Raw genomic sequence first — 72,089 nt, forward strand, 5'->3', positions numbered from 1 at the left:
TTTGAGATTATAATACAATATCCGATGGAGGATATTGGACGTAAATGACTTTTCTTAATTTGTCAATAAAAATGGAACTTACATTAAAATCTGACAGTTTTCTGAAGAAAAGGAAATAATCCACACAGTGTCACTGGTTCCTGCACACGGATTAACTTTTCGTTCACATTGCACCTGTCAGTTGGTCGTCAGATTAAAGCTCAAGGGGGCGGGGCTCGACGTCACACCATCAATCAAAAACTGTCAGCCTTATTTCCCATTCATAGTACCAATCTACTCCAATTTGCAATTCTTAGTCGTACTTTGTTGGACTCTTGACAAAAAGTAAAAGAAACTTTACAATTAAAGAGAAACTATTGAAAAAATATTAGTCATGCTTGTGACAAATATGCTCATTGGAGAATCAAAGATATGGCGAATAAAAAGAGAAAAGGGGGAGGGTGTCGTAAAATTATTAAAATGAGCTTATTAGTTGTTTTTATGCAAAAACATTATAAACGAGGCTCATTATAATTAGACAGAAAGATTAGGTCGGGACAATCCCGTGTTGTTTACCTTTACAACGGAACATTAAAACAAACATTTATACAATAGTAGTAAAGGAGACAAATACGACATGATGAAAACACATTTTGGACATTATACATTTTGTACAATACGTGCAGCGATCAAATCATCATTAAATCCTCCGCCAGTTACAGTAACCGAAAACTAGATTACAGTATTCTGTTGCAACAAGGGATAGACGTTACAAATGTATTGGGATTTTGGGAAACGCAAAATGCTAAATTAACATAAAACATTTCATTAGGATTAACGTTAAAGATCAGATTTCTTTTGACATTTTCTTCACACTGCTCTCCGAACATGAATTAGAACATATTTTTCCTTTTAGAAATTCGCGTGTACTAGAAATAAACCAAACAAGGGCACTGCAAGGCGAAGCATCTCCTCGCAAAGAGCAGATTTGTAAATCAAGGCAGCATTCGACACCGATCTTGAAGCAAAAGTCTTGTCAAAAAATTGCAGATGTGATACAAGAAACCCCCAAAAACCAACCGTACAAAAGGTATGGCTAAAGTTATAGTTTTTTCATGGCTAGGTTCAAGTCGAGGGTCAAGATCATAAGATCACAAATGTTGGTACCCAAAGGAAGGCCTCGTCACAAGAACACACAGGTATAGCAGCACTTGCAGCAACCTTTCAAAGGTCATGGCAAACGATAATGTTTTGTTGACTGACAGACAGACAGACAGACAGACAGATAAAAAATGCCCCAGATCGGATTCATTTTTTTTAAAATAACATTCACAAAGATATGGTAAATCAACAAGTTATCTCCCTTCATAAAAGATTGAGAAGGTTACAATCGCATGGCAAAAAGCCTCCCCCATTTTAATCCTCAGTTACTAGTAAAAACATTAAGTTATAAAAATGAGTGAAATTTTATTTTCTATCGTTTTCATTAGGTAAGTAGTCTTTAATAATAATGATAAAAAAGAAACCCCATAAAACTAGGTATATAAGGTCTGTGACCCCATTAGGGTCAAATAAAAAGGAAAAATATGGTCAATTAGAAGCTAATGAGAAATGATATACATCACAATATCATGCTCAGGCCATAAGGCTAATTGGGATTTACTCTAAGGACTCCCGAGTAACTAATCATCTACAAAATTCTATTTTTAGTTCGTTCTGTTTGAACTTGTTTAGAGCACGGAAATTCAAACCCCAAGATAGGGGAATATGATTTATTTAACGTTAATGTATCTTCATTATCATGTTATTAGTAAATCTTTTAGCCCAATATTGAAAAATAATTCAGGGAAAATACATTTGTAAGATATCAAAATGAGGTTCTAAATTATATGAAAATTAAAAGGAAGTAAAATGTTTCAGGTGAACACTGCTTAACACCCACACCCACGCACCCCCCCCCCCCCCCGATCACTCCCTAAAACTCTATATATAACCAGCAGGACCGGAGAGATAATGTTTGGAAAATTATTTCTTTGAAAAAATTAATAAATGAATGAATGGATGAAGATACACTAATTAAGGTAGATGTACCCGTCTGGGATAGAAGTGTCACGATAGCCCCCCGGGTAGTTCTCGCTTCATTCACTAGGTTCCCACTACACCGGTATTTATTACGTGTGATTGGGTAACACTCATCCATCAGCTAACATAACTCGGTACAACATCGGGTCATTTTATTATACACCCTCTCTCCTATTATCATACAACTGGCTGTGTATATATATATAAAAATTTATTCAATGTTTAGAAATATGATAGGGGTACTTTTTTTGACAGTTTGTGTATGCCTAGTGGAAGGACAGGGCTTGTTTTAGTGGGAAAAGTTTGGATGATGCTCGAAAAAGAATACTTGGCTCAAAACTGCCTCATGGATTTTTTTTGTCCATATTTGTGATTTTTTCTTACTAACTGAAAATTTCATAATTTTAAACAGCATAATTTTTTTTTGCTTAAAAAAAAATTGAAACCCTTTGACCATGTCCTTTTAACTAATACTCTCAGTCGCCGACGGATGAACAGGGGCATGGTGGCATCTGACACCCTTTTCTTTCAGTTCTTCTTAAAAAGTATATGTATTTTAAAGAAAGTTTAAATACCATGCTGCATTACAAACCTTTCGGAGGAATTACGGTAATTATTTTGCTGTGGAATTACTAGTAACTCTCTTTTTCTTTCTTATCTTAATATCTCCAATATCCTTTCGTCGAAAATATTAGAGGGATCTTGAACAGAGCGCCACCATTGTGCCTCTATGCAAGAAAATCATCCTAACAAATAACTTTCAAAAACAAAACCTGAATGCACTTTGACAGTATTGAAAAGAATTTAGCTTAAACTTGCGTTTAAATTTTTTTTTCTACCTTATTAAAACGCCTACCTTGTAGTCTGAATCTTTATATTATTTGCTCGTGTTTCAAGGATACTGCAAGATCCATATCCTTGACACAGTAACATAGCAAAACTCTTACTATATTCAGTAGTATTGACAACAAGTGACATCATACCGGATGTAAACGTCATGTTGGGTAGAATATAGGTCAACTGGTCAGTTACTGCATTACTTCCTCCGTCTTAAGACCTTTATTTTCAATTGATATAACTGTCTGGAGTTTCCTTTCGTGATAGAAAAAGAACTGACTTATAGTCTCCTCTTCATAAAATTACCCCCACTATTCAATACATTTTCGGTTTAATCATTACCAATGAATTAAATTATTTCATAAATAGTTGAAAGAGGTCCGTAACAAGCGCCTGATTACTAGTAATAAAAATTCTGCATGGAAGAAAGGTGTACTTTAGAGTTGTTAGGTGTAGTGAGAAGTGCTAGAATCAAAATTACGTGGTTCTTTCTCTCTAATCTTTAGTAAAAATGGACAAAGTCTTGAAAAATTATTGGTTAATTTCATTCTATTAAGTTTCACAATAAGAGCCTAAATGTGAAACCTGGGTCCGACAAACCGACCATGACCCCTCCCCCCTCCCCTACACCACTACCACCCGTTATCACCACACTCACGTTTTCATTGCATTCAAATTCCTGTCGAATAACGTTGAATACTGAGTACTGACAAGAAATACACATGTGAAATATAAAAGACATAGCTTCACTTAATCAACAGTTATGGGCAAGGTTAAAGTTTTTGTGACGGACGGACTGACGGACAGCTAGACGGACGGACAGACAGACAGACAGACAAATGAAATTTAATGTCCCCTCGCTTTCTAGAAAGCGGGGGACAAAAATCTTATCGAAATACAACTAAAATGATTTGCTTATAGCCAACTGGATGACAAACAACTTGAGCATAATTAAACAAGTGAAAAACGTACTTCTTGGGTTTTGTCCTGTTATTAATGAGCAAGACAAATGCAAAAACCACACGTAAGTGATAGTTCGAAAGTGAAAAAAATACGCTTATTGTGTTAAAAATTAGTCATAATTACATTTCGTAAAATGGGAGATATGATTACGTTTATTATCATTTTAATTAATGGTGTTTTTCAATATTTCATTTGACAGTTGAATATGTATGATTTGACACACTTGCATAGGTTTCTTGTACCTGTGAAGTACATTTACATTAAAATGAGTAAATAAACAGTTAGTCCCAGTCAAGGAAATTTCATATTTATAAATAATTAAATATACTTTAGTAGTTCTAGCATCATAACTTTGGTTCACCTCAATAACCTTGATATGTCATGATAAATGATCATTTTGAAAACGCCCCTCGGAGGCAGAGACATTGAACAATACAGTAAAGATTATCATAAAGAAATAAAGTGATGCCTTGCGATGCTGGCCGGTAAAGAGTTGTTGCACAACGGAGTAAAAATAATTCATTTTAAAGTGAAATGATATGTATTTTAACAGTCAGAGAACACCGTAATAACAGGCTACAAAAAAAAAAACAAACAAACAAACAAACAAAAAAATAAAAAACAAACAAACAAAAAACCAAGAGATTATTTAAATTTTACAGTCGCAACAAAACGCCACGGTATACAGTTCAACCACAAACAAAGAAGCGGAGTGATATCCAAAGAAGCTAACCGGTTTAGAGTTGCAGTTTATAATTTCAATAAAATTGTGAGCGAATGCTGATATTCCTGGGTTTTGGGGATTTTGGGATTACTGTTACTTATGGAATGTAGATAAAACAGCTTATTTATTTGACTAATTAGTGATGCATGATGCGGAACACCGTTGGTTTTGCTGTTATCGTCTTCTTCAAGAAAATGTAACATTCTGTCTTACTTCAAGACGATTTCTTTAACTTAAACATGTAGAACCTGATTGTCCTTGCACAAAAAAATATAATAACTTTCGTTTCGAGTTCGGCAATTTATTTCAAATAACCTTGCTTTGACTTGTTTCCATGTACAAAAAGATTATGAAAATCAAAAGTCAGTTCAATAGCAAGATATGTTAGATAAAAAACCCTTTCAAGTCATAATTAGCATCTTTCTTTAATTTCATTAATATTTCTTCTAATACTTTAATTTGACGTTAGAATAATTTAATGTTTCATTATATAGATAATGGATACAAAAATAATATTTCAGTAGCTCTTTCATGGATCACTAAACACATATGTAAATATAAATATATTAATATCAGATTGTGAATACACTGATGGAAATGTGTGATGGGAAAATGGAAACTGATGTTCTTCCTTAAGACCAAACAATGCACTTCCAAGGTCCTTTTTCAATATCCTAAACTGAAAACAAAACATGTTTCCCACCTAATTCTCATACCTTTACGGCTATCTTTTGAAATATGGTCGTTGATGCTCTGATGATGTGCAACACGGTTTCAGAATTTTCATTTTCTCAGGAGATCAATTTAATGGCGGAAAAAAGTCATTTTCAAACAAAAACTTTGTTCTCACCCACTCTCTTACAATTTAAGAGGAAACTTATAATCTGCTGTCCTGCATTTATGTAGTGAGATTTTCGATTTTTAAAATATGCATTATATTGATAAAGGGTTGAAAAGTTGCCTACGTAGCACAATGGTTATCCAGAGTTGCGGTGTGCATAGAGAGTTGATCCTTACGTCGCAGGCTCGAATCCCACTGTGGAACATGGAGACGGGTCCTTCGGATGAGACCGTAAAAACCGAGGTCCTCACAGTCAATGCTGGCCCGAAAAAATAAATCCTCACCGCTCAACTGCGGTACATGCCAAACATGTATTTTTTTTTTTTTTTTTTTTTTTTTTTATTTTTTTTTTTTGGCAACCACTGGCAAGTGGTGACGTTTCAATATAAGTGTAAAATTATCAAAGAGACATTTATTTTCAAAACGATCTTTGTCACAATCTTCATAATAGTAAAATACTAATTTAAGAGGTCCAGTGGACACGTACTCATTTAAATTTGAGCATTTTATGCTAAATTTAAACATATTTATAAAAAATATAGAACCATTTTTGTGGCTTGCTAGATAACCCAGATACAAAGGAGAGAACATTTACGTGCAGGTATTACATCATCTAAGCTCTTCTCTTCGTGATTTCATATGGTCTCTTTGGTATGTCTCTTTCATATTGTACAGTGATATGTTTCCCATTGAACCCAAGAGGATTTGATTTACGCAATTTCTGCAATTTTAATTGTACTTTTAGTTTGTTGTTCGCATTAGGTCAAGAAAAGCACAGTCCCCCGTGCGTATTCGGATATTGATTGGTTTTGACTGCCAAAGACGTTAAACTCGTATAAATCATTTCCCCCGAACATTTACATAATTTACATGTTTAGTCTTAACGTTATTTGGCTAAACACCACCCCACCCCAACCCCCAACCCCCCCTTTCCGAGGTATAATGCTTGGGTGTGGAGGGGATTGTCTCCAGTCCTCCGCTCCTCATCTTTCCGAACTGAATTCAATTATCGAGTGTGAAAAATTAATGTTTATTGAAAGTTCAGTTGGTCCTCCTCTTCACAAACACATCGCCGTATAATCCAATTCCCCCATGTAAATAGTTTAAATCTAACACCACCCACCCCGACATAGGATTTACGTGATACATTAACATTTTTGGCTTGTGGAAGATATTAATTTTTCTGGCTGCCCCATCCCACCTTTCCCATTTTAAGAACGATACTACGTGCCTGCTTAATTTAAATCCTACAAATAAAGGGAAACCCATATTGAATTATTTTTGTGAAAAAAAAAATCTTTTTTATTATTATTAATTTTGTGCTACTTCTTAAAGAGACCTATTTGTTTGTTATTAGTTATTAATAATATGTCAACAGTGTATTCCAGTTGAATTGATGATAATCTGCAACATTCTATAAAATCACCTGCGTGCGTGTAATCAGCTGTTCAAACGTCAGCAAGGTGAGCATTTTTATATAACAATTCAAACATTATTCTGGACAAATTATCGGGACTTCGATGAATGCTCTGTTTGTAAAACGGTCTCGATTTTTTGACTTCTGTTTTTGTCCGATACGAATTTAAATGTTCCTTTTAATTCACTATCAAGAATTGCAAATGGGGTGTTCTCTCTGAAGACGTTCACGGTGTAATGAGATTCGTTCACACGGTGATAGATTACGGCAGTTTTGTGTAAAATAAAAGTTACAGATAACATTCTCCAAAAGACGTATTGCAGAACCAATTATAAGATTAAAAGAATATACAATTAACCTAAAAGTTTATACTGGAATAAACGTGTTAGTTTTTACGTTGTTTTACGTTGTTACGGTGATTTCAAATTTTTGAGATGATTGTTTGACAAGTACATCAATCTTTTGGTCGCTCAGTATTATTGATATTTCTAAAAACTGAGACCCTTGATTTCTCTTAGAACTTTCTTTTAATTTAATTTTATAAAAATATGGCTACATGCTACTATTTTGGATTTAAGGGTAATCAACTCGTCAATCTACAATATATAAATGAAATAATATCGCAACACATTTCAGTGACAAAGAACTAGGGTAGATATAATTTATAATTCCACTCTGTTAAGTCTGACCTTTAAAGATGTCTGTAAATTATGATGAAATAAATTGAATTTGACAACTACTCCATCAAATTATTGATCTGACTTTTAACACTTAACTTTGCTTACTCTTTGGAACTGCTTTTATCTGATTATTCGATTTTTTTCTGATTTAGATTCAACATTGCAGTTCTTTTTTTTTTTTTTGGAAAATGGAAGAAGAGGGGTTCTCACGCCAGTTTCCTTGATCAGACTTACATGGCGAAATTCACGCGGAAAAAAAACGATATAATAGTGACAAAATGATTGACCTAAATATATACCTTTGTTAAGAAGACACAGATATACGTCTGCAAAATATGGCCTGGTTATTGTTTTCTTGTATTTATTTACACCGCATAAATTTCTCGTTCTATTCGTCAGATAAAGATCTACCGTCATTGTTATTGACCCGCTTGCTGTCCGGTGAGACAAAACGTTTGCGTAAGATATTCCTACGGAAGTTGATGTTGCAAGGTTACCTGTGTCCAGTTTAAGCAGGTACCACTGTAATTTAAAAAAAAATTCGACAGAAAAAGGATGCATTGTTTTAAACGCATTGACCCCCATGATTAATATTTTCATGTGACCTCTCGTTGTCTCTATTGCCTTATACATCTTTGTTATTCATTGAACAGCAGTTGTATAATCGTGTATATCTTTTCTATGTATCTTGTAAAAATGAGACTGTGACACTGAAAAACTATTCTTATCTTCTTGTAAAATTAGTGCATTTCCGCTCGCTAACATTCTACTGTCGTTTTGTGGCCAAAAATTTACCAGGACATAAAAAGAAAAGTGATCTGTGCGCTGTGTAGGATGAATCATGTGCTACAAGAATTTCTTGACAGATAAACCCAAGTCTAACATAACAGCAATTGGTAAGATATCGGGGAAAAAATTGCACATTAAATTCATTTATCATTTTGTACTATGAGGTTGATATTTAACATTCCTGAAATGGAATGTAATTGATTTTTTGAACAAAGCTACATAATTTCATTAGAATTATTTATGTTTCAGAAAATAAAAAGGGGGAAATGCGGACAAATATTCTAGGGTTGTCTGACCGATACAACATGACAAAGAATGAACGTCCAAGATCTTACAAGTCACAAATCCATCATTACGGGAACTGATCTATGCCTGTCCTCTGTGATTTACGAGCATTGTTTCAAAGTTAACGATTATCGTTCAAGAAAGGAAAACTAAATAAAACGAAAAGGGGGCAAGTTGCTACATACATGTAGCATGAACAATATAGTATTAAATCAAACACCAAATAAAGTAATTCAACATTCAATCAAAAGATTTGTATTTATTTATTTTCTCTGTTCAAATGATGACAGGGTAATAAATTATAATCCATACACGGAAATTGGTATCTGACGAAAATCTAATTATTTGCCATTAAAGTCCAGGTGCTAAGAACAGTTTTGCGGTATAGATTATTTGAAATAAAAATAATTCGAGTGCTTATCGGAAGAGAAAGTAAAATGATATTCCCACGACATTTTTGGGTATCACCTTTTCCCCAAAAGTTTTGCTTGCACATTTGACTTCAAAGTACGTTTGTACTGGATCATTTTCCTTTTCAATTGAAACATAACAAACTCTCGAATTGGTGTAAGTTCCTGCTAGAGAGAATTGAGGCGTTTATCTTGTTTAACCCTACTATAGCTACTACAACTATTGATTCCTGCTAACAAGCACACAGAGAACACAAGCAAACTTAAATAAAAGTAATCTCAATTAAATAGACATATATCTAGATCTCTTGAAAAAAAAGAGACGCGGCTGTATCATCTACATTTGTAGTCGTAATGAGATTGGGTGAGAGTAGTGGCCTAATTTGGGGGCTGCGTGAGACACTTCGATTCTCTAACTCTGGCAAAAAAAAAGAAAAAAAAAAAAAAAAGAAAAAAAAAAAAAAAAAAAAACAAAAACGAGTGCAGTTGTGTCAGTTTGTTAGATGATTACTACAAATGCATAAAATTTAAGACCTACATAATCTTTATTTTCTGGTGTTTTTTTAATGGTTTTTGGACAAACAAGTTTCACTATTTTTGTTTTATCAGCTTTTAAACGATCCTGTAAATGTGTGTGTATAATCAACAAAAACTTCTGAGTAGTCATGTTTATGGTAAATTCTACAATGGTTGAAAAAAAAATTGTTTGAAATTTCCACAGGTATTAGCTGTGAATTGTTGTACAAAAACCGTTATTCTTATAATAAATAGTCAAACAGCAAAGAATTCTGATAACCGTTAATTTGTCTAAAATCGCATTTTCCACGTGCATACCTATTGATCAAAGAATTTTACATTTTTCAAATTGGTCTAAATTTTCTAACATTTGATCTAAATTAAGGGAAAAATACATTTAATTTCATTTTTAGGATGGTCTGAGTTTATCTTTAACAAGATTTTTTTCTAATTCCTCAACACGACTTATTTTCTGCAATGAAAATTTATTTTATGACAGATCGTAGATTCTATATTGACATGAATAATGAGTAAAATAAATTTCTACCATGTAAAAGACATGCCTAGAAAAGAGAAACATCGAAATTTTGTGTTTAATTAAATACCTGGAAAACTGAGTTGAATTTCATCAGACACGAGAAGGTCCTCTACTTACAAAAATAATCATTTTTTCTTCAAGAATGTGTCCACCTTTATCCCCTTTTAACTGTGTTTGGTCATCATATTACACCTGTGTCCACTAAATGTAGATATTTGAGATTACAATTATTATACGTTGTTTAACTGGGTGGTGTAGAGTATTTTGTCTGGTAATTTGTTCTCGATTAATCAGTGAACACTTCTTTGATGTATGCGATGTGAATTGAATAGTCTTAGTTTGCCCGATTGGTAAGATTCGGTGCTTGTTTCTAATTTGGAGTACAATACTTTTTGAAAAATATTTGTAAGTAACATGAGTACGTAAGGTACCGGACTATATGTAAATCATATGTGTGGCTTCTTGTCCACCAGTATTGACTTGTTAATGTTAAAACGGTCATATAGCATTTAAATCAAGTTTTTTTCCTCAATTCCCTTAATAATATGTGATTTCTGTTAGATTTAGATTATCCAACCAATGACATTTCGAGTTCAAGGCTGTTTTCTTGGACGTCCGCAGTTGGAACATTTTACGAACGATTCAATATAGTCGGAACGCAACTTATAAACAGGAAGTGGAGAAAAAGGAGAAAATGGCACACAACTACCGGGAATACGACCCACTAGATGATTACGCCAGTAGGACAAATTCAGTGAGTCAAACACTGCAGTTATTTAATAAAACAACAATTTTACCTCAAATACATAGTGTGGATATTCATTTATTTCTTATTTTGTCAAATTGTTCCGCATGAATTGGGTCTTAATTTAGAAATGACTGTCATTTGTTTACAATATCCCTAATATTTGTGATTATAATGATTTTCTAGACATTAGTGTAAAGTCATGATATGGCACGTTTAAAAGGGAAAATTGAATGTAACAGCTTTACATACCATTGATTGAAATTTCCAAAGTACGCAATTTACAAAGTAGCTATGCACTCCTTTATGCGGAGTTTATTAAAGAATCAACAATGGTATAAGATACTTCACTGTACGCTCTTGTTTTTAATAAAATAGATTTCACTTCAATGACTTTATTAAATTTTTTATAGTTTCAATCTACCTCTGTGAATTATGGAGAAAACCATCCTATCTCATCACCACCCAACTCAGGTACATTATAATTTTTAAAAAGTAAAGCATACATTACAGTATAAATGTGGAGCATGTTATGTAATTGTTTGATATTATGGACCATATGCTAACTCAAGGGTTAAAAAGAGTTACACATGACATTTTATTGAGAAGGTTATTTTTTGAGGTAGGGAGAAATGTGTTGGTCAGACAGGTATGTTGATTCTCACTAGCCAGATTCTTAATTGGTAGAGAACCTGGCAAATAATTCAGAGGGCCCAGCTAGGTTTGAATCCTTCACTGATCTATCTCATTTTTTTCTCCTATTCATGTTACAGTTGTATTACTATTAAGCATCCTCTCATGAAATGCATAGCAATTTACTTGCATGCGAGTAGTTGACCCATAAGGCTTGATTTGGTCTAGAATATTTTCTGACAATTTTTTATCAAGTTAAAAAAAAAGCCCTACAGAGTGAGGATTTAATATGCTTAGTCTTATATGTTTACATTGAATTGTATAGTAAAAATTCATTTTTTCGTTTATTTAGCAAAAGAAGAACAAGCCTCTTCCTGCACATCATCACCAGTTAGAAATGAAAACAGGAGTAACCCAATGGTTTGTTAAATACATTATTTATTGTATTTATAATGTTGTTACTTGTATTTGTTGTCAGCTGATAAGCTCTTACAGATTGGCCAGTTTTCAAAAGTATTGACAGATATTATGAATTTAGGTCTTTTTCACAATATCTCTCATGTCTATAGTCAATAACAAAATGTTTCCCTGTACATCCAAGTTTTTTATTAGTCTATTGTAAAGGTGTGTCTTGTGTTCATTTGAGTAATTCTCACAGGCCTGATTCAATGCATAAGTTCAAAATTAATAAGAAAAAAAGCTAGGGTATTTTTTAAGTAAATTTAGAATTACAATGTACTTAAAATAAAAGATGAAAATATATCTGCTGACACTTTTGTTTAATTTAAATTGACATTGTTCAAGGAGATGCTAATAAGTCTTATATTTTATTTACATTGAATTTAGATGAACAACAGTATAGTACTACAAGAAGGTAAACTTGTCACCCACCAGATGTCCTACAATGACACAGGACAGAGAATGTCAGCATACAATGACACAGGACAGAGAATGTCAGCGTACGGAGAACCCAGTCCAAGACTTCCCGACTCTGCTTCTCTCCCCTTGTCACCTACTCACCGAAAATCATCACCGCATCATTCTGAAACAGAGGTTAGGTCTTTCTTTGAAGGTTCTCAATATATCAACACTCTTGGATTTTACTGATCATTATTTTTTGCTGTTCATAGATATGATTCATAACATAATTTCTGCATTTCCTTTTTTATGTCCATGCAGTCATGTAAAATAACTTAGAGAAAAAGAATGTTTACAGTACTTCTGCAATTATAGACTTTGTACATGTATATAGGAAAAGGAGATTTTTCTTTATAATTTAAAGCTTTTTTATCAATTTCCTTTTAATATATTGATATTCTTTGACATATTAATTTTGTTTTGAATGGGATTTAATGTGTTCATTTACATGTCTTAATGTGTATCATTATTATGTTACAGGATATTTTGGTTTTTGTTGAGCCCCCCAGTAAAAGTCTCTTCTGTAAAATGTGTAACAGTGTTTACAAAGACCCTGTGATGGTGACTTGTGGGGTAAGTATTACCGTTCAAACTGGTAAGAGTGTTAATGATTTTGATTTAGGAAAAAAATCTACAAAGATAAGCATTTTTTTATCTAAAATTGTGTAACGCATGTGTACTTTTGAAGAAAGCTCACTAAAATTCATCATGCATTGAAAGAGATCTTTAAAAAAAAAGTCAAACATATTGTACGTGTGTATTATTTTTATAAATTTTCTTTTTATTGTTTAATTTTGAATTATTCTGAATTGTAGCACTCCTATTGCAGAAGATGTGTCACACAACAGAATGAAGGTAAATTTGTATTCAACATATACAACATGAAAAGACCAGTCAGAGGCAATACTGAATTTCATTTTATGGATTATTTTCATATTTACCAACAACTTATTTTTTGTCATTTTCGTTATGACTTGCTGTAGCCATATTTTAATTTCCAAGTGAATTCTTCTACTCTGAATGTACATAAAGCAAGTTTTGAAAAACTGAAGAAGAAGAGTGCTTAATACGCAAATTTTGTTATCATTTGCTGTAATAATTAAGCATTGAATTCGCAATTTGGATGTTGTTGGTCCTATAACAGCACCTGGCCATGCCGACGAATGGAATACGGCACGTTTGCTTGGTCAGTTTGAGAAATGAGACTAACTTGGACATTTCAGGGTTATTAGACCTCTAGGTTTGATATAATGATGCTTGATTACTTACTCATGGTTAATAATTTTCTTTCAACAGGAGTTTGTCCAATAGACAATCAGACAATAGCAGTGGTGGTGGCTAACATTGCGGTGTCAGAACAGATCGGAGAGATGTACGTCTACTGTCGCCACGGCTGCCGGCTGTCAGAGGATGGTCAGTCGTACGAGGTGGATCCCACGAGATGTCAGGCCACCGTCAAAGTCTCCTGTAGATTGTAAGTTATAATAGGTTGTTTAGTTACATATAAACAATGTATTTGTCCATGTAATGTAAGTTATAAAGGTTGTTCAGTTACTTATATGATGTTCATCTGATGTTATGTGCTTAATAAGTTATGAAAATATCTCAAACTACCTGAGGTGGCATTTATTGATAAATTTTGAAAAAAAAATGTGTAAATGTGTTCTCTGTTTTTACACAAAATTTAGTGTTAATTATTATCTTAATTATAAAATGATTTGATTTTCAGAGAGCATGAAGATACCTGTGATTATATGATGGTGGATTGTCCAAACCACACGGGCTGTCCTCAGTTGTTAAGGAAGGTCAGTACTTATTGTGTAAACCAGAAACTGACAATCTTACAGTTTATTTCAGTGTGGAGATTTTATGTATCTTCTCATTGTAGGATCTGGAGGACCATATCAAATTCTGTAGTAATGTCCGATGTCCTCATTTCAAACACAGGTAGGTCACAAAAAAATACAGCCTACTCTGGATATATTGAAATTCAGGGGACCATGCAAATTATTTCAATATATCCGTAATTCAATATAAGCGAAATCGTGAAGCCACCATTTTTTTAAATTAAAAGTTTAATCCCGATCTTAAAATAAAGAACAAACCCGAACAAATTAATTTTGTCATTGTTTACCTATAACAGTGTACAGATCGCATGGAATATTAGTCCTTGAAAGTTTAATTAAAATGGTTTCTTTGTAATTCTTTTTTCTCGATAAGACAATCTTCAACTTCATTATTATTCCCCGATCGCATTTATTTACATTTTGGAGAAAAATCACCGATGTCAATTCAGGTTTATCATTAGCCATTCACAGTACGGATTTAATTTGAAAGTTAAGTTTTTTCTAGATCTGTGGGGGTTTCTATGTTGCCTTTAGCCTAAATACTTCCGTATTATATACATGGAAACAAAGAATTTAGCAGTGAAAAATTTTATTTTGTAAGAGCATGCAGTATTAAAAAAAACATAAGGTGCACGTGAAAACTGAATTATTCACACCTTTTTATATCAACTGGTCAGTCAGGCATAATTTCTGTCACCAAACGTAACGACAGCGCCGCCAGGGAGTACTTCAGTATAACCGTTATGAAAACAACTCATTATCACCTGTGGGGACCGATTAGTGGCTTCAATATAAGCAAAATTTCAATATAGCCGATTTCAATATAACCGTTATTTTAATGCAAAGAATATGAGAGTCAAAAACTGGGGATTTATTTTTATTTCAAAATAAGCGGAATTTCAAAATAAGCGAGTTCAATGTAAGTGGAGTTAGCTGTAAATCAAGTTGTTTTGTGAAGGATAACTATTGACTTGATTTTGTGAAAATGAACAAAGCTTATGAAGCATCTTACACTCATTATAGTTGTGAATTTACTGGAACGCAAGAAGAACTTCAGGATCACCTGAAGATTTGTAAGTACGAGGGGGTGAAGGACTTTCTTGGTCACATAGAGGAGAAGATCGGGGAACTCCAGGAATCCCTAGAGGAGAAGGACCAAGAAATCAACTTCCTCCGCTCCATGTTAGGGAAGCTGTCAGAGAGGCTGGAGAACCTGGAGAAAAGTGCTGAGATGAAACTAGGTCAGGGTCATTTATGTGACCTATTTATTTGTTAAGTTGAAATAGTATAGACACTGCAGTTGAAAGTTCTTTTATTATATCCATAAATCAATAATAAGATGATTTGAAAGCTGTATGAAATTTGTGAGTAGAGAACTTTGATTTTTCATAAACATTGTATCTTTTCTGCTCATGCTGTTTCAGAACTTATTGAACGCACTCAGAATAATTTACTTAGTGAAGTTGTGGAGAATCGCAAGGAGCGGGCCCTTCTCATGGTATGTTTACTTAAAAGTCGTTTTATAGAGAAATGTTTTTAAATCTATTTTGCCTTTTGATTAGAATTGAAATTATATTATGATTACATAAACAATTGTGTTCAGTTCTCTAGGCCATTTTGAATTTTAAGCATGTATGTAAACTTTCATGTTTTGGTAGGATGAACTAGCCAACATACAAAATCAGTTGAATGGACGCAATGGAGGTAATTTATTTTAAATTAATTCTGTAAGGGAGATAACTCTTGTCTTCCTCTTCTGCAGAATGAGGTGGCACATATAACTAGTGTGTTGAATGGAAGGAACTCCGTGTTTGGAGGTACTTGTGTTTACTGGTGTGGGATGATTTTTTTTTTTGTCTTGACCCTCTTGTATATGCCAATATCTTTGAATTTTGAGAACCCAGTTTTTTTTTAATTTTCTTATCACAAGGCATTGAAATGGACAATTTGCACATTTTAGTTTTTAATATATTTTTGTTTGCATTTAAAAAATATATGTACGAGGGTTGTTAGAAAAGTTCGCGGACACATTGAATTACGGAAAATCTATTGTGTACTGTGAAGTATGACCTATGTCTGAATAAATTCCTACATTTTGTTTATTAGTATGTAAAAAATCAGGTCCATTTACTAAAATCTTGAAAATTTACAACGATTTTTACTATTATGTCATAGGATTCACGGAGCAATCCCTTGACGTAAGGCGACGTGACAACCAGATTTCAATCCGTTATACTTTGTCGCAGTTCTATAAATCTTTCCTTTCTTCAGATTTTTCCTATCTTTTTTCTACTTTAAAATTGAACATCCATATCAAGACATGTTACCTTTCTACTATAATGTCTTTTATACTAATTCGGATTGTATTGATTCGGATATTTTCGAGATCTTTAAAAACGTCTATGCAGTAAATTGATCAGGTTTGAAAACTGCAAAACCATATAGGCACAACGTCCATGCGATAAGAGGGTATTGAAGTATCGATGGAGTTAATCATTCAAAATGTTAATCCTTCCATTTATATGAAGTCACAATCATTTGAAAACTTTTGTCCTTTGTGTGTGTAGGAAATTTCCGGCAACATCTTGAAAATTTTAATCTCTTTTTAGACATTTTACTGTCTACACACATAATTTCTACGTAGTGCAGTGCTCCATGACGCTCAATGACGTTCCGATTTTTGACTGTATTTTTACGTGTTGATCATTTATAAATGGCTATAAAACAGTCATATACCCTCCAATTTAATTCAAAATTTCTCCAAGTGACGCTTCATGAATACTTTAGCGATAGGTAAAATATCATAAATCTCTTTGCGCTACAATTGTGCAATTTTTAATTTTAATAAAGAGTCTTTGTAATGTAAACGTGCCAAAATGGAGCATGCTCCGTGAAGCAAGATTTATCAAAATAAAGAAGCCGTTTATTTTTCAATGATCACCGGAGAGCACCAAATTTTTGTATATTTATTGGAAAATAGGTTAATATTTTATCTGGAAAGTTTTACCGGTTTCGTGGAAATAGCGCGCTCACAATAGAACTTGTCCGCGAACTTTTCTAACACCCCTCGTAGATTATTAAACATCCTTGAAATTAATCAGTCTATCAGCTTTGGGCATTTTCAAATTTTCAATTTTCCTATTTAACATGTGGATGGATCACTTCATATCAGGATGTTGCGTACCATTATCACTTGTACATAACCTTGATCTTTGAACTTCAAATAGATTTATTGATTGGTTAATAAGGTTTTCTGCATCAGTACTTCTGAAGGTCATTTTTATGATATGGCAGTTTAATTTAAATAAGTACTCGGTCTGCTCAGATACTACCTACCAGTAGACAAAAGTCTTTTAGATCTTGAGAATCTCAAAATTTAAGAAACTAGACTTCCATGAATACTTTTCAGGACATTTCAACACATAATAATTCATGAATGTGATTCAGATGACGATGAAAACATTTCATCTGAATCTTTCCTTCTTTGCTTACAAATTTTGATTTTCAGAATTACATGCATGCTTGTTTATGAGAGAATAATGTTTTTCACTTATTCCCTTTTGAGTCTTGTTTTGATTCCAAAAAATCTTGATATTTAACCTAACACCTCAGGAAATGAAGTGAAGGGCATGGGAAGATCTAAGTACATGTATCGTTATTTAAAGCATTACCGCTTGTATACGTACATGTACTTCCAACAATTCTGCATGTAACTAATATGTTCTTTTTATGCTCAAAATATGATTAAGTACACAACTTTATGTCTGCTGGAGGCCAATTTTGAAATTCAGAAATCATATTGTCAAGATCTTAATACAATGTAATTCTGCATTTTTTAAAGTTAAAAAAACTTTCTCTTCATTGCAGTCTATGATCCTCAGCAAATGTTCAAATGTCGTGGGACTTTTGTTGGACATCAGGTATGGATAAGTGTATTTATTTTTAAATTGTATACTGTAGATTGGCAAATAATCATGATGGTTTTAATTTTGCTATGTTCGCGATTTATCATTTTTCCATGAAATTTAACTGTCATGAATGTTATTATTAGTTTTTAAAATCATTTAAATGCATATACGAAATTTTGAAATAATTTCTTGCAGTGTGAAATAAAACCATCGCAATTGGTACTTTTTGAGATATCGTTTAATTCTAACACTGTGGAATAAAAACGACTTAAGGAATATGACTTTAATTTTAATCAGATTCAATTGAGGAAAAAAAATCAAAAGTATGGTACATGTTTTGTAATTCCATAAGATTTTTTTCTGTGCAGAGAAGAGCAAAAAACAAATATGATTTGTTATATTTTATTTGTCCTTCAAGTAGGATGGCTTCTAGATGAAGTATTAGTGGTATCGTAATGTTAGTACCATAATCTTTTCAGGGACCGGTTTGGTGCTTAACAGAATATGGAGACTTCCTGTTCAGTGGTTCCTCTGATAAAACTATAAAGGTAATTTAGGAGTTCTAATGTTATATTATTTTGATATATAGATACTGTTGCCAAATCATTACAAGTGTAATACAAAAATTTAGGTAGACAGTTTAAAAGGATACAACAAATTAAAACTTTTCTGAAAAATTGATTCACTTATGTGTGTGATATTTTTGAGTTGTACCTGTAGTTGTCAATGTATTTTGTAGGTGTGGGATACAGGTAACAATTACAGGTGTATAAAGACGATGGAGGGACACACTGGCATTGTTCTGGCCCTCTGTACCTGGGGTAACAAACTCTACAGTGGGTCACAGGACTGTAGGATCAGGGTAAGGCAAAGGGAGAGGGTAAAGTAGAGAGAATATACTAAACTACAGTGGGTCTCAGGACTGTAGGATCAGGGTTAGGCATGGGGAGGGGGTAAAGTAGGGAGATTATACTAAACTACAGTGGGTCTCAGGAATGTAGGATCAGGGTAAGGCATTGGGTGGGGCTAAAGTAGGTAGATTTAACTAAATTTCATTAATTTATGGGGGAAGGGTCAAACAATAGCTTTTTAAAATCTAATAGGATGAGTATAAGCAAGTATATTAGATTAAAAAATTCATTGATTTTTTAAGGTATGGAATATTGAGAACTTTGAGAAAGAGAATTCCGTAGAAGCTCATGAAAATCCTGTGTGCACTTTGACCTCAGCCAAAAACATGCTGTTCAGTGGGTCTTTAAAAGTGATCAAGGTGAGAAATTAGAAAGTTGTGATATAAAGTCTGTGTAAATCAGTTAAGATGATAAGGTATTTTAAAGCCAATGTTTCTGTACAAGGGTAGTTTTCGTATGCATGCAATGATTACTTCATCTCCAGCCTTGCACACTTGCATAATAATTTTACAGTGCTTAATAAAGAAGCATGCAAAATTATCCCCATTTGCTGGAAAAAGTTGGCTGGTTGTTGGAATAATTATGTGGATCCTTTTATATTTTCTGTAGGTTTGGGATGCCCACACAATGGAACTTAAAAAGGAACTGACAGGAATGAACCACTGGGTCAGGGCTCTGGTAGCCACCCAAAACTACTTATACAGTGGTTCCTACCAGACAATAAAGGTAAGGGAAGCCACCCAAAACTACTTATACAGTGGTACCAGACAATAAAGGTAATTAAGGGTAGCCACCCAAAACTTCTTATACATTGGCTATTATCAGACAATATTGGTAAGATTAGCCACAATCTGTCTGATATTTTTTGATAGAGGATTACATCCAAAAACACTTTTAAATAAATATTTTTTTCATACAGGTTGGTACAAGGCATATATCAAACTAGATTGTATACTTTCTGTTGTAGATCTGGGATTTAGACACTCTGGAGGTTATACACAATCTTGAGACGTCGGAGGGCAGTGTTTACAGTTTAGCCGTCACTAACCACCACATCCTCTGTGGCACTTATGAAAATGTCATCCACGTAAGACTCTTACTATATGATTCCTTTCATTACTTTGTGTATAGTAACAAACTGAGGAATTTTGTTTATTTACATCAATTACATGTACTATTTTTCTCCCTCTTTGTCAGGTATGGGAGCTGGTCTCCAAGGAGTTAGTGGTGACCCTGAAAGGTCACACAGGCACGGTGTATAGCATGGCTGTTCTTCACACGACCTCGGGGACCAAAGTGTTCAGTGCTTCTTATGACCGGTCTCTCAGAGTCAGTGATAACTTCTTCTCTTTGATTTATTTTACTTTTGTGAAAATGTGTTTAATTTCTTTGAAAATGATCTAAGATAACTTTTTTTTTTCATTAAGTATATGTTGTACTTGTATTTTGATTAAAAAAAAACAAGAAGATGGAGAAATGCTATTTAATTCCCATAATCTTTGCAAAGAAAATAGTTTACATAGATACAGCTGTATATAAAAATAACTGTGTTTGATCACATTGTATATTTGTTGTAAATAATGTAATTGTTTTCTTTTAGGTTTGGAGCATGGACAATATGATCTGCACTCAGACATTGCTCAGACACCAGGGCAGTGTAGCTTGCCTGGCTGTTTCTAGAGGAAGGATTTTCTCTGGTTCTGTTGACAGCACAGTGAAGGTACAATGGGTCATTATTTTCTATGGATAAGTTATATTTTAATAATTCCCTGAATTATAATTCACATGAAAACAAGAATGCATAGATTTTCTGTTATCTCTGTAGGTTTGGCAGTAACAGGAAGTTTACAGACTTGGAGGTGTCTTGCATTGTGATCAAAATTGTGATGCCATTTTGATATATAATTGTACTACCTTAATATTTTGTATGGACGTTGCAATATATCTTATACATATACTTTGTGATTATTTTTTGCTGTATATTGTTGCCTTATATATAGCTTTACATATTTTAATGTTAATAAAATCATGTTTTATGTAAACTTATGTTTGTTATTATACAAATATGGACTCAATGTAGGTCAATATGCATTTATAATGACCCAGGATGATATTGACCGAAGATTTTATATCGACCGAGGGCGCTAGCCCGAGGTCGATATACTTCATGTATCTGAGGTCAATATCTGTCTTCCTGGGTCATTATAAATGCATATTGACCGTGCATTGAGTCCATATTTATTATATTATATTAATAATTATTTCCAAAATTTTTAGTACAATGTTTATCTTCCTTATGTTTACAGAGATAGTATTAACCATAAATAAGTTGAATGTAAATGTTTCAGAATTCATTGAATATCACTCAGAGGAAATTGTTTCGGTAATAAATTTTAACCCATATCATAATAATAACGCAATATATCTATCTCCGAGTAACACAGAATACCCCCTCCCCCAGATTGAGAATCGCATTCGTTTACACTTGCAGAGGAAATGCACACATAAAATATAAATACCTATGTCTTCTAAGATAAGATACAATCTTACATGGCATGCTTGTCTTTATTTTCTTTATAGTCTCCGTAATCGCGTGAACAGCGTCAAAACTCTGCTCGCCGAGTTGAAAATTCGAACTCAACCATGAAATGGTATGTGCTTAGTATTCCCGAAAAATGTTGACAGATATCCTTGTAATTGTTTTGCATTATCAGCCTCAGAGTTCTTCACTATGTCTTTTAAATTTTTCTTACCTACAACTTGCGAACTTCCATGTTTGTCTAAAGCGAAAGTGAAAACGAGGCAGCTCGTGCGAGTCATTATTCGCTTTCAGCGGTCGTTATTAAAAAATAAGTACTTCGTATTGACCAATCAGATTATCGGATTTCACAAAGTTATATAATATACTTTTATATTTGGAATAATGGACTGAGATATTAAAAAATAATGCTAATAAATACGGAAACCTCATAAACGTCAAATTAATTTTCAGAAAAAAATATGATTGAGAAGACCAAGACCTAAATAAAATGTAGGACGAATCATTTACTGAGTGAAATGTATGGGTAAGGAAAGATAACTTTAAATGGAGATTGGTGAAATTACTGAGCAGTAAAATATATTCAAATTGTGAATCTAGTATTTAGAGTGAAGTTCTCATTATTTATTTTTATTAAATCATGATAAACAAAAATTTGTGAAAAAAAAAATTAAAATTTATTCTTTTATTTAAAAAAATAACGTGGTATCCATTGAGTTCGAAAGCTGGCAATAACAGTCCTGAGTAACATTTTCTATTGAGAGTAGCATGCTATCCACTACGCTACACAAGTCCTGATGATCAGTGGTATTTAAATCATGTTTGTGGTATGACCATTGACTTAGTGGACTTTAAGTATTTCTCGAAAAGATACTAAAGTTATGTATGGCAGGCCAAATTCACAAAAATGAGCTAAACATAGTTTCACAGTCGATAAACTAGGTTTATCGGTTGTAAACTATAGTTTACGGACTGTAAACTATAATTTACAATGTTAATCTATATTTTACATCTGTAAACCATAGTTAAGGCGATAATCTATGTTTCAGAACCATAAACTATACTTAACACTGAAAACAATCAATTGCGATTGCAAAACATAGATTATCTAATAAATACAGTTTCATAATTAGTAAACTATGGTTTACAACTCTTAACTTTAGGAAACGATCTGATAAATATAGTTTTAAGAAAAACTATGATTAACAACTCTTAACTTTAGTTCACGATTGTAAATTATAGTTTACAAACGTGAATCTATGTTTATCAACAAAATCTATTCTTAACATTTATTACGGTCACGGTAGCCTAAATCGTATAGATTCTCGATCGCGGCGCCGCGTCATACCTAAGACGTAAACAAAGGTAGTGACTGTTCCTTCGCCAAGCGCTCGGCACTAGAAGTGAAAGTCACGGGTCTTTCGGATATGTTTATGTCACGGTAGGCGCTGGCAAAAGTGCCTCAAAATTTGAAGCCCTTCACCGGCATAACATATGAGTGAAATATTCTCAAGAGAGACGTTAAACAATATACAATCAATCAATCAGACAGATAAACCTTGATTAGCATTAGTAAGCTATATTTAACAACCAATAAATATAATTTTACAGATGAAAACTATAGTTAACATATTGTAAACTATAGTTCACGGTTTGTAAACTAAACTTTACAGTCGATATACCTAGTATATGAACTGTGAAACTATGTTTAGATCACTTTCGTGAATTTGGCCTGCCATAACAGACAGATAAACTTAGATTAGCATTCGTAAACTATAATTAACAAGCTTAAATATAGTATTACAGATGAAAACTATAGTCAACAAATTGTTAACTATAGTTATGGCAGGCCAAATTCATAAAAATGAGCTAAACCTAGTTTCACAATTGATAAACTAGGTTTATCGACTGTAAACTATAGTTTACAAACCGTAAACTATAGTTAACGATTCGTTAAGTATAGTTTTCATATGTAAAACTATATTTAACGGTTGTTAACTATAGTTTATGAATGCTAATCTAAGTTTATCTGTCTGTAATAAAACGTTAACGATAGATTTTGTTGATAAACATAGATTCACGTCTGTAAACTATAATTTACGATCGTTAACTATAGTTAAGAGTTGTAAACCATAGTTTACAAATCGTGAAACTGTATTTATCAGATAATCTATGTTTTTCAATTGCAAATGATCAGTTTTGGTGTTAAGTATAGTTTACGGTTGTGAAACATAGATTATCGCGTTAACTATTGTTTACAGATGTAAAATAAAGATTAACATTGTTAACTATAGTTTACAGTCCGTAAACTATAGTTTACAACCGATAAACCTAGTTTATCGACTACAATGTATGAAACTATGATTAGCTCATTTTTGTGAAGTTAGCGTGCTAAACATAGTTTCACAATTGATAAACTAGGTTTATCGACTGTAAACTATAGTTTACAAACCGTGAATTATAGTTTACAATTCGTTAACTATAATTTTCATCTCTAAAACTGTATTTAACGGTTGTTAACTATAGTTTACGAAAAGTTCATCTGTCTGTAATAAAACGTTTACGATAGATTTTGTTGATAAACATAGATTCACGTCTGTAAACTATAATTTACGATCGTTAACTATAGTTAAGAGTTGTAAACCATAGTTTACAATCGTGAAACTGTATTTATCAGATATTCTATGTTTTTCAATCGAAATGATTGTTTTCGGTGTTAAGTATAGTTTACGGTTCTGAAACATAGATTATCGCGTTAACTATGGTTTACAGATGTAAAATATAGATTAACGTTGTTAACTCTAGTTTACAGTCCGTAAACTATAGCTTACAACCGATAAACCTATTTTATCGACTGTGAAACTATGTTTAGCTCATTTTTGTGAATTAGGGGTACCATATACCATATACAACATGTAATACAATCGACTCTCAATGAGTCTAAACTGGGGTGAAACCCCAGGTCAAGTGTTCCTCAGTCCCCCAGTTCCACTCATTTATAGATTTATATGATTTTGGATTTAACAGTACATAATAATTCAAAGTTACAATACAATATACAGTAATGCTCTTTTGATATACAGACATCTGATAATAAGATAGAGAGATGACACAGATAGAAATTGCATGTAGGTCAACCTAGCTGATAAATATTCGTTACGTAATGGGCATGTTGGGTATATTTCCCTGAACAAACCATAGAAGATATGCGGTTTTGTACCTAATAATTGGATTAAATTGACCGTCAACTGGTAACTTGAATTGTTTAATTTTTTTTTATAATGTCATACATTGCTTTTGTGTTTGTTCATATATCAAGTGTGTGTTTTTTTTTTTGTTTTGCAAAAGGAACCTAAGCATGGAAAAACACCGATAAATAGGACGATTTTAACCCCAGTTTGGACTTTCAGTAGGGCGTGGCATTCTCGGTGCTACGTAATGGCGAATACTAGTAGATTCCCATTGGTTAAGAAATGAATAACATCAGGATCTTTAAATTGTTGTTGACAACGATGAGACGACTAATGCCCCACCTCTCTGCCATGAGAGAACTTTTAATTGGCTATTTACTACACCAGATGACATTCGGACGAATTTCTATCCTATGTATATTTCAACAGTGAAAGAAAGCTGTGTAAATTTCAGAAGCTCTAGAATGCCACGCCTACTGAAAGTCCAAACGAAGCTGGTAATGGTCCTATATAAATTCTCTAACATTTTCAATAACTAAGTTATCGTAATGAAATTTTCTTTTTAACATTGAACCCTTGGAAAAAACAAGAATCTTCGTTTTTTCGACATTCACTTTTTACTTCCATTGTAAACAATATGTGTGGAATACATTAATTGGAAGTTGTAATTCACCGGCTGATTCAGTCGTAATAACAGTATCATCCACCTAAAAAAGAACCAACAACTTAAAATACATCAGTAATTCATTCTCAACAGATCTTGAATTACTTTGCAAGCCAGTATTATTCTCGTTCAGTAATAAATCTTCAATGTCATTAATAATTACATTGAAAAAAGGAATGGTGAAATATTTTCTTCCTGTCTCACTCCTATATTACAGCTAAAAAAATTCCGTGAACGTGCCATTAATTTTATTATAGATTTTACACCTTTGTACATGTTTTGGATATATTTAAAACACTTGCCATTTATTTCGCCAATATGTAACTTGGTCCAAAGCCCATTTCGCCATACTGTATCAAATGCCTGTTTAAAATCAACGAATGCGCAAAAAAGTTTTTTTTCTTTGCATTGAGATGTTTGATAAAATTTGTAGGGTAAGGATATGATCAAGTGTAGTCGAATAACCTTTCCTAAAACTTTTCCTAAGCAACAAAGCAATGTAATGGGGCGGTGATTTTTAGGTTTTGTGGGGTCTCCTTTGTTTTTATATACTAGTATTGGTTTAACAAATCAACCATTCTTCAGGAACAAATCCACTTTCATATATGATGTTTAAAAATTTCAAGTAGATTGGCACAAGTGTTGTACCATAGTCAGGTGTGATTTCTTTTGTTAAAAGTGTGGGTTTTCTGTACATAACCCACACTTTTCTATAACTCCGCCCATCGAGCGGGGACAAAAGAACTATAAAATCATGCACAATTTTTAAATGAAACAATCAGCTGGGCTTGTTAAAGCAAATTCAGGAGAGTAAGAATATCAATTGTGGAGAGCATTGTGTAATAATTAACAATTAAAAACGGGCATCAATACTTTAAATTAAGTTTAAAAAAAAATTCAGAAATCGCTTTATTTTTTAAACATTTTTTAAGTGTCATGACCAGGGTGACGTTAGCTTAGTTGATTCCAATATCGTTCTTTTGATAACCAACAAAGGAAACACGGTACAAACATGAAGTAAAAACAAAAGTGTACACTACTGTACTTAAATAAAGTTTTCGATTACGGATCTAGCTGATCAAAGATCTAATTTTCATTAAATTGAAATATACATTTATTAACCTCTAACAATCATTTCAATCAACTTGCCACTGTGCACGACAAAGTATGTATCTGGTTTACAAAAGTTAAGTTAAACGAAGTTCATAATAAATTTAAATTATTTGATTTACGAGAGAAAAAAATAATATCAAAATAACATATCTCACTGAAACCTAACTCGTTAATTTTTCAATTACTAGTACATAAATCTTAAACGGACTTAGATATGTTTCATTTTTATGTCGCCCGCGTGGTGCAGTGGTTAGAGCGCCTGCCCTAGAGTCACGAAGTAAGGAGTCGAATCCCAATGTGGGACGTGGAGACCGTATAAACAGAGGTCCCGTGTCGCAGAAGGTGTTGACAGGTGTTGAATGATTTTAAAGCAAAATCATGTATGTTTTCTTCTCTTAAAATTTCCCTTTACAGAACATCAGAAACAAAAAACTCGTTTAGTACGAACACGGATATTGCGAATTTACGGATATAACGAAGGAGCGTAAAATCATATAAAATCCACCAGTAGCTATATAAATTTAATGAATTTCTTATACAGTTATAACGAATTACGGATATAATGATTTTAAAGTAATTTCATAGGTCCCAAAATTTCCCGTTATAACCGTAGTTTTGCTGTAAATTACAAATAATAGAGTCAACTTTGTAAAAAAATATATATAAATGCCCCCCCCCTCCAAAAAACTTGGGGCAGCCACAATGTTATATCAAAAGGTAGACAAGTGTGTGTATTGTTACTCATGGGTCTCCTATTCTTTTAAATAGAACTGTTAGAGAAAGTTCTATACCAGACCAATGTTACATGTACCTGGTATGAAGAGGGCCCTGTCATGCCCTGTACTACAAGAAGTGGATTCTGTGTGGAATGGCAGGAGAAGTTACCACGACCACAAGCTTAGTCAGCAGCCTCGGTCTGATGTACACGTCGTGGACCTCCGGAGTGACACCGTCACCAAGCCTTCCCCGGGAATGAGGAATGCCATGGCAACTGCTGAAGTCGGGGATGATGTCATGGGGGAGGATCCAACAGTTAATGGTAGGTGTTTCAGTTGATTTAAATATATGTAAAGAGTAAAAATTTTGCTATTTTTTGAAAAAAATCTTACGTGTACCTTTTGTCTTTATTTTCAGCTCTACAGGACAGAGTTGCCAGACTGTTTGACAAGGAGGCAGCATTGTTTGTTCCTACTGGAACAATGGGTAATCTAGTTTCAGGTTTGTACTTAACTGCTATATTGTCACTAGCAATTTTACTAGTAATCTAATACTGTTTTCTTACATTTTAGCTAGGTAAACAAAAAATTCTGTAATGACAAAGGGATTAAAAAAAACATACAGTCTTAAAGATAAATGCCCATGTAATGATTTTTTTTCAGTTCTTTCTCACTGTCCAGAGAGAGGCTTGGAAATTATCCTAGGCGACAAAAGTCATATTTTTCTTCATGAGCTAGGAAATGTAGCACAGGTATATTAGGGTCTTTATATTTATTAAATTAAATTAAAACATTAAATATTAAAGTAAAAAAATTTACAAAACACATGCATATTGGGATTACGAGGGTTGTTCCAAAAAGTCGTAGACAGGGAACATAGTTTATTTTCTTTTTGCTAAATCAAATTTCTTTTCTTGTCATTGCAAAGAGTAACATTTTATGATCATGTATTTTAAGTTTCATGACGATATCACATTTAATAAGAAAATTATGAAAAAATAAAGAAACCATGTAAGTGTACATCGGCGCACGAAAGCAAGCGTAATTTACATCTCTTATAACGTCATAGTCCCTTTTTCGGCTTTACATGATTCTATTAACATCCAAATGAATATTTTTTTATAGTGAAAAACCACTCTTTACTTAGATTCACTAATGTCTGTTTTCTTAAGTAGATTCGAATCTTAGTCAAAATCAAATTAGTTGAAAGATCACCTTACATTTTAGGCAGCAGAGAATATACCTTGTTTGACGATGTTCATGGTCCAGAACGTCCCCGCAAATGTCTGCGTTAAACAAACAGTACTCTAACTTACATGCAGTAATTTTTTTTTCGATATAGAGGAAAAACTATCTTTGAATCTCATACTTTTAAAAAACAACTTTTCTATTAAAATATAGTGTGTAATGTCCTTTCTGCACTCTTTTTTTCCGTCTCTGATGAATATAAAACATACCAAAAACAATTTATTACATTTCCGTGCGCCGGGTACGCGCTCGACGACGTCATTTTCATCAATCTCAATTCGAGCAACACTGAATATCATGCCACCAACCGTCTGTTTCTAAAGATATTCATTTGAAATTTTGACATATTATTAAGATTTTGATTTTGGTTTCAGTGTTTTCAATTTTAGTTCAATCTTTTACATAACATCAAAGAAATAAAAACAAATGCAATATTTATATGCGGAAATTATTCCGAATTTTGGTCGTGCGCCGACAGGCCATATCGGCCTTCATATAAATCGTCCCAGTATAATTAATATGAAAGATGTATATATAAGAATTCACAATTTTAAAGAACATTGAATGTATTATGTCTTTGCAAAATTTGGTTAGCATTGGTTACGTGTGTAAAAAGTTATCACCATTAATTGTCTACGACATTTTGGGACAATCCTCGTATATGCATGTTATTTCATTAAAAAAAAATTAAAAACAGTTTGACGGAAGTGAAAAAAATTATTTTTTTGGTTTGAGAAAGAGATTTAGTCTCATTAGAAAGATAATTCAAAATTACTTCTTTTCAATTTAGTAAAACTGTGATATAATTTTGGCTGGGTCGTGTAATTAATATACACTTTATCTTTCTGTGCCTATAGTTTGGTGGGTTGCTGACCTCTGTGGTAGAGAACAATGAGGATGGGACGATGGACCTGGACAAGATCAGGGAGAGGATCAGAGTTAGTGACGACCCCCACTTCCCCTACACCAGGCTCATCTGTGTAGAAAACACGCATAATCTTTGCGGGGGCTCAGTCGTACCAGTGTCTTATATGAAAAAGGTGGGTCTTCAATGTCTTGAAATCCTAAAATCCACATTTTATGAACCCCTACATTATCTCCTCTTTACACTACTCAATCTTAAAGAGAGAACATCTGTATATCTGATCATATTGTAATCATTTTAAAAGTGAATTCTTGAATGATATAGCAGTACAATGTTTGAACTGTTTGTTAGGTGTATGAACTAGCTCAGGAATATGGGATGAAGGTCCACCTTGATGGAGCAAGGTTGATGCATGCTGCCACTGTCCTGGGGGTCCAGCCAGCCGAGATCACAAGATGTGTAGACTCCGTTAACATGTGCTTCTCCAAGGTCTGCATTATACATCATGTGATTATGGTCTCTTTCGGTAGTAAATATGGTTTGTAATTCACCATAAAAATATCAATATTGACCAAGGCAAAGGGTTTCATTTAGACAGAACATTTATTTGTGAATTTAACTTTTTTTTCCCTTATAGGGACTTGGTTGTCCAGTGGGGTCAATTATAGCTGGAACAAGTGATTTTATCAAGATGTAAGTGTGGCAGTGTCAGAAACATGGCTTCCTACTAGCTTGGGCTAATGGGTTTAACCCTTAAGCTCAATCGATAGAGCAAAGGCCTGAGGGGCATAAAACTTAGATGAGCTCACTTTTGATCTCGGTCTCCATTTTTCCACTATTAATTCCTTTGGAAAAAGTGAGACTAAGATCAAAAGTGAGCTTCTCTAAGTTTTATGGCCCCCAAACCTGGACTGGCAAGTCAGAGATCCCGGGTTCAATCCCCAACAGAGGCACAAAATTGTCTCTGTTACTTTTGGCGCCCACGTTGGGACCCGGATGTTCTCTGGTGGGTAAAAGTGATTGCCCGCAGTAATTAGGCCCACAGGCGTCTGCACTCTGAAAGCGATGAGGATATCTTACCGGTATTCTCTGGAGGGGGACAATGTAGCAGTTTCAGATACATGGCTTCCTACTAGCTTGATCCCCAGCAGAGGCAAAAAAAATTGTCTCTGTTAAATGTCTCTATCCCCCCCTCCCAAACCAAAGAAAAAAATATGTAGAATTTTTAAAGATGTGTATGACTTTAATTTTAACCAAACAAATTTATAAAGTTGATTAGGTTTCTATTTGAATTGTAGAGCCAAGAGGAGAAGGAAGGCCCTGGGAGGGGGGATGCGTCAGGCAGGGGTTCTGGCAGCAGCTGCCATGTACTCACTGGACCATGTCCTCCCCAAACTTTCAGAGGACCACATCAAGACTCAACAGATTACAAATGGTGGGGATCTAATTTGGATATGGTTATATGATACACATGCAAGTTTATTTATTAACATTTTTAACAGATCTCAAATAATCTAAAGCCCCATAAGGAACAGAGGTCTTCTAAGTATTGGTTTTAATTGATAAGCATTTTGCCCATTAGTTTAGAAGTAATTATGAATTTATTTTTTATAAATAACAATTAAATAAAAGTTGCCATTTCTCGGTGGTACATTTGTTCAATTCTAATTCTTTTCAATTGTTTTTACAGCCATCATGTCAGCATCACAGACCGTTGTTCGTGTAAGTCATGAAACAGTGGACACCAACATAGTCTTCCTGACAGTGACAAAACCTGGAATCACGGCGACACAGCTTATGACAGGCTGCTTCAGGTATGATGTAGAAATCTTAATTATTATCTAAGAAATGAATTGAGTTCCATCCCAGGTTATACAGTAAAACCTGGGTTGCAGGTTATATATTGTATAACCTGGGTTGGGACAGTATATGACTTATATAGACCTTGAAAGGCATTTAAAAAGGTGTAAACTGTTCAATCCAAGACTGTTACAATTAGTAAGAATGTAGCTGGAAATTCTTTGAAAACTCAAGAATCATACTTCAAGAAATAGACTTATTGTCCCTGTTTGAAATGAACAGTTTGTGATGAAGTGTGACAAGTGTTACTTTCAATAAATAATAAAGAATTGTTGATTTGTAGATAAAATGTGTAAATAGATTTTTCAAAATACTGTCTATTTATGCCTCTAATTTTTTTCTTAACTTAGAAACATATTTATTTAAAACCCTCCTTCCCCAGTCCTGTACCCTGTACTTACATTTTGATCTTCTACAAATAGATATCTTTTGAAAATAGAAATATATATTTTTTTCCCTTGACACAGGTGACAGATGAAGAGAGGAAGGAGCTGGGGGAGGGAATTATCGTGAAGACAATCCCGTGCTCTGACACACTAATAAGGCTTGTCCTACACTGTGATATTTCCCAGGAGGATGTCAAAAAAGCCATCAGTAAATTCTCCTATGTTCTACAAGAGCTATCCTGATCAGTCCGCAATGTTATTAATAATTTCGCTCAATTAAGTTGTACAAGAACTATCCAAATTCAGTATTAATTCAATTTGTTTACACAGTCAGGTGAATTTATAAGAATTGTTGACTTATTTAAAAGTATCAGGAAAAAAGTCAACATTTGTCTAGTCTGCGGTCCGTGTAACACTTAACAATTCAAATTTCTAAAATGATTTTGAGTTTTAGAATGTTAATATATTAGTTCAAATTTCTAAATTTCAAAAACTCAAACTGATTTGGTACACTGTTATTTAATATTTTCGTCCAAAAATCTAAATTTTCAAATTTCCAAACAAGTTTTAAAATTTCAAGTTTATATTTTTTTCCCTTTAATTTTCAAAATTCAAATTCCTAAAAACGTTTTTTGTATTTTAAGCTTTTGAGTTTTTAATCTACCGTTTGTATAAAAAGTTTACGCTTAACAATCTAAAACTGGATAACATTTTCGTCTTTTGGTTATTTAAAATTTACTTCAAACTTCCAACTTTCAAACGCTTTAGATTTTTAGAAATTTAGAATTTTGATTTAAAAACTCAGCTTTCTAATAACCAAACACTTTTATAAATTTTAAGTTTTTAGAAGTTTACTTCAAATATTTAAAATATAAAATTCCATACCTTGTTTAAATTTGGAAATTCAAAGTAAAATTCCCAAACTCAAAGTGTTAAGTAATTACGAGGGTTGTTCGAAAAGTTCGTGGACGATGTCAGTCTTCGTTTTATTACTCACTAGAAATTTAATAAGCACACTATGATATGTTAAAATATTTGTTTTGTTGATGTGTGAAGTTTCATTCCAATCGATTTAACAGAAATCAATTTATTTCAGTTTAAAATCTACATGTTTTGTACCCGCGGAGCACACTTAACAGCAATGTAACGTCAAAACAAAGCGTCAAGAATTTCTAAAAAATACAATCCCTATACATTTCACATAGTATAATCCAATGTCCATTCATAAAATCTTTTTTCTAATATTTGAAATTTATCTTTTAAGAATTGCTTTCGTTGTATAATTTCTTTTGTTAAGGTTTTGATTACTTTTATTACTTAACTCTACTTTCACAGGATAAGCAACTGTGAAGCGCTCATGTCTTTTCTTGAAGTTCCAACTTTTCAAAATTTTTGTTCAGATTTTTAAAGCTAAACCGTTTCTTCACAGATTATCCTCACCCGATACTGAGTCTCTGTCACTGAAATACTGCCTGTAATATCTGTACACACATGCACAGCTCACTTGTGACAAATTTCTCGATTCCTCCAACTTTATTAGTGTTTATTCAGGATTTTTTCAAAGAAAAACACAAAATTGCATCGTTATCTGCTGCTCCGTGACGTTCTAAAACGTCATCGTTTTTGTCGTTTTCAATAAGGATTATTTATCTTCCCAAGTCGATTGCTTTTCAACAAAGCAAAATATAAAGCCATAATTTTTTACACAAATCGATGTAACAATTCTTAATTTGAATTTCTAGATTGTTTTTCGTTTTTGCTCCATTTTATAGAGAATATGACTTCAGACATTATAAAGTGTTTTGTTTGTAACTTACTAAATTTTGACCTGCTCCGCTATCAAATTTTTGCATTTTTAAAATCTAAATTAGTTTTAAATGATTCGTACTATTTTGAAAATAAAATACAAATCAGTTGGATTTATTGTTAAAAACTTTACCAAATTTGGATAACATATGACGTCAAATAAAAAAGGTATGACAGTTGTCCACGAACTTTTCGAACAACCCTCGTAGAAATTAGAAGATCTGAATCAAAATTCAAAATTTTTAAACATCTTAAATGTTTCAAAGTGGGATTTTAGAAGTTTGAAGCTAATTTCAAATAATTAAAAGACGGAAAATATTACCGAAGTTTAGATTGTTAAGTGTAAACCTGATGAACAAACGGTGGACTAAAAACTCAAACGTTTAAATTCCATGAATCGTTTTTAGTAGTTTGAATTTTGAACATTTAAGGAAAAATCTAAAATATTAAAAATCTAAAACCTGTTTGGAAATTTGAAATTTTTGATTCTTAAACTAAAATATTAATTTCCAATATACGAAATCAGTTTGAGTTTTTGAAATTTCGAAAATTGGACTAATATATTAACATTCTAAAACTCAGAATCATTTTAGAAATTTGAATTGTTAAGTGTTACATGGACCGTCTGCAATTTTAGTCAGAAACTGCATGAAAATAAAAAAAAATTGAACTCTGTGATAAATTTTACATTATGAACAGTGTTACAAATATTGGGGACTTAGCCAGAACACATTTCCATTTTGATGACTTAATTATTTTTGGATATACATGTACAGCATGTACAATGTTAGTGGTTAGACATGGTTGTTTGTTTGTCGTTATTTGTACCATATTTTACTGCTCTATAAAAATTGTCAACATTTAGTCAAAGATCAAAAGTATTTCTGCACTTTTAATTTTACTATACAATGTTTAATCCTTTACAAGCATATTTTAGAATTATAGACAAAAAAAGAATCATTTCATGAGACTTTGAAATGTTATTATCATAATATTTGATTTTTTTGTAAGTTGTGTATGAAGATGACACTCTAAACAAAGTCTTTACTTCAGTTCATCTGATCATGCTTTATAATATGCGTATATTATTATAACAGAGTGCTGTATTAAAAAATAAAATAATTTTTTTTAAATATCGGTGTCTTTAAATTACAGTAGAATTTTTATTTTTTAAGATACATCCATAATCCTTATATGATTTTCATAGTTTAAACCAGCTCCAATTTCAATCAAATACCAGATTCATTCTAATAACCCACCTGCGTAAGATACAGGTAAGAAAAGGTAAAGCAAGTGTTTTCTACACAATGCTATACTATACATTTATTGACTGAGTTAGAGGGGTTCATTCTACCTATTCCCACTTTTTGAAAATCAGGTAGAAAAAGGTAAAATTTCATGTGGGAGTAGGTGGAATTTTTGTGTAAACAAATAATTAGCCGAATAAACATGTCATGACTGTGAAAACAGTAATTATTAAACCACTGTTGGAATAGAGGAGAGGTAAATTTGCTACTTTAAATTAAAAAATCTGACTTTTTACTTCTATTTCAATGAAAAATTAGACTTTTTCAAATAAAAATAGCAGATAAATTATTTTCATTTATCATTCCTGATCTTATAACTGAGCAAATATTCAATCACCAATGAATTTTACATAAGACTTTTATTGATCTTTAAATTGAAATCTGGATTTAAATAACTTTTTTTTTTTTTAAAAATTAAAGAAAAATTCATAATAAATTTACACATACATAAGTATATATTTCAATGAATTTAAGTATATTTTTTAGTATATTTTTCTGTTAAACTATTTACATGTATTTTATATTTAACTCCAGTTATTTATATGATTTTATTTTCATATATTTATTTTTTTTTTTCAAATGAAATAAATATTTATATGCATTTTTTTTTCAAATAAAATACATATTTTTTAGATAAATATATTTATTTTCTGTCTTAAAATGTACAAAATACTGGTAAAATACAGGTAAATCTAAGATGGGATGTAATTATTCTAATTACTGTTAAAACGTAATAACTAATCAAAACATCTATTGTTATTTGCAAGTGGGAATAGGTGGAATTGAGATTTTTAAAAAGTGGGAATAGCTAGAAGACACCGTTAGGGTTGTAATTATTCTAATTACTGTTAAAACGTAATAACTAATCAAAACATCTATTGTTATTTGCAAGTGGGAATAGGTGGAATTGAGATTTTTAAAAAGTGGGAATAGCTAGAAGACACCGTTAGAGGGCAACATGCGTTTAGTCAGACCCAAGAACCAAACTGTCTGCCTTAGACCGAAGGCAGGCATTTTGTTTCGAGGATCCTACAAAACGCATTATGCCTGAGAACTCTGTCAATAAATGTTTCGTTATACCTTTCATTTTATTTATTTTTTTTTTTTGACATACATGTATTTTGTATCGTATTCCGTGATGTAACATCAGATCTGTCACTGATTAACTCTAAACGAATGAAAATGAGATCTAAGCTCCGCCCATTCTGTGATGTAAGCGGTCCAATATCTCACCGAGCGGTCCAACATCTCACTCAGCGGTCCAACATCGATTTTTTATGTCTGCTCAGCAAAACATTAAAAAAAACTTAGCCTCTTTTTCGTATAGATTTGTATAGGAACAAATTTAAAAGGTATGACAATAAACTTTCAGTCTTTCAAAAACAAATACGACTTTTTAAAATTAATAACCCCCGTGGGGATCCGGGTTAGAATAGGTCCTCAGTACCCCCTTGCTTGTCGTAAAAGGCGACTAAATGGGGCAGTTCTTCGGATGAGACCGTATAAACCGAGGCCCCGTGTCACAGCAGGTGTGGCACGATAAAGATCCCTCCCTGCTCAAAGGCCGTAGGTGCCGAGCATAGGCCTAAATTTGCAGCCCTTCACCGGCAATGGTGACGTCTCCATATAAGTGAAATATTCTGGAGAGGGACGTTAAAGCCCGAGATAATAAGCACCGCCCTCGGATTTACCTGGTCTCTATCACCCTGTCTATCAACTAAATTAAGGTCCATCATTGGGTACTTGAAATTGATTGACATTTAGCTACTAGTCCCTGTGTATATCTCTTTCACCTTGTTTGACACGCGTGGCCACCATCAAATTAACTTTCGGTCTTCTGATGTTTACCGCTAAATTACCATCGCAATACGGAAGCCATTTCGATGCAAACAATTTCAGCCTGATAATTATTTATTGTTTGTATTACAAACATGTCATTAAAAATGAATTTTTATCTCAGTGTATTTCAATAAAATAAATCAAGATTGTGTATATTTTTACTAATGAAAATTGCATAGGTGAATGAAATCTTGTTTCCACTCGTAAAAATTAGAATGATTCTTGTTCTGAGACGCGGTGAAAAATTACGATGAAAATAAAGGAGAAAAAATAATCTGGTAAGACTTTTTGCATGTAATGTATAGTAAGGATGGAAACAAAATATCTGATAAGTAACAACTTCGCCTGGACATGTATTAAAGTATTAAGAGTTTCTTTCTTTCTTTTCCTTTTTATAACTGAGAATTTCTTGCTTCGTGGGTTGCATTGTTACCTCCGTTCAAGGTCACAGGTGTTAAAAATAGTTTTGAAAGAAATACATATGTTAGCAATAATTTATTATTTTGTTTTAAGTTGTATAATTATAATCTAAAATTACACACATACTTGTATGTGATTTTTACTTTTCAAAACCATCATCGCAAATTTTTCACTATAGGATACAGAATGTACATTTGCTAAAAATAGGACCACGCGACTTTTTATACAAACGGAAACGATTGCTACTACATTTACGATAATTATGAATAGTTTTTAAGACTTTGATAGGGACAGACAAGGATGAGTATTTTACTTTTGAAATTATACCTCATAATGATTTTTTTTTTACAACGAACTCAAGTCGTTGCTGCTGTACATGTGACATACGACCTGCGAGATTTCTTCTTGTTTGATATTAGATATAAGTCTGAAATTACAAAATTTTACAATTATCATTAATTACTATCGATATTTTTTATTTGTGATGTCGAATTTTACTAATTTTATGATGAACAGTAGGCCATCAAGCTGTACAGGTAATACCCATGGACTTCCTGTGTATACTCTTTGTGTATAGGGATTAGCGCTTCCCACGGTCTGCACGACCGTCAATGCCTCGGGGTGCCACGCACGTAAAATTTAGTCCCTCCCCTTACCTGAGAAAACCGTACGGTTAAAAATCTCGGCCTTTAAAGAGTATACAATCAATCAATTAAAATTAATAACACTTTTGATGCGATGATATTTCATCACCATTTCCTATAGTATACGTATATCCACTGTGATACTATTACGCTTAGGCCGACTCCGTAATAGTCCGACTCGGTCATAATACTTTCATAGTCCGAGTTTGTTATGGGATGAGATCTCACGTAATCTCAGGTAAGACAGGTACGTCAGGTAAACCTCATTAACCAAGAAACTACAGAAAATATTCAGGGGATCTTGTTTATTTACCAGTATTTCATTGGTGTGAATAATTGAAAAAAAAAACTTAAAACGGGAATAAAGAACTCAAATTAACAAAGTTTTATTTCCGAGGCATGTCAGCAACGTCCCAGTTAAAATCTAGGACGAATCGTTCACGGAGCGAATTATCTAGGTAAGGAAAGATAACTCTAAAATTTGACCTACTTCTGTCACACCGGCAGGAGAACACGTTTTACACAAGGTGAAAAAGAATAAAATTAAGGTACATGTATTGTCCTCAGTAATGAAAGCACTCTGTTTGGTAAACTTTAAAAAAAGCTTCATAGTATGTTTTCAAATGAAAGAAAAAGTAATTTCTGTGTATGTATACCTGGACAAACGACGTGTGTGACACGTGATGGCTTGTTGTTGTTTACGGGGAGGGTTACTGATCCAAATCGATGCGTGGTGATCTTCAATCTGTTCGCTGAAATTTTTCCTTCTCGAAAATAAAGCACTTAGCCGTGGAAAATTGAATATTTATTTGAAAAGCATATTATATTACTTGACGCATAGGATACTACAAATAATTAACAAAGTGCACTTAGCATGCTTAGCAACTGTCATCAAATACTATAATTTTCTCCCTCGTTTCACTCCTCCAAAAATAAATGGCATTATCCTGTTATTGACTTCGCGAAGTCAATAAGTTTGACGTTGTTGACGTTAACGTCAAATTCTTACCTTTGGGTTCTTATGTGATTTTACACTTTTCCCCGATGTAAGAATTGCCTAAATATAGGCAATAACTACATAAGACAATGATGACCTGTTTGCTTTTAAATTTATTTCACCTTAATTTAATGGCTTTATTCCGTTTATTCCTTTTGGCGGCATATTTTGGAGAAATACATAAACGGAATAAACCAAATTATGATATATTGTACTTTAATTTTATGGCTTTATTCCGTTTATTCCTTTTGGCGACATATTTGGAAAAATGCATAAACGGAATAAACCAAATTATGATATATTGTACTTTAATTTTATGGCTTTATTCCGTTTATTCCTTTTGGCGACATATTTTGGAAAAATGCATAAACGGAATAAACCAAATTATGATTTCTTGCACCTTACTTTTATGGCTTTATTCCGTTTATTCCTTATGGCGACATATTTTGGACAAATACACAAACGGAATAAACCAAATTATGATTTCTTGTACTTTAATTTTATGGCTTTATTCCGTTTATTCCTTATGGCGACATATTTTGGACAAATACACAAACAGAATAAACCAAATTATGATTTCTTGTACTTTAATTTTATGGCTTTATTCCGTTTATTCCTTATGGCGACATATTTTGGAGAAATGCATAAACCGAATAAACCAAATTATGATTTCTGGTACTTTAATTTTATGACTTTATTTCGTTTATTTCTTATGGCGACATATTTCGGAGAAATACATAAACAGAATAAACCAAATTATGATTTCTTGTACTTTAATATTATGGCTTTATTTCGTTTATTTCTTATGGCGACATATTTTGGAGAAATGCATAAACGGAATAAACCAAATTATGATTTCTTGTACTTTATTTTTATGGCTTTATTCCGTTTATTCTCTATAATAATAATGCATAAACGGAATAAACCAAATTATGAATTCTTGCACCTTACTTTTATGACTTTATTCCGTTTATTCCTTATAGTAATAATGCATAAATGGAACAAATCAAATTAGTTCTGGGCTTTACTTGCGTCGCTGTTTACTCCTGTTATTTGATTCGCTTTTCATTTAAACGTGCATTTTTAAGAATGACCACCCCCAAAAAAACCAAGCCCCATTTTTATTTTATCTCTCCCCTAAAGAAACCCTTTTCCCGGAGAAATCTTCCCCTTCTTGTACCTTTTAGAATGATATCCGTCTCTCTCTATATACTCCTGTTATTTGATACGCTTTCAGTGAAATACATACACTTTAAATAGTACCTCCGTCTCTCTATATATACGCCTGTTATTTGATTCGCGAATCAAATTAGTTCTGGGCTTTACTTGCGTCGCTATTTACTCCTGTTATTTGATTCGCTTTTCATTAAAACGTGCATTTTTAAGAATGATCCCCTCCAAAAAACCAAGCCCCATTTTTATTTTATCTCTCCCCCAAAGAAACCCTTTTCCCGGAGAAATCTTCCCCTTCTTGTACCTTTTAGAATGATATCCGTCTCTCTATATATACTCCTGTTATTTGATTCGCTTTCAGTGAAATACATACACTTTAATTAGTACCTCCGTCTCTCTATATATACTCCTGTTATTTGATTCGCGAATCAAATCAGTTCTGGGCTTTACTTGCGTCGCTATTTACTCCTGTTATTTGATTCGCTTTTCATTTAAACGTGCATTTTTAAGAATGATCCCCCCAAAAAAACCAAGCCCCATTTTTATTTTATCTCTCCCCCAAGGAAACCCTTTTCCCGGAGAAATCTTCCCCTTCTTGTACCTTTTAGAATGATATCCGTCTCTCTATATATACTCCTGTTATTTGATACGCTTTCAGTGACTTAAGGAATAACTGTCTTATTTTTCGAATTCATGAAGTGATCAATGGATTGGCTTGTGTGATAATTTGCATAAACGCCGAAGGCGTTTATGCATAAAATTATCACACAAGCCAATCCATTGATCATCTTCATGAATTCGAAAAATAAGACAGTTATTCCTTATATTTACATATGCTTTGATTCCGCCAATCCACGGGCTCCAAGCCTGCTTCTCTCTAGGTGTTGTCCCGCCCTGCACGTGGTTTTTTTGGAACCGCGCCAAAACATTCATGAGGAAATCAATTACATTTACAATTGGTAATTTTATCTCGGACAAAGACATTGGAAATGTAAATATATACATATACTTTAAATAGTACCTCCGTCTCTCTATATATACTCCTGTTATTTGATTCGCGAATCAAATTAGTTCTGGGCTTTACTTGCGTCGCTATTTACTCCTGTTATTTGATTCGCTTTTCATTTAAACGTGCATTTTTAAGAATGATCCCCCCCAAAAAAAACCAAGCCCCATTTTTATTTTATCTCTCCCCCAAAGAAACCCTTTTCCCGGGGAAATCTTCCCCTTCTTGTACCTTTTAGAATGATATCCGTCTCTCTATATATATACTCCTGTTATTTGATTCGCGAATCAAATTAGTTCTAGGCTTACTTGCGTCGCTATTTAATCCTGTTATTTGATTCGCTTTTCATTAAAACTTGCATTTTTAAGAATGATCCCCCCCAAAAAACCAAGCCCCATTTTATTTTATCTCTCCCCCAAAGAAACCCTTTTCCCGGGGAAACCTTCCCTTTCTTGTACCTTTTAGAATGATATCCGTCTCTCTATATATACTCCTGTTATTTGATTCGCTTTCAGTGAAATACATACACTTTAAATAGTACCTCCGTCTCTCTATATATACTCCTGTTATTTGATTCACGAATCAAATAAGTTCTGGGCTTTACTTGCGTCGCTATTTACTCCTGTTATTTGATTCGCTTTTCATTAAAACGTGCATTTTTAAGAATGATCCCCCCCAAAAAAACCAAGCCCCATTTTTATTTTATCTCTCCCCAAAAGAAACCCTTTTCCCGGAGAAATATTCCCCTTCTTGTACCTTTTAGAATGATATCCGTCTCTCTATATATACTCCTGTTATTTGATTCGCTTTCAGTGAAATACATAAACTTTAAATAGTACCTCCGTCTCTCTATATATACTCCTGTTATTTGATTCGCGAATCAAATTAGTTCTGGGCTTTACTTGCGTTGCTATTTACTCCCGTTATTTGATTCGCTTCATGGTGAAATACAAAGGCTTTAAATACCCTTGTCGAACGATATATACTCCTGTTATTTGATTCACTTCAGTGGGTAAAATAGTTGTAAACAATGTGAACATTACGAACCCAGCATTGAAACTGTTATAAGCGATATGAAAATCTGAGAATGTTGGAAGTATAAAAATGACCTGGGATGAATTTGACGTTAACGTCAACAACGTCAAACTTATTGACTTCGCGAAGTCAATAACAGGATAATGCCAAATAAATATTTTCTTGACTAATTTATTGAAAAACAAAGAAAAAGAATATACACACTGTACCGTAGGATTGTTGCGTTCGTTACAAATCCCCGGTAAATGTATTTATAGTGAGCACAAAATCGCTCGTGCATGAAAAACCAGGTTTCTTTAGATACGAAATTTCACGAAGAATACCGAAGTAAAAACGCAAATAAAACATGTATGGCAAAAAAAAGGGAGAAATGTCTTTTTTTTAGTTGACATATGCAATAGTCAGAAATTGACTTTTCAGACTAAATGTCTTTAGATAAACATTCGAAAGCTGTATATACACGTTTCTTGAAAAAGAGGAATAAGAAAGAGAATAATTGATGTACAAAGAGCTAGCACAGTTTAAATCTATGTAATTTCTTCCCTCAAAATTTCCCTTTACAGAACATTAGGAATGAATTAAGTTATTCATACCAATGAAATTACAGATATTCCTTTGAAAAATAGAGTCAACTTTGTTAAAAAAAAAATCACCCCCCCCAAATATATATATCCCCCCTCCCTTAAAAAAGAGGCGGCGACAATGTTATGTCAAAAAGTAGGTCAAGTGTGTGTATTGTGACTTATGGGCCCCTATTCTCTAGAACTGCTAGAAAAAGTCTTTTCCAGACCAATGTTACCTAGCTTGAGGAGGGCCCTGTCATGCCCTGGACTACAAGAAGTGGCTACTGTGTGGAATGGCAGGAGAAGTTACCATGACCACAAGCTTAGTCAGCAACCTCGGTCTGACGTACACATTGTGGACCTCCGGAGTGACACAGTCACCAAGCCTTCCCCGGGAATGAGGAATGCCATGGCAACTGCTGAAGTCGGGGATGATGTCATGGGGGAGGATCCAACACTTAATGGTGTGTGTTTCATGCAGTTGATTTTTTTCGGTACAGTATGTATAAATGTGAAGAGTACCAATTTTGCTTTAAAAACATGTTTGTTTTCAGCTCTACAGGACAGAGTTGCCAGACTGTTTGACAAGGAGGCAGCATTGTTTGTTCCTACTGGTACAATGGGAAACCTTGCTTCAGGTTTGTACTTATAGCAGCTAATGCTTTATTGTGATGTCACTAGCATGTTGCTGTCCCCATTATTAGGGAGTTTACATTCTGTTGAATAAATAGATGTCCAGTAATTCAAAATTCTTTTTTTTTCAGTTCTGACCCACTGTCCAGAGAGAGGCTTGGAAATTATCCTGGGTCATAAAAGTCACATTTTTGTTCACGAACAAGGAAATGTAGCACAGGTAAGTAGGGTTTCTTTATATTTTGATTATTTGGATTTTCAATTTTTTTTCTTCAGTCATACTAAAGTGATACATGTAATTTTAACCACTGGAAAATAAGCATTTGATAAAATAAAGACCTTGTCAAAATATGCTTGCAATTGTGAAGAGGGATGCTCTAAATGTTCTTTCTTTTCCTTATCTTTTTAAAGAGAGCAAATATCTTGCTCAAGCTAAAATATTACAGCTTTACACTTAAATGATTATGTGATTTTATTTCTAAGTCATGTGATTTATATAGACATTTCTTTCACCTTGTTGATTGGTAGTTTGGTGGGTTGCTGACCTCTGTGGTAGAGAACAATGAGGATGGGACGATGGACCTGGACAAGATCAGGGAGAGGATCAGAGTTAGTGACGACCCCCACTTCCCCTACACCCGGCTCATCTGTGTAGAAAACACGCATAATTACTGTGGAGGGAAAGTCATACCGGTGTCTTACATGAAAAAGGTTGGTCTTCAATGTCTTGAAACCTTTAAGTTAGTTTATTTGAATGTGTTCTGATATAAAGAAGATTTACTAACAAAATAGCAAAATATACCAATACCCAATATACCACTTTTCTGAATCCACAGATTTTCTCCATTTTACTCAAACAGAAAGCACATCAGTGGGTTCTGATGATCCTGTTAACAATTTTTTGAAAAGAAAAGGACCTTTGATATAGCAGTACAATGTTTGAACTGTTTGTTAGGTGTATGAACTAGCTCAGGAATATGGGATGAAGGTTCACCTTGATGGAGCGAGGTTGATGCATGCTGCCACTGCCCTGGGGGTCAATCCAGCGGAGATAACAAGATGTGTAGACTCTGTTAACATGTGCTTCTCCAAGGTCTGCATTATACATCATGCGATTATGGTCTCTTTCGGTAGTAAATGTGGCAATTCATCACAAAAATATCAATATTGACCAAGGCTAAGGGTTTCATTTAGACAGAGCATTTATTTGTGATTTTAACTTTTTTTTTCCTTTATAGGGACTTGGTTGTCCAGTAGGATCAATTATAGCTGGAACAAGTGATTTTATCAAGATGTAAGTGTGGCAGTGTCAGATACATGGCTTCCTACTAGCTGGGGCTAATAGGTTTAACCCTTAAGCTCAACTGATAGAGCACAGGCCTGGGGGCATAAAACTTAGGTGAGCTCACTTTTGATCTCAGTTTCCCTTTTCCACTATTAATTCCTTTGGAAAAAGTGAGACTAAGATCAAAAGTGAGCTCGTTTAAGTTTTATGGCCACAAGGCCTGGACTGGCAAGTTAGAGATCCCGGGTCCAATCCCCAACAGAGGCACAAAATTGTCTCTGTTACATTTGGCGCCCACGTTGGGACCCGGATGTTCTCTGGTGGGTGACAGTGATTGCCGCCAGAACTTAGCCCCGCAAGCGTCGGCACTCTGAAAGAGATGAGGACATATTCTCTGGAGGGAGACAATGTGGCAGTTTCAGAAAAAAAAAAAGAAAAAAATATGTAGAATTTTTGAAGATGTGTATGACTTTTATTTCAACCAAACAAATTTATAAAGTTGATTAGGTTTCTATTTGAATTGTAGAGCCAAGAGGAGAAGGAAGGCCCTGGGAGGGGGGATGCGTCAGGCAGGGGTTCTAGCAGCAGCTGCCATGTACTCACTGGACCATGTCCTCCCCAAACTCTCAGAGGACCACAGCAAGACTCAACAGATTACAAATGGTGGGGATTTAATTCAAACTGAAAGATATTTATCCAATTATCCAAATTTTATTTAAATTTTCAAAGGGTCTTCTAAGTGTTGTTGAGAATATACATGTACTATTTTGCTTATAAAAGCAAATTAAGTACTGTATATTCAAAAATAAAAAAAATATCAAAGATGCCATTTCTTAGTTTTACATTTGTTCAATACTAATTCTTTTCAATTGTTTTTACAGCCATCATGTCAGCACCACAGACCGTTGTTCATGTAAATCATGAGACAGTCAAAACCAACATCGTCTTTCTGACAGTGACAAAACCTGGTGTTACGGCAACACAGTTGTATGACAGGTTGCTTCAGGTATGATGTATATACAGAACATCTGATTATTTAAGAAATAAAATCAATTCCTACCCAAGTTATACAGTGTAAAGTGGGTTGGGACAGTGTAGCTTTTTAGATCAGGAAGGGTTCTAAAAATGTAAATTGTTTGATCCATTACAGAAACTGTACGATTGTGGAAAAATTATGGATCCATGCTTTATGAAATAGACAGACTTTGTTTTCTTGTTTGATTTTAAGTTTATGATAAATGGCAGTGAATGAAGTTAAAAAGATTCAGATAAGATATTTACAACCCACAACCCACAACCCCCCCCTCTAATCCTGCATCCTGTATTTCCTTCTTGACTGATCTTCTACAAATAAACATCTTTTGAAAATAGAAATATAATTTTTTCTTGTTGCAGGTGACAGATGAAGAGAGGAGACAGCTTGGTGAAGGCATCGTTGTAAAGACAGTTCCATACTCAGACACACTACTGAGGTTTGTCCTCCATTGTGATATTTCCCCAGAGGAAGTCAACAAAGCCATCAGTAAATTCTCCTATGTTCTACAAGAGCTATCCTAATTCAGGATTACTTCAAGTCATTCACAAAATCTGGTGAATTTGCAAGGATTATTGACTTGCTAAGTCTCAGGAAAAATAATCAGTATTTGTCTAGTCTGCAGTTTTAGTAAGTAACTGAAAAGAAAAAAATTAGAACTCTGTGATACATTGCAGTGTTAAAAATAGGGATTTAGCCAGAATACATTTCCGTTTTGATGACTTATTTTTTGAATATACAATGTTTGTGGGTCGACAGTATTTCTGCACTTTTATGTACTGTACAATGTATAATCCTTTACAAATCTATTTTAGATTTAGACAAATATTTTACAGTTCATAAGACTTTGAGATGTTGTTATCATTATTTGAATTATTTGTAATTAACGTATGACGATGACGCTCTTACACAATGGTGCATGCATGATGTGTGGAACTTTTACAGAGATTGAGTATGCAATTGTAAATAAGCATTTTTTTGTTGATTATATTTTTAAAGGTAATGTGTCTTGTGATTCTTTTTTTTTTTGGGGGGGGGGGTGGGGGAGGGGGATGGGTGGGGGTTGTATTATAAGATTCATGAAAAAAAGCTGCAATAGAGTGCCAAAGTGTTACAGGTAATTATCTGTACCTGGATCATTCACTGAACTTTTATCTAGAAGAAGACTGTGGTCTGAACCAGAGAAACCAAGCTTAATCTATGAGTGGTTGTGTGAAATTCAAGTTTTGTCACGGACCTACGTGTACACATGTATATACTAAATTAGTATATAGGTCCCTGGTTTTATTCACAGCATTTAGAATTTTATGCTGGATATGACAATACATGTATATGTCTCACATTGTTTTGTTTGTTTGTTTTTTTTTACAAAAAATAAACTGGATGCTTATTACAATATTAATTGTCTTGTTTTATATACTTATCGCAAATCTCACTTGAATATAAACACTGATTAATCTGACTGAAATACAATTGAATCTTATCGACGCTCAATTGCGAAATCCAAAAAAGAATCTGATTGGTGCTTTTTTATAGGCCCGCCCACTTTCTCAAATGTAAAGCCGAAAATATGGAGTGTTTCCGAGAAAGATAGAAAAGCTGTAGAAAATGGGCAAAGACAATGGTACTTATTGAACTAATTAAGTACTGTAATGGTAATGTCCGCGAAAATTAATCGTCGCGAAGAAGCCTACCCACGGTAAATCGCGAAATAAAGTTGTCGCAAATAAAAGTTGGTTTACAGTATGTTATCAGTCCGTGAGCTCCAACGGCTGACTGCTCTGCGATGGGCCAGTTTGAGTTGCGGTCCACAACCAATGGTTACTGTAATGCTCAGGGATAGCAGTAATTTATAGCTAACCTAATAAGCTCTCAAATAGCGCAGCAGCTCTTTAAATTTGTAAGATATAAAAATTGTGCGCAATAAAATCAAAGTCAATTCCCTCAGACCTGTGCAGAATGCATGAACTCAATATATAATCAAGATTAATTAACGTTTCAAAAATATATTTCATTTATTCAATAACATATAATTATATATAATCAACAACAGATCAAATATTCTTTCACACATCTCACTCATTCATAATTAAATCAATTTATTATAATAATGTATCATCAGAACTACTTAAAAACCTCCCAAAGTAAAGGGACGGGGTAAAGGGGAATAACTCTGAATAATCCCGTAGTGAAACATTTTATTTAATGTAAACAGGATTTCATAAACACCTTTGTGAACTGAGTTAAATTACTCAATTGTTCACTATGGTTACCAATCAGAACTAAATAAATACGTTTATAAATTCTAATAATTACCAAAGTGAACGTACAGTTAAATTACTGTTTTATTCACATGGTTATCCCTACTCTAAGTATGAATATTTTTAAATTAAAACAACTAGACCACAGTGTATATCACAGTTTATTTACTGCCTTGATATACGTATGGTTAATATTTACTAAGTCCTTTGTCAAAAATTCCAAACAGAAAAATATGACTAAAAATAATCAAAAGTTTACTTAAAATAATTATATTACTCTAAATCAATCTTAAAAAGATTTCCCAACCAAAAATAAGTTAAATCTCAATGAATTTCAATCAAATAAAAAAAATCAATCAATTCCCGAAAAATATCCTACTCAAATAAATAATCACGGAAATAATAACTACAGTTAAATCACTGCATCAGTTATTATCCCTACGATTTAAATAAATAAAAGCCTAATCCTAAACAAAAATAATTAAAAAAAAAAAACTAAAAAAAAAAAAAATGGAACTTAAAACGTACTAACTAATCTCCTAAAACCGATGGTAAAAAGTGTCTGCCAAATGTCAAACCTCTATATTTATACACAATACCAAACGATAGTCAAATATCGCGGCAACATCGATAATCAATCATGTGATCAAAATCGTGACATGTGATAGGATAAAACAACAAAAAAAATCGCTTTTGGAAAAGCGCCACCTAACGTGTGATACAAGATATCGTTGTAAATAAGTGATAAACTTATCAATATTCAACATCTTCTAATTCTCCGTATGTAATACAAAGTAAAACAAAATAATAATTAAATCATCAAGTATTATACGTATTAAACAACTTTCAATCATTAATTTCAATCATACACAATGTTAATCCAACTATTGACCACATCAAACAATCAACATTCGACCGTAAATTTATCGACTACATTAACATTGAGCTAACCGGAAGCGAGCAGACAGAAAAACATGTGGCTGCACATACACTTCGCATTCAGGCCAAACAGCACAGGTAACATTAATTAACTTTGATTATTATCCTTCAGAATCATACAGTCAATCTGATTGGTTTAGAGCAGGTCACGTGCAGGGAGACAACTCGTGATGTCTCCCTCACGCGCAGGGTGACAACTGTTATCTCCCTTCAGGTGACAATGAAATAGCGTAAGCGAGCATGCAGGGTTACAACTGTGTTGTCGCCCTTTGAATAAAACTACAGTGGTTTAAGCGAGATAACTCCTATTTATAAGTACAATGGCTAAATATGCGGGATCGGTAAACAATAAATTCTAACGATGACGTCAAAGTTGTCTGTTGACATATTTTGAAAGTATGGAATCGGAGCAGAGTAGAAGGAAACAAGAGGTTTGATTACTATTTTCTACTCCATCTAATTGATAATTAGATTCTTCAGGATAAAAAAACTATTATGGACTGTTTAGAAGGGAGACATCACCAATTATCATTAGGGTTGTCACCCTCGGGCGCACGCGCCCTCGGGTGACAACCCTACTCAGACCTGATAATTGGTGATGTCTCCCTTCTAAACAGTCCATAATTGTATATTAAACGTAACAACACATTAAGTACAACAAAATAATATCATTCATAACAACAATCAAGACGAAACAAAAGATAAAATAGGATTCATGCACAGTCCGAAATTCCTCGACATTGTTTACGTATACTGATACACTATAACTCGTATTCTAGATTTCTACATCATGTCATAACACAAACATATTATTCAAAAACAAGCTGTTTACATCTTATTAACTTAATTATAAACACTGGGTGTATGAAAACTACATAAACCCGCTCCAAATCACTACAATGTACAATATCATATTACAGTCATTGACTCTATTCGATAGAAAAATCAACCCGCTCCAAGTACGTACAAAGATAGCAAAATATTACAGTCATTGATAGTAGTATGGTTTAGTAACCGCTGTCATGGATGAAACAATAAGCTACACTGTGTCATATAACATTATTGTAAAAATAAAAAGCATAAGGGGGGGGGGGTACATTCATTACAGTTACCTTTGTAAGTAATGTAATCAGCACATATGCACTGGAAGGAATACTCCGGACTCATTGGTGGAACACTCGGGTTGGACGGTGCATTGTTGTTGCATTGTTGGCAGTTTGCACGAAGAGCGTTTATGTCCGGCGTGATCCCTGGCCAAAATACAGATGTCTCAGCTCTAGCTAACATTTATGTAACTCCTTAGTGGGCTGAATGTAAGGCATCTAGGACTTTCTTCCTGAGTGATTGCGGGATAATTACAAGGTCCTTGTACAGAATAACCCCATCAGTGGTCGACAAGCCCTCACGGTACTGGAAATACTGTCATAGAGATTATGGTACTCATGACGATGCCGTGGCATTCCACTCTCTATGATTTCACTCAGTAGTAGCATATCTTGGTCACTGGCTGTAGGTACAGGAACTCTGTCCCAGGTCACCGACTTCAGGCCAAGGGCGTTCAGTTATGCAACAGCAGTTGAAATCATGTTTTCATCTCTTCCACTTCTCTGGATGTATTGAGAATTTGAATTTTCCAGATGAAGGTTCTCTAGAAGTCTATGATTGGTCCATTGCGCAACATCATCAGGTAAGAAAAGTTTCTCCGCATCACTGATAGGATGGCGTGAAAGACAGTCTGTAGCACGGTGTTTGACACCAGGGATATGGACCATACGGAATCTGTATCATAGTGTTTTCTCCTTCAAGTTTCTCAAAAGATTGTTTGAAATGTCTTTAAGAGATCGGTTACTAAAGATCTTGAGAAGTGGTTTATGGTCAACCGCAAGGGTTAAGTCCTTTCATCCTAATATGAAGTATCTGGCCTTGTCCAGGAAATCTGCAACTGTTAGTGCTTCACCCTCCCTAGGTGTATAGCGAGACTCCGATGGATTAGTGAATCTGCTGCCGACAAGTATGATCTTCCATCCAGATGTACAGCAAAAAGGTTTTGTTTTCTCACATGTACTGTGTTTCTGAAGGAACGATTTGAGTGATTTACATGATTTAGACCAGTCAGTTGCCAAATATGTGGGTCTATCAGGGTCAAAGATGCCAACACCGTCTTCTGTTTCTCTTACAATCTGTGCTTTTAAATCTTCAAATAATGTCTGAAGGTGTTCATTCAGCTGAAAAGCAGTTCCTGGCTTCAAGAGATGCCGAAATGGTAACATGCGCTTAGCCTTACTGAAGGCGTATGAAACCTGATTTAAAAGGTCAAACCATGAACGCACATTCGTTTTGTCTTTTGGTGTGGGGAATTCTATGATAGCTTGTAGGTATCCCTAACAGGGTCTGACTTCATCTCGGTTGATTTCAAAGCCGGCAAACTCGACCTGAAGAGCCTGGAAGTCAACTGTTCGTCTGGGCTGTCCATTTTTATTAGCACATATGACCATCCAATGGCACAACGTTACAGGTTCTCCGATTGGGACTGGTTCCAGCACGCCTAACCGTACATCTTGATCAAGGCCTTCCTTTATTGCTGCTCGCCAGTGTACTGAAACAGGTACCGGTGTGTGGTAGACCACTGGTTCAGTACTGGGATCCACCATAAGCTTCATAGGTGAGCTATCCATTAGAGACAGAGGCTGATGTTCACATGTGTTGAACGTGCTGGACCTATATATATCAAGAAGATACTCCTGCAGTTTTGAGCGGTTTTCTTCTGTAGGTGAAAATGGCAAAACATTTGGTGCGGAGGTGGAGTTTGGCGTTTTTTCTCTCCATGAACAGCTGCGGTACCGGTTTGTGAGGGCTGTACCTCTGGAAACCTATTGCTGATGATACCTAGCTGTACACGTGCTCTCTGCTCAGATTCAGATAGTTCTATAGGCGATGGATAACTCTAAGACCGACAAGGCAGTTCTGGCGACCGGTGTCAGCCATAGCGGGAATAATGGTGAGCGCTGAAGGTGTTGACAGGTCAACTCCAAAGGCTGAGTAATCTTCCGGAGGAGCTCGCAAATAATGTTCACAAATGGCTGAGGCTTTGAGTTTCTGGGAAACCACGTGTCTCTCATGCTGTCGTAGATGTTGTGATCTAGAGGAATACATTGCCATTGTCCGTTTATATTGATGGTTTGAATAGTGTTTAGATTGTCATGCTGTGGTTGAGGGAAGTACAGTGTACATAAAGTGTTAAACACAGCACTTTCTTTGTCATAGTTGTGTTGCCTAGACTGTGTTTGGCGTTTTGGATTGTGCTTGCTGCGGTAAAAACTCTGGAAATGGTGACAAAGTTCACACCTGTGGTCATATACAGGACACTGGGTCTTACGCAATTGTGCCATACTTTTCTTGCCATGGCCTCGTTTCCCACAATAAGAACACAGGTCTTGATTTTCTTTGCTCGGCATTTGCGTGGACCTTTTGTAGGAGCTGGCTGCCTCAACCGAATGAGAATCTAGAAGCCCATCGTCGCAAACCACGGCCAAAATGTACGATCCTCTCCCATTCTGGCCGTGGTTGAACGAGGAGAGAATTCTTCGTAGCTCATTAAAATATTGACCAATGCGAGTAAAGCATAGTCGGAAGATGAACTTTATGGCGACCTTTCAATATCCAATCGCAGTAAAGGAAATATTTCTTGTATACTGTTGACGTCAGTCGTTGATTTCAATTGCGATGGAAACAAAACTTGCCACTGACTGAATATGACGTCACAATAGAGAGGCGTAAATATTCAAGATTACGACACTTTTTGTGATCAAGCAGCCACGGGTAGGAGAGAGCTATATGCGGACTCCGGACCGTGGCTTGAGACGATGCTAGAAGCCTTGAAGCTGATCTTTTCCCTGCTTCTTTCGCTTCAACAAATTGAAATACTTCCTCTAAAGTCATATTTTGATTCTTGTCGCCGAGTAGGTCTAAATGAATGTCAGGATCGACAACACCTCGTGTGAGGACATCGCGCATGATGACATCTGTGTAGTTGACTTTGGCGTTACAGTTATGGCAGTCGATCACGAATTTGTAAATGTCAGCTTATCGTCTAAGACGTGCACCAAAGTTTCTGACTGACTCATCACGGTCTTGTCTCATGTTATGTAATGCCACACGAGCTACCATTGGAATTTCTTAACAAACAAGTTTACGAATGACAGCTAATACGTTATCTACTTGTTTCAGTTAATGTGCCACCTGTTGTTCGAGTCATGTCTCTGCGAAGGGGTTCGGCATAACGCTCTTGAAAGCAACTGAATGACTTTGTCCTTAACTGTCCAGTTTCGTTGCAGTCACATTACTAGTATCTGTCCAGCGTGACATAAAGTAGTCCCAGTCCTCGCTGGTTCCAGCGGCGGTTATGTTGGACCGCTTCACTTTCTCTATTTTTGCGGTCAGAAAGGGTGCAATTATGTGTACAGCACTGTTGGCTGTGATGAGGACCGCGATGATTGCTGCATCTAGGTCGACGGTGCTGTGGTCACAGTTAGGGAACGGACACTGTATTCTTGCGCCAATATCTTGATCATAAATAAGAAATTTACCTATTTGTACGTATCCTTGTCCAGCTGAATTATACAATGATCAAGATCTGAAAATAATAGGAAACTATAAAAATAACTATAATAACTAACTACTGATAAACTATAATATAATAAACTGTAACATTATCCAGTACTTATAATATTGATATTTGGAACTTCGTCTCTCTATATACCGGTATACTCCTGTTAGTGGCATCGCAATGCTTATTAGTTTGGAGGTATTTAAATGTACCTTATTCTTTTTAAATATACTTCTGTTATTGGCATCACGATGCTAATTAGTTTGGGGGTATTTTATCCAGTAAAACGTACCATTTTAAGAGAGATACCCCCCTTCGCCCGAATCTCCAAGCCCCATTTTTTATGATTCTGCCCCCAAAGAAACCCTTTTCTCATACTTTCCTTTCTGGAGCTTATAATCTTAATATATGGAAAATTCGTGTCTCTCTATATATATTCCTGTTATTGGGATCACAAAACTAGTTTTTGTTTTAATGTCTATCGTCTCATTATATATATTCCTGTTATTGGCATCGCGATGCTAATAAGTTTGGAGGAATTCATCCAGTAAAACGTGCCATTTTAAGAGTGATACCCCCAAAAATCTCCATTTATTAATGATACTGCCCCAAAGAAGCTAACTTGATATTTATGCTAATTAGTTTGGAGATGTTTAGATGTCCTTCGTCTCTCTTTATATACTTCTCTTATTGGCATCGCGATGCTAATAAGTTTTGGATATTTTATCCAGTAAAAAGTGCTTTTTAAGAGTGATACCCCCAATAATCTCCATTTTTAGCTCTACTGGTCAGAGACCAGAAGAGCTTATGCGATAGTAATCCGTCTGTCTGTCTGTAATTTTTTTTTCAAAATGCTACTCCTTCTACAGTTTTGGTCTGATTTCAATATAACTTGGCAAACAAGTAGACTACACTAAGATACATAATTCTATGTATCGGTTTTTGATTTCGATGAACGGGGTTGCCATGATTACATGTACCTAAAATAGAAATTTCTGTAAAATTCTTTCAAAATGTTACTCCTCTTACAGTTTCGGTCTGTTTTCAATATAATTTGGCACACAAGTAGACTACACAAAGGTACATAATTCTGTTTATGGTTTTTGATTTCGATAAACGGTGTAGCCGTGGTTACTAAAAATAGAAATTTCTGTAAAATTCTTTCAAAATGCTACATCTCCTACATTTTTGGTCTGATTTCAATAAACTTGGCACACAAGCAGACTATACTAAGATACATATTTCTGTGTATCAGTTTTTGATTTCGATGAACGGTGTTAGCATTGTTACTTAAAATAGAAATTCCTGTGGAATTCTTTCAAAATGCTAAGGTACATAATTCTGTGTACTGAGTATCGTTTTTTTTATTTAGATAAACGGTGCTGCCGTGGTTACTAAAAATAGAAATTTCTGTGAAAATTTTCAAAATGCAACTCGTCCTACAGTTTTGGTCTGATTTCAATATAACTTGGTACACAAGTAGACTACGCTAAGATACACAATTCTGCATATCGGTTTTTGACTTCCCTGAACATTATTGCCTTGGTTACTAAAAATAGAAATTCCTATTAAATACTCTTAAAATGCTACATTTTTTGTACTTCAAATACAGTTTTAGTTTGATTATTATATAATGTGGCATACAAGTAGACTACACTAAGGACATTAAGAGACCTGATCAAGGATCATTTTTCTATTTATTGCTGTTGTAAAGTTTCAATTCCCAACTGCTTAAGTACTTTTCTCTTACTTTGCTACAAGCACAAACCAGTAGAGCTTCAGTTAAGACAGAGACTTCTGGTTTTTTATGATACTTGCCCCCAAATAAACCCTTTCCCCGGGAATACTTCCCTTTGTAAAGCTTATAATCTTGATATTTGGAACTTTGTCTCTCTCTATATATACTCCTGTTACTGGCACATGATGCTAATTAGTTTGGGGGTATTTTATCTTGTAAAACGTGCCATTTTAAGAATAATACCCCCCCCCCCCAAAAAAAACCCCCCAAGCCCGATATTTTTATGATACTGCCCCTGAAAAAACCCTTTCCCTGCCAGGAATACTTCCCTTTGTCAAATTATTTTACGTCTTATTGTTTCTATTCAAATTTTGATTGTTAAAATCCAGTCTTTTATAAAATGAAATCCAAAATTCTTTCAGCAAGAAAATATTGTTGCACCAAAATTTTCAAAATCCGCGTAATCCTGATTATGCACCGTATAAATTTTCAATCCGAGCTTATAATCTTGATATTTGGAACAAAGTATATATAAAAATTGGAATATCTTCTCTCTCTATATATACTCCTGTTACTAGCATCACGATGCTAATTAGTTTGGGGATATTTTATCCAGTAAAACATGCTATTTTAAGAGTGATACCCCAAAATATCCAAGCCCCATATTTTTATGATACTGCCCCCAAAGAATCCCTTTTCCCGGGAATACTTCCCTTTGTGGAGCTTATAATCTTGATATATGGAACTTCGTCTCTCTTTATATACTCATGTTATTGGCATCGCGATGCTAATTAGTTTTGGGGTATTTAAATATCTTTTGTCTTTCTATTATTTACTATCTTTCGGATATGACCTTAAAAACGTAGGTCCCATGTCACGGTAGGCGCTGAAACAATAAAGAACCCTCACTGCTTTATGGCCCTGAGTGCCGAGTATAGGTCTAAATTTGAAACCCTTCACCGGCATACGGTGACGTCACCATATGAGTGAAAAATTCTCGAGAGAGACGTTAAACAATATGCAATCAATCAATCTATTATTTAATCCTTTTATTGTCATTGGATTTTAAATAATGTGATATAAAATATTAATATTTGAGAACTTTTAACGCTCCTGGCGTTACGTTAAAAACGTCAAAAATTATATTACAATAGGATTATGCCGGTTTTTACTTAAGGATTTCCATCCCTAATAGGACCAAATTCCCTACCCTTAGATATCTGTCAAGTATATAATACTCTGATATTATATTAAAGCATTTTAAAGTGGAAAAGGATTGCCCGCGAGAAAGTTGCACAAATTTCATTAATTAAGCAGTAGTCAATTAACGAGGAATGCATTGAAATCTATGGGGAAAAGCGTTTTTATTTTCAAAATAAAAATTCAAATAATTTAAATATCAATAAATCCTGCGATGGAAAGATTCCTTGAATCATTAAAAATAGAATGACAACTGAAAATAATTTTTTTACCTGCTATATTTTTTATTTGATTTTTTAATGAATTAAAACAAGGGGAGATAACTCTTACCAAAATTCAATGTCAGAAATTAGGACACATCCCACTATGCATACTAATAATAATAAATGGGAAGTATGTAAAAAAAAAACTGAGTATTCAATGCCTAAATATCTGTTATGTATTCAATTTCATTGAATTTGTTCCTATTAGGGATTGAATACCTTAATACCTATGTGCACGATGGTCGTGTATGTATCTCAGCAATTTGCAATAGCTATTTGCACGACGGTTGTGTAAATAGACTTTCCCTACAATGCGCATGACGGTCGTGCATATTATATCATCGGCCTAAAAAATGACTTACTTCTGTCACACCGGCAAAGGAGAACACGTTTACACAAGGTGAAAAAGAATAAAATTAAGGTATTGTCTTTAAGAATGGAAGCACACTGCGTGTTAAACCTAGAAAAAAGTCTCGTGGTATGTTTTCATATGAAAGAAAAAATTATTTTTTATGTTGTTTACGACGAGAGTTACTGATCCAAGAAGGATATGGAGAATCAGATAACGATCAGTATTCAATCTTGAAGTCCATAAAACAATACAAAATAAGAGCAGAGCAAACACGGACCTCCGAAACATCAGAGGTGGGATCAGGTGCCATGGAAGAGTGAGCATCCCCTGCTGACCGGTCACACTTGCCATATTCACTTTAGAGTTGTGGACTGGCTTTCCCTTACATCCATGTAGGCAAAAGCCTGTCCACGTCTCTAAAAGAGAATAATTCAAATCGATGCATGGTGGTCTTGAATTTGTTCGCTGCTAAGTTTCCTTTTCGAAAATAAAGCAGTTAGCCGTGAAAAATTGATTACTTTGAAAAAGCATATTACTTGACGCATATAATAATTGCATTATTCCAATTACTAGTTCTACAAACCGAACAAGGTGAATGAAGGATATGGAGATAACGAAGAGTATTCAATCTCAAAGTCCATAAATCAATGTTCGAATCATACTTAATAGCAACTGTCATCAATTACCAGATTACTCTAACACATAAATTGAAATGCTTAAATTAAAAAAAGAATTTTTTTCAGCTGACCTGTCCAATGGTTATAAAATAATTTTTCTGACTTTTTCTATAGATAAACAAGTATTCCTATGTAGAGTAGAGTCAACTTTGTAAAAAAAAAATCATTCCCCCCAAAGAGGCAGCCACAATATTTTGTCAAAAGGTAGTCAAATGTGTGTTTTGTGACTCATGGGCCTCCTATTCTTTTAAGTAGAACCATTAGCAAAAGTTTCTATTCTAGACCAATGTTACCTGCTATGGGGAGAGCCTTGTCATGCCCTGTAATACAGGAGGTGGCTTCTGTATGGCATGACACGCGTTACTACGACCACAAGCTTAAGATTTTTCAATCTATAAGAGCAACAGATACTATGAAATTGAATACATAACAGATGTGTTGGTGTCCGCCCTGGAATTTGCAAAGAAAAAAATTACAATATAACAATTTTTAAGAAAAATTACTCGACTGTTATTATGTTATAAATATTTCTGAATTAACTTTTTATGTGTTGTAATCAAATGTCATTATTACGTGGTTGGAATCAAGTCACAAATGTTATTCGAGTTTTGAAACGAATTTAAATAGGAACTATTTGGTTATGTCATTTTACGAGTCATTGACGTCAAAATCTTGTCAAAATGCTAAAGCATCGTCATTAACTAAGTCATCGGCTTTAGTGTTGCTCTGCTTCAGACTCAATGTGACAGACTGTCTCTCGAAATCGATTCCAAGTAAATATTTATAGAATGATTTTCTCAAAATAATCTGATTATCATTTCCTTTCATGTTTAACACTTGCTGGCAGTTTATTTATTATTGAAAAAATATCATGAGTGAAAGGGATTTTGATCTTTCGCAAGCCTCTTTGCTGAAAGGAGCAGCAAAAGGCTGACAAACCTTGCAGTTCGATGTATCTTTGAGATAAACAAGTTTGAAGAAAGACTACACCTATAATCTGAGTAAAATGAGGTCCGATATATTGCCCAGAGATAGTAATCTGGACAAAATAGCCTTAAAAATTGCATATAAGGTACACTAATTTATGTAAACTGAAAATTGCCACCTTTTGAATAGCTCTAGTGTCATCAAAACGGTTTGTTCCCGTTTTGCACACATTTGAATCACAGGTAATTAAAAAATGTGTGAAAAATGGGAGTTTGACCAGGTGAGATAATTACTTTTTGAAAATCAGGTCTAAAAATAAAATTTAGTATGTATGTGAAAGTGTAAACAAATTATAGCTGAATAAACATCAAGAGAATAAATACAAAGTTAAAATGTATTTGATGTTTATTTTTAAGTAAAAAATTAATTTTTATTCTATTTCTACTTTTGAAATAAAAATAGCAGATAAATTATTATTTTTTAAATATTTTAATTTTTTAGTAATTTTATTGAAAAGTTTTTATTTTTTTTAAGAAATTGGACTTCATATATCAATAAATAATATTAATAAATATTAATAATTTATAAAATAGAATATTTTCCCATAAATATATATATAGTAAAAATTTTAATAAAATGCTTACAAAATTATATTAAACCTCTGAAGAATACATTAAGCTAAATCAGGTTTTCACAGGTAAATCCAGGTAAATCCAAACCAGAAATCAGACTATAACTGCTATCAAAACACACTTCACACCTATCGTTCCATACCTAATTATCAAATGTGTGCAAAACGGGAACACACCATCAAAACACACTATCTCTTGGGTTATGATTAAACAGTGCATTTGTTTGGACAAGTGCTCCAAATTACCAGTCACGTTATTCTGATTGTGTTTATAAAACAGTAATTCAGCTGGTCTAGCTTGACCATGAAAAATCCATTTTACCAAAGAAAATAGAAAACATGCAGGCATTCTATGCTTACCTTTTTCACAAGTGTGTCAATGTATTCATTTTTTCATAACTAAGGTACTAAATCAAAATAGCATATGCTTTATTATTAGATATATTTTGACAGGGGTTAAAGTGTCCCAAATGTTCAATTGCTTTATGACATCAATAGTTACACAAAAAGTGCATACTGTACATGTTTTATATTACTGACAATTTAAAAGTTTGAACTTCCTATGATGGTAAGTTATTGACAGTATACGAAAATGACATGTTGCTTATCATTTTTTCTGGGTAATTTTTTTATCAATATCTTTAAAATTAGAAACAGCAAATTATGCAGTGTTAAAAAAAGAAACAAATTAATGCAAAAGAGTAAAAAATGTTTATACTCTAGTAAAATAGCCTTTATAATACTGTACAATGTGTCGATTATATATGTTGTAATCCCCAACTGCTGTATCATCATTAATCTTTTGTTAGTTGCTACTATCAATTTTGAATTTTTCTCTTTACTTGTATGCCCTGACGGGCCCCAAATTGGTATTGATAAATCTTGTCTTATCTTATACAAGTACTTGAAATGAAATTTGAATGATCATTTATCATGTTAAGTTTTGAAGGGGGTGGATGCATGCTTATAAAAAAAAATGAAAATTTTGTATTTCTATTTTTAAAAACCTCCAAAAGTAATGGTAATGCATTACTTTACGTAAGTAATGGTAATGTAATGCACTACGTTAGGAAAATAGAGTAATGATAATTTAATGCCCAAATTGTTGAAGTAATGGTAATGTAATGCATTACTTTACAATGTAATTCGCCCCAAGCCTGGTCTACAGTATTTTAAATTTTCATTATATTTCTAATGTTTCAATGCATCTTTCCACCGCAGTATTTAATGATATTTTTATAACTTGAATTTTTATTTAAAAAAAAAAATGCTTTTCCCCATAGGCTTCAATGCATTCTTTGTTGATCAATTAATGCTTAACTAGCGAAATTGTTGAAATTTTCAAACGGACAATCCTTTTCTCCTATGAAATGCTTTAATATCAGAGTGTTATGTACTTGATGGACATTTAAGGGTAAAAAATTTGGTCCTATTAGGGATGGAAATTCTTAATCAGCAGACGCGGTCTGACGTACACGTTGTGAACCTCCAGAGTGAAATTGTCACCAAGCCTTCACCGGGAATGAGGAATGCCATGCATATGGCAGCTGCTGAAGTCGGGGATGATGTCATGAGGGAGGATCCAACAGTTTATGGTGTGTGCTTCATATTATTATCTCTACTGGTCACAGACCAGAAGAGCTTTTGTGATAGTAATGCGTCCGTCCGTCTGGCTGTCTGTCTGTAAACAAATTTCAAAATGCTACTTCTCCTACAGTTTTGGTCCGATTTCAGAAAATCTTGGTACACAAGGGGACTACACTAAGATACATAATTTTGTATATCGGTTTTTGATTTGTATGAACGGTATTGCCGTGGTTTCTAAAATTAGAAATTTATGTGAAATAATTTTAAAATGCATTTTTGGTCTGATTTCAATACTACTTGGCACACAGGTAGACTACACAAAGATAAATAATTCTGTATATCGATTTTTAATTTCGATGAAGGATGCTGTCGTGGTTGCTAAAAATAGAAATTTCTGTAAAATACTTTCAAAATGCGACTCCTCCTAGAGTTTTGGTCTGAATTCAGTTTACCTTGGCACACAAGTAGATTACACTTAGATCAATAATTTATATATATTTGATTTTGATGAACTGTGTTGCCGTGGTTACTAAAATAGAATTTTCTGTAAAATACTTCTAAAATGCTTCTTTTCCTACAGTTTTGGTCTGATCTCAATATAACACACAAGTAGACTACACTAAGATACAGAATTCTGTGTATCGGTTTTTGTTTTCAATGAACGGTGTTGCCGCGGTCACAAAAAAAGAAATTTCTGTGAAATACTTTAGATTGCTACTCTCTTAGAGTTTTGGTTTGATTTCAATATAACTTGGCAAATAAGTAGACTACACTTAGACACATAATTCTGTCTATCGGTTTTTGATTTTGATGAACGATGTTGTCATGGTTACTAAAAATAGAAATTTGTGTAAATCAATATGTTACTACAAATACAGTTTTAGCTTGAGTACAATATAATTTTGCATGCAAGAGAACTACACTGAGATACATAATCATAAGTTTTGTGTTTTTGATTTTGATGATTGATGTTGCCATTGTAACTATAACTGATTTTTTTAGGTACAGTATGAAAAAATGTGAAGAGTACCAATTTTGCTTTAAAAAAACATGTTTTGTTTTCAGCTCTGCAGGAGAGAATTGCCAAACTTTTTGAAAAGGAAGCAGCATTATTTTTTCCTACTGGTACAATGGGAAACCTTGCTTCAAGTTTGTACTTAATAGCAGATGCTATTTTATTTTTACGAGCATTTTGCTTTTCCCATTATTAGGGACTTAACATTTTGTTGAATAAATACATGTCCAGTAATACAAAATTCTTTTTTTTCAGTTTTGACTCACTGTCCAGAGAGAGGCTTGGAAATTATCCTGGGTCATAAAAGTCATCTTTTTACTCATAGACAAGGAAATGTAGCACAGGTAAAAATGAGGTTTTTCTAAATTTTTATTTTGTTTTGTGTTTTTTAGGTCACCTGAGTAAATTCAGTTGACCTATTACTTTCGTTTTCGTTTTCGTTTTCGTCCGTCGTCGTACGTTGTCTGTCGTCCATCGTCGGCCGTGTGTAAACATTCGATTTTAAGCTTCCTCTCTGCAACCGCTCAACTAATTTCAACCAAAGGGAAACATAAAATTGTGATTTTCATGGTCCCTGCCCCCTGGGGCCAGAGGGGTGGGGTCAAAACCACTAAAACTAATGCAATCTTTAAAAATCTTCTCCCTTACTCCTGAACATCAAGCAGTAAAATTGTTGACATGACTGTAATAAGCATGGAGTCTTCTACCAAAATTGGGATATTCATGGCCCCAGGGTCGGGATTCTATTGCTAGGGTGGGCTTTATAGATTATAATGTGAAAATGCATTATTTCTTTTTAAAAATATCTTCTTCTCTGCTCCTGGGCAATAAATAAACTAACCGAGTAGATAGATATGTTGAATAAGACTGCTTCCAAAATTGTGAATTTCATGTCCCCAGGGTCAGGGGTTTTGGTGGGGGGGGGGGGGGGGGGCTCTATTGATTATATAGTGAAAATGCATAAATCCTTTAAAAATCTTCTCTGTTTCTGGGTATTAAACAAACTAACTAAGTTCATAGTTATAATAAGCGAGAATGTCTCTTCCAAAATTTTGAATTTTATGGCCCCTGGGTCAGGGGTTCTTAGTTGTGTTAGGGCCGGGCTCTATTGATTATATGGTGAAAATACATTAATTCTTTAGAAATCTTCTTTTCTACTCCTGGATATCTGACAAATAAGATAAGTACATAGTTATAATAAGCGAGAATGCCTCTTCCAAAATTGTGAATTTCATGGCCCCAGGGTCAGGGGTTCTGGTGTTAGGGCGGGACTCTATTAATTATATTGTGAAAATATTAAATTCTATGAAAATACTTTCCTTTGTTCCGGATATTATGCCAATGATCTAAGTACATATTTATGATGAAAAAAGCTGTCTCTTCCAAAATGATCAATTTCAGCTCCCCGGACTACTGGTAGTGGTGGTACTGGAGTGGGGGGGAGGGGTTGTATGGGTACATAGTCTGAAAATAAATTAATGCTTTGAAATATGCTCGTTGGTATTGATCAATCATTTATGATGAAATAAAATTTTTGATAAAATTTTTTTAACTGGTGGTTATATAGTGGAAATTCATTTTCTCTTTTTTACTCTGATCTACCTCTGGGTATAAAGTAACGTATATACTCGCCTATAAATCGGTTGTATTTTTTTACGTTATCTTCGTGGGATTTGCTATTGACCAGCTTATAAGTCGGTACAATTTTGTTTGCCAAAATCTCGTGACAATTTCAAGTAAACCTATTGATGTTTTAACCTGGTTTCAATTAATATTTTTCGAAATGACATTGACATTTAATCTTAAATTATCAAACATAGAGGTAATGTCACTTAAAATACAAATAAAGTTATTAAAATATGTAAATACTTGTACTTTATATATATATATATACTAGTAATCTAAGAATACATAAATTATCTTATATATCCAGACATTTTCTTTGATAATCGTCTGAAATGCAAATAAGATTGTACCTTTTAGCCTCCAGAAAATTATGACTTTATGACTCGCCTATAAGTCGGACATAGAGTTTTAGACCAATATTTAACTCCCAAAATACTGACTTATAGGCGAGTATATATGGTAGCCAAAGTAAGCATGCTTTGTGAGTAATTATGATAAACAATGGTGCCTCTTAAAATTGTGAATTTCATGACTTTTGGTTTAAAACACAAACCAAATTTAATTGTTGGAAAGGTGATACATGATAATCAGGTGACCTATATATATAAGGCTTTCGGGTTTCTTGTTTCTGTTTAGTCAAACTGAGGTACTAATTTGGAAATTAAGCTTTAGGTGAATATAAAAACCTTGTCAATATATACAATGTAGTTGCAATTTCAAATACTTGCGCTCTAAATGTTATTTCTTTTCCTTCACTAAAACTGTTCGGTGATTTTATTTCTGAGTCACTTGATATATATATATATATATACCTGTACACTTTATCTATCTGTGCCTGAGTGAAAAATTCTCGAGAGGGACGTTAAACAATATACAATCAATCAATCTATCTGTGCCTATAGTTTGGTGGGTTGCTGACCTCTGTGGTAGAGAACAATGAGGATGGGACGATGGACCTGGACAAGATCAGGGAGAGGATTCGAGTCAGTGACGACCCCCACTTCCCCTACACCAGGCTGATCTGTGTAGAAAACACTCATAATTACTGCGGAGGGAAAGTCGTACCGGTGTCTTATATGAAAAAGGTGGGTCTTTAATGTCTTGATATCCTTTTTTAAAATAGCTCAAATAATGCATACTGATTTTATTTTGCAAGTACATGTAATATCAAAATATACCTAGACCTCCAATGACCACATTTTCTGACCCAAGAAGTTTTCTTTTCTCCTGCATTTAAATGTAACAGAGATAACATCTGTAGGTTTGTTGATCCTGTAACCATTTTAAAAGTGAATTCTTGATAATATAGCAAGATAATGTTTTTTCTTTGTTAGGTATATGAACTAGCTCAGGAATATGGTATGAAGGTCCACCTTGATGGAGCGAGGTTGATGCATGCTGCAACTGTCCTGGGGGTCAAGCCAGCGGAGATCACAAGATATGCAGACTCCGTTAACATGTGCTTCAACAAGGTATGCACATTATACAATTATGGACTCTCCTGTAGTGAGTATGGTTTGGAATTCACCAGGAAATTATCAATATTTACCAAGGAAAGGGGTTTTTATTTTCTTTATAGGGACTTGGTTGTCCAGTGGGATCAATCATAGCTGGGACAAGTGATTTTATTAAGATGTAGGTCTCAATTTTAAAAAAAGAAGATATGTATGCATGACTTCAAATTATTTTGACCTCACAAGTTTATATATTTGAATTGGTATTTATTCAAATTGTACATTATTTGTGGCTTTCTGTCATTATTAAATATGAATCCATTAATTTGAGTTTCTATTTAAATTGTAGAGCCAAGAGGAGAAGAAAGGCCCTGGGAGTGGACATGCATCATCCGGGTGTTCTTGCAGCAGCTGCCATGTACTCACTGGACCATGTCCTTCCCAAACTCTCAGAGGACCACATCAAGGCTCAACAGATTACAAATGGTGGGGATTTAATTTGGATATGGTTATGATACACAAGCTGAAAGACTTAAATTCATATCGCCCTTGTCACAAGTGGGCGAATTTAAAGAACATAGTATTATTTCATAAACAGAACTTTGAATAGAAGAATTTAAAACGGGGCACAATTGATGGCAAGTGTAAAAGGGCGAAAATAACAAAGAGTGAAAATAACCTGTATACAGTATTCAAAAATAAAAATATAACAGAGTTGCCATTTCTCGGTGGTACATTTGTTCAATACTAATTCTTTTCTGAATTGTTTTTACAGCCATCAAGTCAGCACCACAGACCGTTGTTCATGTAAATCATGAAACCGTGGAAACCAACATCGTCTTCCTGACAGTGACAAAACCTGGCGTCACGGCAATACAGCTGTATGGCAGGCTGCTTCAGGTAGGCTGTAGAAATCTGATTACTTTTAAAAACAATTGAATTGAATACATTCCCAAGAAATCCAGGTCTAAACTGTTCAATTCATTACAGAAACAGTATGAATATGAAAAAGAATACCTTAAGAAATCTAGATCCATGGATGCTTAATGAAAAAGACATACTTTTTTCAAGTTTGAAAATAGACGTTTATGATAAAGTACAGTTATTAGTGTGATTAAATAAATTCAGATATAATATTAACCACAATCCCCCAATCCTTTGTCCTGTGATTAACTTTTGACTGATCTTCTACAACTAGAAATATTTTGAAAATAGAAATATAATTTTTCCTTGATACAGGTGACAGATGAAGAGAGGAGGGAGCTGGGGGAGGGAATCATCGTGAAGACAATCCCGTACTCTGACACACTAATAAGGCTTGTCCTACACTCTGGTATTTCCCCGGAGGACGTCAAGAAAGCCATCAGTAAATTATCCTATGTTCTACAAGAGCTATCCTAATTCAGTATTACTTCAAGTCATTTAACACAATCTTGTAATTTTGCAAGAATTATTGATTTGCTAAGTTATCAAAAATAAGTTTTTATCTAGTCAGAATTTTAGTCAGAAGCTGAAAAGAAAAAAATTAGATCTGTGATGCATAACATTTTTGATATACATGTAAAATGTTTATGTTTTGATATTATGGTTGTTGTTTGTTTGTTGCTATTCGTACCATAGTTGCTGCTTTATAAAACAATGTATAATCCTTTACATATCTATTTTAGATTTAGAAATTTTTTTTACAGTTCACGAGATTTTGAGATGTTGTTATCATTATTTGAATTTTTTGTAATTTACATATTAAGATGATGCTCAAAACAAATTCTTTACATCAGTATTATCCCAGTGAATGTATATATTCATAAAAGTAATGGTAAAACATGTGTGTTTGTTATGCATGCAGATTAAGTCCATCGGTACAGGAGATCGATTGGTAGTTCATTTGTTTGTGAGTGAATGGTTGAATTCGTGCTAAGCATGACGTACTCTGTCACGTATAAGATTTTCGGGTGTTTTAAGTCATTCGAAGTTCGCTGCTACATTGCAACAGACTAATCTTTGCTTAGATCGACTACAGTTTGTTTAGCTGGAGATAGAAATCAGTCTATACTTGACTAGCCTAGCTTCTACTCATGCAGTCATGCAGAAACAGTTTGCAGAAACAGTTGCTGATTATGCACAAACAACAGAGCCGAGGTTCCAGACATCCCTGACACATTTGGACCCTAAGTGTGTGTGTGTGTGGGGGGGGGGGGGTTGGCACATTCGAACGTGCGGCTACAAACTGGTATTTTTTTTCGAAACAACAGTATAAAAATATAAAATTTTGAATTTAAACACTGTTTATTTGATTATTCACGATAAGGTAAAGAGGACCATATAAGCACCCTCCGTGTCTTTCACGTGAAGGCAACAAAATTCATTCTGTTAATTGTAATTTCTGAGAGCCTGAGTGATTAAAACGTTTGTCAACGTCTCATCTTCTGCCAGTATTGTTCCTTTCATTATTATAAAGCTTCATAGACCTTAGCTCTATGTAAGCTACGACTACGACTCTAACAGCAGACAAGGCAAGCGCAGCATTTGGACACATATTGATATATATAATTAGTTATTGTTGTACATGTATATATGTAATCTGATGTGTCGATTGACGCAAAAAAAAATAATAATAAAGAAACTGAACTTGATCAGCCCACTTTGTGTTAATTATAAAGGGTCAGGTAAAAATAGCAAAAGTATTCGCGATTTTTCAAAATGGCGGCCGTAAACAAGGACGCGCATAACAAAATAAAACTATTTTAAAAGTATGAAAAACTGACTTACTGTTTTCAATATTTTGTGAGTTGACCTTTGGATCTTATTACTGCCTGGATCCGACGGGGAATCGATAGGTATAGGTTTCTTGCATACTCAAGGGCGATGTTTTGCCAGATGTCAAGTATTGCATTAAAAAGTTCGTCTTGGGTTTTGATGTCTCTGGCCGTGTTTTGAAGTGAACGTTTTATTTTCAACCAAATATTTTCAATTATTTTAATGTCCGGGGACTGTGCCGGCCATGTGATGGAAGGAATGCTGTTGTTTGTCTTATATTCACACGTAATCCTGGCTCTGTGCACGGGTGCATTGTCATCTTGAAATAGGTAAGTTTTATTGGGAAAATGCCTCGCTATAACTGGCCACAAATGTTCGTCGAGTATATCTATTTACTTTTGAGCAGTTATGTTGCCATTGACAAGACACAAAGTCCCTACACCATCGTAAGTAATACATCCCCATACCATAACTGCAACTCGACATTTACGGGGAGGGCACATGCACTGGGGTAGGTACGCCTCATTTGCTCTTCTCCAGACATAAACCCGGTGATTATCTCCAATTACAACTTGACTTTCGTCAGAAAATATGACATTTTGCCAATATTGTTCCACTGTCAGTCGTCGTTTACCCAAACACCAAGATAATTGCTTTTTCCAATTAACTTCAGGAACAACCATCCGTTTTCTCACAACTTTTTTTTGATATCCTTTTTTTCTAAGAAATCTCTGGACTGTACATTTACTTACAGTTTCTGTAGGACATTTTCCTTCATTTAAATCTAACGTAACATTATTTAGGGGCCTGTATCTGTTGCTTTTGACCGTCCGCATAATCCAGTTTTCATCTCTGTGTGACAACTTTCGAGGTCTTCCCGTTCGAGGTAAATTTTTCACAGTTCCCCGTTGAATAAATTTATTCCAAACAGATCTCACGGTAGATTCACTAATATTCAACACATATAAGTGTGTGTGTGTGTGTGTGTGTGGGGGGGGGGGGGGTTTTAAACCCTGCGGCTACTATTTCTGAAGTTGTGTGATTCTCACTTTTCAAAGTTACGATTAGATTTTTAGTTTCAGCACTCAGCTCATCAGATTTTCGACCCATGGTTAAATTCTGCTTGTTTACATTCACTACGGAAGTGCAGACGATAATTTAATATAAAATTACGTCATTTCCTACATAAAGATAACTCCGTAAAAAAATAAACAGATAACTCTTATTTTCCATAGAGTTATCTCTCTTTTCCTAATCGAGACGCGAAAGTGAGCCGTCGCCATTTTTAAAGATCGCGAATACTTTTGCTATGGCGCTGTAGGTTTATTTTACTTGAAACAAATCAAACAGAAAAACGATTTCTTTTTATTCAAAGACTTTAAAAGTCGGTTATCATCAAATTGATAGAAGATGCACACGAATTTTGTCTTTTGAGGAAAGGTACTTATTTATTGTTTAATATGTTCGCTTTTCAGCTTGAATTTAGCCCTGTAAAAAAATACGATTAACATGAGAATGAGTATAATTCTGGTAAAGTCATGGTAGTAATTAATACACGTATATATATTTTTTTCAACGAAGTTGGCATGGCCTTAGATATAGTTGCCTTCTTGCCTTTTCAGTTGAAGCTGGAAACTCGTTTTAAGGTGGAATATCCCTCTGATAAGAGAGATAACTCTTCTAATAAGAGAGATAACTTTCTTCAGACATTTTGTCATGAAACTCAGTGAATTGTCATATCAGAGTTTACAAGTTTCATTCAAAAGGACAATTTCATAGTCAACTCAATCAAACCTTTTCTATGGTACAAGTGTTGATATCTAGTTTCTATTGCTAGTATATTGATTAATTATTTATAACAGTTTACTTAAAACATTTATACTCAGTTCCTTTAAACAGTGTAAATTGAAAAATCTCTGTCTCTTAAAGTATAATTCTTTTAATTGTACAGAAATTTCAGATGCAGTATTGTTTATAAACATTTAATTAATATTTTGTTTCATTGAAAAATATTGTCAAGAGCGATAATGGAACGATAACTCTTGTTTATGGATGCGTGTTATTTTACATGCACAGAAAACAATTTGTTATTTAAGGAATAACTGTCTTATTTTTCGAATTCATGAAGTGATCAATGGATTGGCTTGTGTGATAATTTGCATAAACGCCGAAGGCGTTTATGCATAAAATTATCACAAAAGCGAATCCATTGATCATCTTCATGAATTCGAAAAATCCACGGGCTCCAAGCTTGCCTCTCTCTGGGTGTTGTCCCGCCCTGCACGTGGGTTTTTGGAACCGCGCCAAAACATTCATGAGGAAATAAATTACATTTACAAATGGTAATTTTATCTGGGACAAAGACATTGGAAATGTAAATATTCTGATTTAAAAAGCAGCGCTTCAGTATGTTTTCTAATGGGAGTTAGATAGGTATGAGAGTAAATATTATTTTCGTGTAGACCTCACATTTCTAATTTAATTGTGAGATAAAAAATAATTAATCTTTCTATTTACCATATCAAATTTTCTTCACATCATGGTTTGACATATTATTCATTTCTGAAAAAGTAAGCAATGCTTCATACTTCAAATAATAATAATTCATTGCCTTGTTTATTCTGTAAATGAGGCCAAATTGTAACTGTGCTTTTTATAGGCACAAGCTCTGTTGGATTCTAAGTGTTTAGAAAGTATTTTTGGAATAATAAAGCAGTTTCAAATCCCAATCTGATTTTCTTGACTGATCTTCTAAAAAATCTTTTGAGAACTTCTTGATACAGGTGACAAATGAAGAGAGAAGGGAAAAGGGGGGGGGGGATCATTGTAAAGACGCTTCCATACTCAGACACACTACTGAGGTTTGTACTCCAAAGTGATATGTCCCAGGAGGACGTCAAGAAAGCCATCAGTAAAGTATCCTATGTTCTACAAGAGCTATACTAATTCAGTATTACTTCAAGTCATTCACAAAGTCTGGTGAATTTGCAAGAATTATTGACTTGCTAAGTTATTAAAAATAAGTTTTTATCTAGTCTGTAATTTTAGTCAGAAACTGGAAACAAAAAATAGAACCTTGTGATACAATTACATCGCAGTGTTATTAATAGGGACTTGGGCAGAATACATTTCCATTTTGATGACTTTTTTTGGATATATATATATGTACAATGTTTATAGTTTGATATGGTTGTTCTTTGTTGTTATTTATAGTATAATAATAAATTTTGCTGCTTTATAAAAATTGTCAACCTTATAAAAGTAAGATTCAACAGTATTTCTGTACTTTAATTTTTACTGTACAATGTGTAATCCTTTACAAATCTATTTTAGTCCTAGACAATGCATTTTCTTTTTGATTGTATTTTCCCCCTCCGTTTTTACATACCAGTAATATTTATTGATATATTTTTTTTGTTTTGGAGGGGGGGGGGGTATAGAATCATGGATGAAATAGTTGCAATTGAGTGCCAAAATATTACAGATAAGGTATTTATCTGTACCTGGACCTTTCACTAAACATTTATTAACAATAAAGGCTGTGCTCCGGACTATGGAGATCTCAAGCTTCATCTATGAGTGGTTGTGTTATACGTTTTTACTCAACAAAAAAAGTAACGCATAATATTTTACTCGTCAAAGATATTTTTTAAAAAAGTACTGTATGTGGAATAACTATCTTTTTTATCATTGGATACCTGTGACTTATTAAAATTACATCATGGGCTTTAACAAGAGGCCCACGGGCCTTATAGGTCACCTGAGCATCATGCAACAACTTTCAAATGATTGAATTTGGTTCATGTTTTAAGCTAGATGCTATTGCATTCACGATTTTGAAAGAGGCACCAATGCTAATCATAACTATACACTTAGCAATTGTTTGGTTTGTTTACTTAATACCCATAAGCAGGGTAGGGTAACAAAAATGTATGTCAACTAATCAGTATTATTCAGCGATAATCAAGAGTGCTCCTACCACACATGAACCCCTGATCCTAGGTCTACACATTGCACAATTTTTGAAAAGGCACACTCGCTTATCAAAAATGTTTGATTAATACCAAGGAGCATATTTCAAACAATTCATTTTCAGTATATAAGTAGAGCCCCACCCCCCCCCCCAAATTTTGGTATCCCAGACCCAGGGGCCTTGAAATTCACAATTCTGGAAGAAGAGTCCATCATAAATATGTAAATAGTTCATCTTCTTATTACCCAGAAGTAGAGAAAAAGATTTTCATAGATGTAATGCATTTTCACTATATAATCAATAGAACCCCGCCCTAACATAACCCCGACCCTGGGGCAATAAAATTCACAATTTATGTAGAGACACTCTTGCTCATCATAACTATGTCCTTAATTAGTTTAGTTAATATTCAGAAGCAGAGAAGAAGATTTTCAAAGATTTAATGCATTTTCACTATATAATCAATAGAGCCCCGCCCTAACACATAACCCCTGACCCTGGGGCCAAAAAATTCATAATTTTGGTAGAGGCACTCTTGCTCATATAACTATGTACTTAATTAGTTTATTTAATACCTAGGAGCAGAGAAGAAGATTTTCAAAGATTTAATGCATTTTCACTATATAATCAAAAGAGCCTCGCCCTCACACCATAATTCCTGACCCTGGGGGCCATGAATTTCACAATTTTGGTAGAGGCACTCTTGCTCATCATAACTATGTACTTAGTTAGTTTAT

At 33.9% G+C, this 72,089-nt stretch overlaps 3 protein-coding genes across 3 annotated transcripts in view; 2 read left to right on the forward strand and 1 right to left on the reverse strand.

Moving 5' to 3' along the window:
• The window catches only part of LOC134281593 (class A basic helix-loop-helix protein 15-like), a 21,895-nt gene extending 21,717 nt beyond the window's left edge, over window positions 1-178 (reverse strand). Inside the window, exon 1 of the mRNA XM_062764031.1 lies at window positions 83-178. The gene's annotated coding sequence lies outside the window, so the exon portion shown is untranslated. The remainder of the gene's footprint in view (window positions 1-82) is intronic.
• Window positions 179-10,692: 10,514 nt separating this feature from the next.
• On the forward strand, window positions 10,693-46,040 carry LOC134281596 (E3 ubiquitin-protein ligase TRAF7-like). The gene is made up of 29 exons (XM_062764035.1): window positions 10,693-10,815; window positions 11,220-11,280; window positions 11,792-11,859; window positions 12,286-12,492; window positions 12,838-12,930; window positions 13,173-13,212; window positions 13,654-13,831; window positions 14,087-14,162; window positions 14,246-14,304; window positions 15,228-15,445; window positions 15,629-15,702; window positions 15,863-15,908; window positions 18,072-18,124; window positions 18,592-18,660; window positions 18,852-18,974; window positions 19,266-19,382; window positions 19,633-19,749; window positions 19,991-20,110; window positions 20,221-20,352; window positions 20,624-20,743; window positions 27,428-27,569; window positions 27,665-27,748; window positions 43,160-43,248; window positions 43,557-43,739; window positions 43,984-44,121; window positions 44,267-44,322; window positions 44,840-44,976; window positions 45,195-45,319; window positions 45,709-46,040. Exons 1-29 carry the CDS (start codon window positions 10,756-10,758, stop codon window positions 45,868-45,870), a joined length of 3,147 nt encoding a protein of 1,048 aa, XP_062620019.1. The 5' UTR covers window positions 10,693-10,755; the 3' UTR covers window positions 45,871-46,040.
• A 10,701-nt stretch (window positions 46,041-56,741) lies between these two features.
• Window positions 56,742-66,546, forward strand: LOC134281595 (uncharacterized). Its single transcript, XM_062764034.1, has 10 exons — window positions 56,742-56,753; window positions 60,377-60,535; window positions 61,593-61,676; window positions 61,798-61,886; window positions 64,071-64,253; window positions 64,503-64,640; window positions 64,748-64,803; window positions 64,972-65,108; window positions 65,398-65,522; window positions 65,862-66,546. The coding sequence occupies exons 2-10, from the start codon at window positions 60,379-60,381 to the stop codon at window positions 66,021-66,023; spliced, it is 1,131 nt and encodes a 376-aa protein (XP_062620018.1). The 5' UTR covers window positions 56,742-56,753; window positions 60,377-60,378; the 3' UTR covers window positions 66,024-66,546.
• Window positions 66,547-72,089: the final 5,543 nt, after the last annotated feature.

The sequence above is a fragment of the Saccostrea cucullata genome, unplaced genomic scaffold, assembly GCF_032062105.1.
Source record: "Saccostrea cucullata isolate Sc308-1 unplaced genomic scaffold, CSIRO_AGI_Scuc_v1 ctg66, whole genome shotgun sequence".
Classification (NCBI taxonomy): Eukaryota; Metazoa; Mollusca; class Bivalvia; order Ostreida; family Ostreidae; genus Saccostrea; species Saccostrea cuccullata.

Excerpts from the sequence above, each read along its gene's own strand:
- LOC134281595 (XM_062764034.1), top strand. The coding sequence starts at position 60,379 with ATGGAAATTCTTAATCAGCAGACGCGGTCTGACGTACACGTTGTGAAC. Across the intron at positions 60,536-61,592 it reads GGAGGATCCAACAGTTTATG|CTCTGCAGGAGAGAATTGCC; the intron begins GTGTGTGCTTCA and ends TTTTGTTTTCAG. Across the intron at positions 64,641-64,747 it reads TTAACATGTGCTTCAACAAG|GGACTTGGTTGTCCAGTGGG; the intron begins GTATGCACATTA and ends TTTTCTTTATAG.
- LOC134281596 (XM_062764035.1), top strand. The coding sequence starts at position 10,756 with ATGGCACACAACTACCGGGAATACGACCCACTAGATGATTACGCCAGT. Across the intron at positions 15,446-15,628 it reads AAGTGCTGAGATGAAACTAG|AACTTATTGAACGCACTCAG; the intron begins GTCAGGGTCATT and ends ATGCTGTTTCAG. Across the intron at positions 18,975-19,265 it reads CACAGGACTGTAGGATCAGG|GTATGGAATATTGAGAACTT; the intron begins GTAAGGCAAAGG and ends TGATTTTTTAAG.